The sequence below is a fragment of the Vombatus ursinus genome, unplaced genomic scaffold (genome assembly GCF_900497805.2).
Source record: "Vombatus ursinus unplaced genomic scaffold, bare-nosed wombat genome assembly UNPS02014833.1, whole genome shotgun sequence".
In the NCBI taxonomy this organism is placed as follows: domain Eukaryota; kingdom Metazoa; phylum Chordata; class Mammalia; order Diprotodontia; family Vombatidae; genus Vombatus; species Vombatus ursinus.
The window spans coordinates 9972313-10024229 of record NW_020954611.1 but is presented as its reverse complement, the minus strand read 5'-3'; the positions used below and the strand labels follow the sequence as shown (position 1 = coordinate 10024229).

Sequence of the window (51917 nt, the reverse complement as noted above, 5' to 3'; positions counted from 1 at the left end):
CTGCCACTGGGCCTGTATCTTAAGTTTGATAGGACTTGCCAGGGCGTGAATTCCTGACAGCCTTCAAGAAACCAGGGTCATTTGGATACCACAGTGAGGTAACTGGGGCATGACACCAAATGGTGAAGAAACCAATAGTATGCTAAATAATGCCATTCTTAATGATCCAGGATTTTGCAAATCAGTAATTGGAAATTATCTCTGAATTGTATGACTGGATGAATGAACAAATAAATGATAAAGCATTTATCAAGTGCTCACTATGTGTCACGTACAGTGTCAATTACAGGGGATACAATCACAAAAGACAATCCCTGCCCTCAAGGTGCGTACATCCTAATTGAGAGAGATTTCCCTTTGGCCAATCAAACTGTGAGTACCGTTTCATCTAGCAATACCACTACTAGGTCTGTGGTAGGGGAAAGGACTTGTATGTACAAAAATATTTATAGCAGCTCTTTTTGCAGCGGCAAAGAATTGGAAATTGAGGGGATGTTCATCATGTGGGGAATGGTTGAACAAGTTATGGTATATGAATGTAATGGAATACTACTGTTCCATAAGAAATTATGAGCAGGCGTATTTCAGAAAAATCTGGAGAGACTTACATGAACTAATGCTGAGTGAAGTGAGAAGAACCAGGGGAACATTGTACACAGTAATAGCAACACTGTGTGATGATCAGCTACAATAGGCTTGGTTCTTCTCAGCAATACAATGATCCAAGATAATAGCAAAAGACTCATAATGGAAAATGCTACCCACATCCAGAGAAAGAACTATGGAGTCTGAATGCTGATCGAAACATACTATTTTGACTTTTTTTTTTCTTTCTCATGGTTTTTCCCTTCTCCTCTGATTCTTCTTTCACAACATGACTAATGTGGAAATATGTTTAACATGATTGTACATGTATAGCCTATAGCAGATTGCTTCCTGTCTTGGAGAGGGAGAGGGGAGGAAAGGAGGGAGAAAAATTTGGAACTCAAAATCCTACAAGAAATGAATGTTGAAAACTATCTTTACGTGTAATTGGAAAAAATGAAACACTATTTACAAAAAAAAAAAAAAATAGAGAGAGATAACAGAAGGGCCAAAAAAAAAAAAGTGGTCAACAAGAAGAGATATTTTGGTTTGAGAAGTCACATGGATGGGGCTGGGGAGTGTAAGAATAAGGCAGTTGACTGACATGCCCTTTCCAGAAGCAATGGTATTGTTGATTTGATTACTGTTCCCAGAGTAAAAGTTGTAAAGTGGAGGTGAAAGGGCAGAGGAAGAAGCCCATGTATTACAGCTGGGTGGAGAAGCTGCCTCAATATAGTGGGTTCTCAACAATCAGGACAGCATTATCCATTAGATGTAGGAAACTGAGATGAATGTGTAACTGACTATAACACTTGGGGATTAGCTTTAAAAGAAATAGCTCTCCAAATGTTAGGAGGTTTTTTCCCTTGCCATTTATGCTACCTCATAAAAGTTGAGTAAATAGGCGCACTTGTATGAGGTCCTGTGCAACCTAAGGTGACTAGTTTTCACAACAATTAATGATTATCAGAGAATGAAGCTTCACCTTATTAAAATCATCTTTTATGGCCTTTATTGTTATCCTTTGACTTTCCAACATTCAAAATTGTCTATTCCATGATGCTACGAGCAGTTTCAGGCTCCTGGTCAGCTTCAATCTGCTTTTCAACTTGACTTTATTCAGCTTCTTGATTGAGAAGGAACATCTTTCATCGTTCTGAGATTTTATGTTCATACAACATGTCTGCGAATTCTTTATCAAAATAAATGTTTGGCAAACATAACACAGGCCATAATTTTCTTCAAGTTCTCCTTAACATTTTACTTTTAACCTAGTTCTAGACACAGGTAACATTAAAAATTGCATTTCTTCTATTACAGTAAGAGTTAACATTCTGTTTTCTGTAATCCTATTCATATGGGACAGCATGATATATTGAGTTTGAAATCAAAAGGCATGGGTTAGGTGGCTCTGTCATGTAATTGAAGGCAAATAATGATAATATGAGAAACTTCTCTGGACCCCAGCCAGGTTTCTTACTCTATAAAATAAGGATGATAATGCTACCTACATCACAAGATTACTATGAGGAAAGCACTTTGTAAACTGTAAAGTCTTATGTAATTTTGATATTCTGTTTATTTTATATCCTTAATAATACCTTGATCCATAGTTTGAAACACTCATAGTAATTGGCAGGCAGGGGAATGGGGAGAATATCACCAGATACTAACTCCAAAGCCCCACCAACCTACTGGACACTTCACCATTCACCCTCCTTGAACAGCTCTTTTCCCTTGGTTTGGGTGACCCCACAGGATCCTGGGTCTCCTCCTACCTCTCTGAACATTCCTGTTTTCTTCCTTGATTCCTCATCCTCCTATGGGCAATCCCTAAGGCTGTCTTCAGTTTTTCTCTTCTTTTCTCTTTAAGTTTCTCTCTTAGAGAACTCATCTATTCCCAAGGATTTAAAACTATCACATCATCATCATCATTATCATAATAATGATAATGATGATGATGATGATAAACTAGTATTTTCATAGAACTTTAAGGTTTGCAAAGAGTTTTACAAATATGATCTCATTTAATCCTTGCAACCCTAGCAGGGAGATACTATCCCCATTTAGAAGCAACTGGTGGTCCATTGGAGAGAATACTACACCAGGAGTCAGGAAGACCTGAGTTTAAATCCAGCCTGAGATACTTACTAGCTGTATGACCCTGGGCCAATCACTTAACCTCTGTGTGCTTCAGTTTCCTCAACTATAGAATGGGGGTGATAATAATAGCACCTACCTCTCAGGGTTGTTGTGAGGATCAAATGAGATAAAATCTGTAAAGACCACTTAGCACAGTGCTTGGCATACAATAGGTGCTATATAAAGGCTTATTCCCTCCCTTCTTTACAGACAAGGAAACTGAGGCAGACAGATGTTAAGCGACTTGCCTAGCATCACACAGCCAGTGTGATCAGAGGCCAGATAGTTTTCCTTGACTCCAGGTCCAGGAATCTATCTACTGCACTACCCAACTGCCTCAATGTGGGTAACTACCCAAATCTGTACTTTTCACCCATACTCCAGTCCAGCATTGTTGAATTGGAATGGACATTATATTGACGGGAATGCCCTGCTATTCCCTTTAAAGCCAATATGTTCAAAACCAAGGCATCATGATGGCCAAAGGATGAGATAGGTTAGGGCAGGGTGTTTGAGAAGGATGAGAAATGAAAGTAATTTTTAAAAAAGATTCTCCAGTACTTGACTAGGACGTGGTTTTACTAGAATGAAGGAAGAAAACATAGATTGCAGGGGGTTACAGAGGGAGAGATTGATGAAAAAATGGAGGCAGTGGGTCTGGTACATTTGTCTGAGATGTTGTGGCTGTGAATTTTGGTAGTTGGGATCAAACAAGTGAAGGGTTTTTTTTTTCAATATAAAGGAATTAATTGGGTGGAGAAGGAAGAGATGAGACTAGGGAAAGGTTCCTTAGGAGACAAAAAGGAATAGTTGGAGGAGTCAACTTTGGAGAGAAGGGATCACTCACAGCGGTGGAAGGCTGAGACCTGGAGTGATTCAGGCCCACAAGGGATGGAGAAATTGAGGTGTTCTACATATTTGAGGAAATCAGGAAACCACAAGCTGTTGATTATACAGAGTATACTTGCAAGCGAGGGAGCTGTACTGGTTAACAGTGGCCATATGGAAAGGAATCATGGCAGGACAATAGTTGGGTAGGAGGTAGAGGACTTATGTGGCTTAACTGCTCCTATAAAGCAAGGTCAAAATATCTAAAACCTAAGTACCAGAGTTATAAAAAGTTTGTTAGTCACGTGAACTAACTGGATGACCCAGTTTGCTGTCTCTAGGGAAGATGAGCCAGGTAGTCACAGCTATCTCCAGCACAAGGTGGTGAGGGTGGAATGTAGACTTAGGTGACGACTGTCTAGATGTTCTGGCCCTTGAAGGTTATCGGGGCTGAAACACTCCCTTTTTGCTATCTTTGCTGTGGTGGAATGACCTGGAATACAATGTCTTGGGGATCTAATTATCCACTAATCAATCAGTATTGTAGGGAAGTTGTCACATAATGGATGGGCTTCCCAGAAGTAACTGATTTTCTCTTCAAAGTCACGTTAGTTTTCCAATTTATTACTTTTTGTTTACGATACGAGAGGTTGTAGGCTGGCGACACCAGACAAGGTGAGTCATTCCTAGTTGCTGATCATCTAATAATAGACACAGAATAGAATAGAGATGCCAGGACCCCGGCAGAGTTTAGTCCTGAAAGCAGCACCTTTACCTCTGGGATCAAACTCCCAAGGGCACTCTAGCCTGACTCTCTCTTTCAGGGTCAGCCATTCATAGAGGCAGCATGAGTCAGTGGAAAGACCGGAGCACAGAAAAAAGAGGGAAATAAAATGGGTGTTCTTCAGCTGAGAATGACGGAACTGTGATTTATGATCGTAATGGAATATTATTACACCATTTGCTGTTCTTCAGTCATTCAGTCGTATCCGACTCTTCATGACCCCATAGACCATACTGTCCATGGGGTTTTCTTGGCAAAGATACTGAAGTGGTTTGCCATTTCTTCCTCTAATGGATTAAGGCGAACAGAGGTTAAGTGACTCGCCCAGGGTCATACAGCTAGTAAGTGTCTGAGGCTGGATTTGAACTCAGATCTTCCTGGCTCCAGGCCTAGTGCTCTATCCACTGAGCCATCTAGCTGCCTCTATTATTGCACCATAAGGAATGACAAATATGAGGAATTTCAAGAAACTATGGAAAGTCTGCTATTAACTGATTTAAAATAAACTGAATCAGGAGAACAAGATACACCATGAAAACAACATTAAGAGGCAGCCAAACTCACATTAACTGTGATGATCTCTGTCCTGGAGATCAGATAATGGAATATATTTCCTTTCAGTAGAGAGGCAGTGAACTACAGGTGCACAATTCACAGGCTGTTTTGTCAGTCAGTTCTATTTAACTGTTTTATTTGTTGTAAGAGAGGGTTCATTGAGGTAGGGGTATATGAGGAAATGATTGTTTAGAAATCCAGTTCTTCTGCTAATCACTGTTCTTTCCTTGCCTCAAGGAAATCTGTTATCCTTCAGGATGTGTATCTTTACTCCATCAAGCTATCCTTCATGGATATCTGGCTTGCTATCCAATATCTGGCTCACTATCTTTTAACCTTGTGGGTGGATTCAAACAATGAAAATTTCTTAGTCGCTGAAAGGAAGGAGGGGCTTGTTGTTAGCCCCTCATTTCCAACTTCCAACCAATCATATTGTTTCCCCACACCTCAGCTATGCAACCAATCACGTTTCCCTCACCCTCATATTATCAGCCCTATAACCAACTGCATTATTTCCCCACCTGCCCTGTTTTGTTCTTTGTTCTAATCTTATAAAAAGGAACTTAGTTCCCATCTCTGGGTCTTGGGCTAAACTGAGGCAGCCACTAACCCAAACTATTGGCAGGTAATACCCCTGTTAATAAAATGTTATCTTGCTTCAGTCTACCTTTCTTGAATTTCACTCATGACATTTTGATATAAAAACTGATGGGATTGAGTTCTTGGACCACAGTTAAGAGAATATAGAGTTCTAGTCCAGTCATTGACTCGTTTATAGTGGAAAATTATTTACAATCTGTCCATTTTGATTTTCTTACCTCTTCAAGTTGAGACAATAGTGCTTGTGCTACTTGCTTCATAAGATTTCAGCAATAACACGACAGCTCTGAAATTTCTTTTCAAAAAGTTAAAAACATTATTCTTTTGGTGATAGGCAGCAATAGCTCACAAAAAAAGTTCTATGCACACCACCTCATTTATCTTCATAACAACCACACGATGTAGGCAGAACAAGCATTCCTATTCCCGTATTAAAAAGGAAGAGGCTTGTACAACTAGTAAACAGTAGGTCCAGATTCAGCATGAAGTACTCTGACTGCAAAGACACTGTTGAGGGACATGCTTACTGAACACCACTGTGCTTGAGTGTTGTGCCTCTGCAGGAACAGTGAGTGAGCAGAACAGAAAGCTTGTGAAGGCAACCAGCAGGAGAAAAGGCTGGCAAGTTAGGTTAGGGGCGGATAATGAAGGTTTTGAATACCAGGCTAAGCAATTTTGGCTTATCTCACAGATGACAGGGAACCTCTTGTCTCAAATATTAATATTTTCAAAGTTGCATTTAGGGTTAGCAAGGGCTTAATTAGTTGCATAACCTTAGGTAAGTTATTTACTATCTGTCAAACAAAGGGATTAGTTTAGATCAGAGGGGCAGCCACAACACTCTCGACTGTGGCCTGAACCAGGTTAAAGTATAATCGGGAAATATTTAACAAAGTAAATAAAAATACAACAGAACGCAGATAATGTTAATATGAGGCCCGCAGGGATCCTCATGCACGTTTTAGTAGGCCCTCTTTCTCTCCGAGTTTAACACCAGTGGTTTAGATGCTTTCTCGTGCCCAGGTCTACCATTCTATGATTCTATAACTGTGCCACTCTTTGTCCTTTAGATACAGGATAAATATCTGCTTGAGTTTTAATTTCAGGAAAAATTTTGCCTCTGCCAATGAATCTAAATCTTTTATCAGCAGGAAACAAAACTATAGAACAAAGTTTCCTTTTGTCCAGTGTGCTGAAAAACTTAGAGCCAAAGTGTTATAATCTACTCACTCCAGGTACCCAAAAAGCATCTATTTTACTTCTCTGTATGATCTCTACTGTCTGAGTATTAAAATGTTTTACTTTTTGCTGTGTTTTGATCTGTAAGCCATCTCCATTTATTTCAGTAGTAAGAAGGGTACAAATATTTTTTAGTAATCTACTTCTATATGTATACTGTGCACATTGAAACTCATTAAAATTATTTTATTTTCTCTTTTATATTATTACAAATAACAACCCAGTGTCAAGAATTTTAGAAAACAAAAAAAAACTTAAAAGCACATAAAAAAATTTATTCTGAAAAGTTACCCTATATTTACATTTTCCAGATTTAAGTTGTAGAATATAGAAATGCCAAGAAAAATTTTAAAATGTTTCTGGTTCCAATGAGAGGCCTAGATGCTTTTGGCAGAATGAGCTTTAATTTTTCAGTGGACCAGCATATGCTATGGAAAGTCTGATGAAATACCTTTCCAGTAAATATGAAAGTAAACACCACGTGCAGCTGCTTCTCAGTTACTGTGGTCTGCACAGGCAGTCTCTGTTTTACACTCTGAACATGGCTGATACAGGAGACACATCAACAAGCAGCAAAAACACGTCACTTCATACTTTTCCTATACTATGCTGATAATATAATAAAAATAATGACAAACACAACTGCAGTTTTTTTAAAGGACATGCAAACCAGTGTTTGCAAACCAGTATTCTAGTTTTATAAGTGCTTAGACCAAAAGATAAAACATTCCTCTATAACTGTTACTGACTTTCTACAAAAGTTCTTGCCAGTGTTTACTTTATTGCACCATTGAACATAAAATATTTGGTGTGTGAGCACTAAAAATAATCTGAACTCCCTATGCATTTCCATTTCCCAAGTGAATATTTTATAGTAGAAAATGTCAGTAGTCTCAATATATATATTCAGAAAATTCTATTATCTTTAACATGCCTAGATGACACATGAATCTGGGAAATATCACTGCAATGGAAATTAGAAAGTAGCCAGATAAGTACAATGATCGACTCCATCAGCTGGAATCTGAAAGGCAGGCAGACAGCGTCTTCTACAGTTTTAAATGAAATGTGAATTCAAAATGTCCACAAGCTAACGTAAGATACAGTATCGGCTCTCTGACGCATAAATACAAGTATTACCTGGCTAGTTTTCGCAGATATCAATATGAGCTAATAATTCTCTGTGCTGACTCGTTGGGTACTGCGTTTTACATTTGGGACACTCTAAGAAGCTCTCATCCAACAGATTAGAGCGCTTTGGTGAATCCGTTTTTAACTTCTCCTCATGATCTCCTGGGAAACGGTCAGACCGCTCTATGTGGACGTACTCCTGGACTTGTTTCTGAAAAAGAGATTTCATCTGAAACTACAGTGCATAAAGATATAATGACAGGTGGGCTTACAGCCATCAGTAATCACCTTTACTCTTGAAGATGGATTTTCTTGTGAACCTCTACCCCCTCCCCTTCACAGCACCATAGTAAGGATTCCCTGGTAGCAGGGGAACACCAATCACCCAATAAGGACTGGGGTTGGATATCATTTTCATTTTAATTAAAATTCTTAGCCATAAAAAATCCCTCCCCCCTCCCACCCCCTCAAGCCAGGGTCTGTAGACGAATGCTAATTTGCAAAGCTAATTAGTTTGTGAGAAGAGGAAATACAGATCCAGCAAGAGAGTACACAATGAAAATCAATGGGTAAATTTATAAGAGGTTATACTGAGTGTGCACAGAGCACTTGTAAAACTAAAACCCTGTCCTTTTATCATTTCCCCTGAAGAGTTTACAGGACTCTGTAAGCCTTAAACTCTGAACCAATGCTTAAGACACTCTGTGAAGATGATGGATGGGACAGATACAAAAAGAAGTACAGAGAATGACTGGCAGACGACCTAAGACATTACTGAATTTTAAAAAGCACCTGGTTGTGCACAGAAAAGCAATCCATTTCCTTTTTAAAATAAAATGTTAAAATCAGTGCTGTACCAGAAATTGGGGTAAAGAGGAAGAGCACTGAGAGAGTGGGAAAGGCATAGAGACTAGGTACTCTTGCAAGGCCTTATGATTCTGCAAAACTAGATTTTGGCTGTGGAAAATTTACAAAGTTACAGCTAGGGAGAAACTAAAGTGCTTTTAGTGATCTAGATTATGACTCCCAATTTCCTACCTACTATCAAAATGCATAAACGGGAGCACCAAGACAATCTGTCATGGCTGTGGGCTGTAGTCTTCATATTATGAGAATATCATACAATATTTCATTCAAAAAAAGTTAAGACTATCTAGATTCTTTTTTTTTTTTCATTCTCACCATCTAGGATAATGTTCTGTACATGCTAGGTGCTTAATAAAATGTGTGCTGAACAAATGAAATCAATACCCTGGCTCCACTACCTACTAACTGACTTTGGGCAAATAATTTTCCCTCTCTGAGGAGGATCCAGACATAGAATGGGACCTTTGGTCATTTCATCCAATCTCCTCATTTTAGAACTGAGCAAACTAAGCTCTCAAGAGGCAAGTGACTTGCCCAAGGTCAAACAGCTGGTCAATGGAAAAGCAGGGATGTAAGCCCAGGTTTCTCTGACTTCAAGTCCAACACTTAATACTTCTTCTGGCTCTAAAATTCTGTGAACCTAGAATCACAAAACATCTACAGTAAAAACAGTCAACTCGGCAATAGCACTTGTTTTGAAAACGTGAATTTGTTCGCATGTGATTGGTATATTAGGAACAATCTGAGGGTAAAGTGAATTTCGAATTTACTTATGCTCAGTTTCATTCTGGAGAAACAGCACGAACGCAGAGAACTGAACTACTTCACAATAACTCAGAAGCTGCAGCCCCTTTGACTCCCACTTCTACCAGCAAACTTCAGGTCTTTTTCAAGGTAAATTGCCATACATATAATCTCCAACTTATAAACAGATTGAGTTCTAAAAGTCTGTAAGTTGGTTGTTTGGAACTCGTAACACATTTTCCCATAAAAACAAATAATAAAATGGTGTCTAGTTCCCAGTCCAGTGCATGAAAACCTGCTGAACTCACAATGTAGCTGAGACAGCATAATAACAGCACTATTTCAACACAGCTAATCATCATGTTAATGTTCCAACAGGCAAATGCATTCTGAGTTTCTAACAGGAGGTCTGAAATCTCTCTCCTAACTAAGTGGTTCTCCCAGTACAAGCATGTGGGAAGGGATTCTGTCATGTGCAAAGCACGTAGTTTTGGATATTGGCAATCTGTTCACTTTCTATGTAGGAAGAGAAGCTATTTCTCTATATTAATATGTCTTAAATTGTAGCAGAAAAGGCAGCTGTGTGCATTGAAGTGTGGGCTCTGGGCTCATGCTCTTACCTGATTAGATTCGTCCTTCCCTGCCCCTCACCCGGCACATACACAAATATACCCCAACAGAGTGAGATTACAGTTCAAAATGAAATACTAGTTTAAGTATTCAAGACTCACCATGGGCTCCAGCCGTTTTATTTGTTCCCTTGCTCTTCTTAGCTCCTTAAGAACTCTATGTAATTGATGTTGCATGTTCTGGCGATCAAATTTTTCATTTTCAAAATCTATAGTACAAGCCTGGATCTGGTAAACCCCAAAAACAAATAATTATAGAGATGCAAATATTATTTAAGTAATAATTACAGTATAGTTTTCCTTGCTGTATAGCCACATAATTGATAAATAATAAGCAAATTTATTTTTACAAATAGTAAAAAAAAAATCAGTTTAATTCAGAAGAATCTGAAAACTTACATTCCAATTAGTGAAGGCTATGGAAAATCCAAGGAGGACGATGACTGACTGCTTGGGGCAGGGATGAGGAGAGAAAAATACTTCCATTCTTTCCTAGTGGGCTTAATTCTGTTCCTCTACTTCAAAACTGGGTACAAACAGTCCCAAAGCGATTCTCTCCCTAGCTGCTTTTTAAAAAAATTTTTTTTATGTAGGCCTACAAACTCCAAGTGACCAGAGAGGCATGTGGGTTGTCAGGGCCAGTCATTTGAGAAAGGCTGGATGGTCAAGCCAAATCAATAAGTCTGTATTAAGTGTCTACTGTGTGCCAGGAATGTTTTTGGTTGGTCTTCGTGGAATTTGGGATGAAGAGAATTACTTCAGTTCCTTTTTTTCTTCTATCTCAAACTTCAAGAGAAGGAAAAACCATGCTTTTGACAGTCATGTATTTTTTCCTATTAAGTTATCCCTGATTTGGAATTAGTAAGGAACTGAACACTGGGAATATTTACCCTACTAGATGCTTTTAACATTTGTAGAAACCTTTGCTTCTCTGTGCCATTCCAAGGCAGCTCTATTTGGGAAATTTCCCAAGATGGGAATTGATGAAGTAGATGGAGCAGAAATCCCCATCTACTCCTATGGGTCACTGCTTAACAGAATTTACCAAAAGACATCTCTTTTCAACAGGTACCTGGGCTCTCTCTCAAGCTAGCCCCAGGGGTGTACAATTGGTATGGTCTACCTAAAAATTCAAAAAATTTCTCATGTATTTTGTAATAATTGTCCACATGACATTGCAAAGGTAAGGAAATCTTTAATCTTCAGTGATGGATTCATGCTAAAAAGAATCTATAAGGAATACCTGTTGTTCCAATAAAGCCACCCTTGTGTGTTCCTTCTGTTGCTTTAGCAGAGATGTGGAGAGAAACTGGACCTACCACAGGGAGAGAAGAGCTGCATCATGACAACAGAATCTGCCATCATCTCCAGGAGTTGGTGTCTGAATTCATGCTTGAGCCAAAGGGCATTCATTGGTTTGTCTCTGGAGAGTCATGTGTATGTAGCCAAAGGAAGCAGCTATTCTAATCTGCTATTCTGACTATAATTTGGCGATGACGATGAGGTAGAGTGACATGAGGAGGATGGAGAAGGGAATGAGCCACAGAATAGGAAGGAAGTTGATGAATAGCTTCTTGAATTCTGTAGCAGCAACCACCACTACTTACCACCAACAGGAGGCTGCATTACAAGGGGAAAGAAGGCTGAATCCAAAGAGGCCCTGAGTTCAAATCCTATCCCTGATGCTCTTGCCCTGAGTGACCTTCGGCAAGTCCCTTAACTTTTCTGGCTTTCACTTTCCTCATCTATAAAATGTGTACTAGATGGCCCCTGAGGTCCCTTTCAGCTTCTCTCCCTCTCCCCCCTCCTTTTATTGGAGGGTCTAACCTTTGCCAATGCTTCTCGAAGCGTGCTGACTGGAAAAAGTGAACTGAGGGGAAGCTAGCTTCCCTCAGCTACAATCATGGAGATCTTTCACACACCACCACTCCTGACACCCCCAAACAGGAAGGACTGGTTGTGGTTCAGGGGTAAGACCCTGAACAGCTACTCACCTTCCCATCTACTTCTTCTGAAGATTTTTTGACAGTCTGTTTTATATTTTTAGTGAACCTCACTGCAAGAAAGATAATGCTGAGAAGTGCGTCCCACTCACGAACACCCTCACTCTACTAAATGATCTAGCACAGTTTGGGAATAACGGAGTCAGACAAATGCTGATGAGACACGAACAATGTGACGGTCACGGAATCTAACTGGAAGCGTGCTAGAAAAACCACAGAGGGCTCACCTGAGATAACAGATCTTCAGACCTTTTTTTTTCTTCTTCAAGTTTCTCTCTGGCAATTTCATTCTCTTTCTTTAGTTTCTGTATTTTCCCTGTTTTGTACCTGTTATCTTCCATATGTTGTACCTCAGCCTCTCTTAGAGAAGACAACAGGTTATTTAAATCTACATTTTCTTTCTTGGCTTCTTCATATTTCCTTCGGAATTCATCAAGTTCAAAACTCAGATGGGTTACAGTTTGTCGTTCAGCCTCCAGGTCCTTTTGGACATTCATCATCCAGAGATGGTCAGAGTGGTTTTGCCTCTCTTCTTGAAGACAGCCTAATGCAAGGGACAGTAAGTAACACCTCATTTTAGCCAAGAAATTTGGTCCCCAAATGTTGGCTGGAAAGCAAATCTCTACAATTCACATTTTCCCACTGACTTCTATTACAACTATGGAGCTTATTTCCACAAGTTCTCAGACCCTATATGGAATTAAAATCACATTTGAAAAGACAGCAAACTTTTATTTAAAATATTATGTTCCCTTAGGATTAGATCCAAGTATGACAGGGTCACATCATTTAAAGAGAGGATTTCTCTTTAGACATTCTTCTATACTGCTATCTCCATCTTAAGTAATTCCATTTGAAATCTGAAAATTGAAAAATAAGCTTGTGTTGATCAGTTTTCTGTGCCAATTTGATTAAGATTAGTGCTTTATTTAAGTAAGGGTTTGCTGCCTTTTGGGGGCTACTAACATTTTGAAGAGTGTTTTGTTCTATTGAGTTATCTTTTCTAAGTTATTTATTTACAGTTAATTTCACCAGGAATTTCTGTACTCTAAATCTCTTGTGAGTATATAAGAATAAATAATGACCATAGAAAAACCTGAAAGACTCATTTATATACTTTACTACTTCTGTAAAAGCAAATTTCCTTGAATTCACAGAATTTCAGAGCTGGAAGGGAGCTCAGAGGTCTTCTATTTCCAACCTGTACCTGGTTATGAGTCTCCTTTATAATGTATCCAATAAATAGTTATCTCAGAGGGCAGCTAGGTAACGCCATAGTGCATAGAGTGCCAGGCGTGGAGTCAAGAAGATTCATCTTCCTGAGTTCAAATCTGGCCTCAGACTAGCTGTGACTCTGAGCAAGTCATTTAACTCTGTTTGCCTCAATTTCCTCAAATGAGCTGGAGAAGGAAATGGCAAACCACTATAGTATCTTTGCCAAGAAAACCCCAAATGGATTCATAGAGTCGGACACAACCGAGAAAAGATTGAACAACCACCACACGGTCATCTAGCCTTTGCTAGAACTCTATTAAAAAGTAACCAATTTGGTACATTTTTACAAAAAATGTTCTAAGCCTTAATTGCAGAAAAATAATATAACTCACATTTTATATAGTGAATTAAGGTTTACAAAGTGCTTTCCTCACAAAAGCCCTGTAAAATAGGTAGTATAGGCTTTGTTCTTCCTATTTTACAGATAATGACAGTGAAGTTCAGAGAAATGAATGACTTTTCCATGGCTCCACAGCAAGGTCAGGGATAGAACTTTACACTAGGTGGTTGAGGTCCTTTTTGGTTTTCAAATCCTATGACTCTATGGGGAGGCCTATGGAAAGATTACTTTTATGATAGTTTTTTTAAAATTTATATGCATAAAATGGAAATATGGGGGGGGGGGTTAAAATCTGAGAAGGCCAGGAGGAATTAAAATTTAACATGGGAGTTTCCCTCTAGCCAGAATCAAACTGCTCCAACTCTAATTGGTGAGGAAAAATAATGTTTTGTTTTGTTTTTTAAAGATAAGTCAAGGTTAATAAACTTACTGGAAGCAAAAGGCAGAGAGAGATAAACTAGATCATCTCTCAAGGCCCCTGTGACTCTGCAGGAGTGAAGAGCTAGGTTTTGGTTAGAGGAAATGTACATGTTTATAATGAGCAAAAACAAAGTACTTTTAGTGATCTAAATTAGTTGATTTCCCATTCTCTATCTGGAGGGCTACCAAAATGCATAAATAAGCATACTAAAACAAACTGTATTTTCATGTCTCTGCCATGGCTGCCGTCTGGAGACTTCATATTTCAAAAGCACAAACAATGCATCATTGAAAAATGGTGCTGACATGTATAACCAATATCAAATTGTCTACCATTTTAGGAAGAGGGGGCGGGGAGGGAGAAAGAAAAATTTGGAACTCAAAATCTTATAAAAATGAATGCTAAAAATTGTTTTGACATGTAATTGGGAAAAATACTATTAAAAATGGTGCTGAGGGGTTGTGAACTTACTAGATGCAACGTTAACTTCCAATTCACAGTGCCATTAGAGCAAAAAATATTTAGTGCATGGAACTTTTTAAGGTTTATAATGAACTGATTCTTAATGGCAGGGCAACACATTTCATTAAAATGGAATCAACATGTGCAGTTAAGCCGATTAATCTCTCTTATTTGTAAAGGCCCATCTTGGGCAAAATCATAACTTTAAGGAACCCAGAATCTGCTACTTCCTGTTGTATAGTACCAATCTGTCAGATGAATTAGCTTATCTTTATATCGACTCATCAAGAAGTGCCTCTAGGTTGAAAGCATACCTCTGTCTCTTACTGTCTGTGTAACCTGGAGCAAGTCACTTTAACCTCTTTTGGCCTCAGTTTCTTCATCTGTAAAATGAGGGGGATGGACTTGATGGCTTCTAAAGTCCTCTCTTCCAACTCTAAACCTAAGGTCCTATAATAGTAAATGGATTGTTTTTGCGATGGTAAAGTAGATTTCCATTCCAAAGGCATGGTTCATCTGGCATTACTGTCTATCAATTTTTATGGCTCCCATTTTTACTGGAATGAAGAAATAGCTTCTAGAATCCTTTGACCTCTTTCAATCCTATCAACTTTGTTTCAAATGTGAATTTGGAACAGAAACTATACAAAGTACAAATGCCAAAGCTCTCCTCAACTAATAACCAAACGCTCCTGTCTGGTTTGAATGCTGGGTGGGGGCTGCTGAACAACAACTTAATAATTAGATCTACTTTCTGCATCTAACTGGAAATAGCCTTGTTAGTAGAAGGTTAGTGCATAATTCTTGCCAAGGTCCAACAGGCCATCCCTCCACACACAGTGTGAAACACCCTTGCACATCTTCTATTTAGTATGCTTAGGATAGCTCTTGCTCCATCTTTCTGCAGCCTTCTGAAGTTACTGTACAAACCATACAGGTAGCTGACAGTGTGGGTATTCATGCTGCTCCCCTCTGGCAGCTCCAAAGGTGGAAGTGTGGTGTGGTGGATAAAGTACTGGCCTTAGAGTCAGGAACGCCCAAGTTTGAATCTCATCTGACGTTTACTCAGTACTCTTGGGCAAGTCACCTGACTTCTTTGGGCCTCAGTTTCCTCCTCTGTAAAATGAGGGAATTGGCCTTGTTGACCTTCAAGGTCCCTGCCATTCTCACATTCTTAGAATCAGATCCTCGGGGGCAGACTTTCATTTTCCTTTGTATGCCCATTGCTCAGCACAACGCCCAGCACACTGGGAGAGCTTAATCCACGTGTACTGAATCTGGGGCACTAAGGGGACCAGAGCTGTTTCTCTTCACTGCATCCTCCCTCACTACCACAACACTCAGCCTTCTCCCTTACCTGAATACTCACATGACATCAGACTTGGGGATGGGGAAAGGAAAGTCATTTTTAACTCTCCTCTTCCAGTGCAGCCCAGCTCTCCCTCAGCCTGAGCTGCTTTCTGAGCTGGAAGCAGGAATTAGTCATTGCTCCATTCACTTTTATCTTGCCAGTTTCCTGTCAGGAGCTTGACACAGCAGGATTACGTCATCTCATCTTAAATGCTATATCAAGTAGGGTAACTCTTTGCCCAAGGAGAAAGGACTATATCCCCCCGAGCCAAGTACAGCCATGGCATCACCCCAGTTCTCAGCCCCTGGAAGCATCTGTCAGCCAGAGACTCTCAGAACATCTGAGCTCCTGAGTATTTTTGGCGGAGGAGGAAAGGCCTCTCCCCAGGCTTTTCCCGGGTTATGGGTCCAGGGATCTTCACATGGGCTTATAATGGCACCTTGCTTTTCCCAGTCCTTCACTTCCAATTGTAGTAAGGTAGTCTAAAATTCATGAGCAGTTAGTTTCTTTAATACTAAGTCAAATCAATAATGACTATTGGACACAAAAAACCCCCTGAGAGCAAACAGGCCTCAAGAAATGAGAGAAACAACAATAACCCTTAATACTTATAAGTAAAAGCAAATGATATCTGGTCAAAGTATGGCTGTGCCTGTTTGTTTCCTCCCCCAATTATCACACCACTAAGCTTACTCTCCTACAAAAAACACTCGGTACATATAAGTGGGGAATCAGAGAAAGCTTCCAAAAGAGAATTCTGAAGGAATAAAGAATCATGGATTGGTAGAAAGGCTGGAGGAATGCTGAGAAGCAATGTGGTATTAGGAAAAGAGTGATAGACTTGGCCTCAGAAAATCCTAGGTTCAAATCCTGCCTCTGACACTTGCCATGTGACCATGGGAAAGCTAATTAACCTTTCTCTGTGTTTCAGTTTCCATACCTCTATAATGGAAGCACTCTGTATTGCATACTTTACAGGACTGTTCTGAGGCTCAAATGAAATAATCTGTAAATATAGCAAGCACTTTGCAAACCCATCAGCTATTGTTAATCCAAAGTTGTAGGTAACTAAATCTTTGCTCCATGACTTTCTTTTTAAGTTAATATTTAGGAAATCCAAAGGATTAGGGTGAGCTGGAATTACTAATGTGGGGGTTGGTAAATTGCTCCTAGTTGCTTAGTTCTAACATACATTTTATACAATTCTATACATTCTCTATATAAGATACATTCTATTTGACAAATGATTTTGGAGAGCTTATTCTAACAGAAATCTTTTGTAACAGCCTGACCTTCTGAGTCACTCCTTTTTGACTGCTGTTGCGGTGAATGAGCAGCTGCTTCTAACTGCCGTTCCAATTCAGAGATTTTTGCCCTAAGGCCCATCACATAGGCCTCTCGCTGCTGATCATATACAAGCCACTGCTGATTCTTCTCCAGAGCCTTTGAGTGAAGATGGAAAACAAAATAAATAATTGAAATAGAAAAAGTCAAAAACAAAGGGGCCCAGACATTATTTGCAAAAACCAGAAGAAAGCCCTTGGCATAGAAGAGAACTTAATTTGATCAAATAAGAAAACCTATTTACAATGCTTTGCAAACCTTAAAGGATTATTTATGTAAGTGCTTGCTCCCCCAACTACTTTGCCTCCTGTTCGGCCCATGTGGCAGGGAGGTGGTTTGTAAAAATATTCAGGTTTAGAACAGAAAACCACATTTACTTAGGTACATTTCCACATACCTGTGGTTGCTATAGTTAAATGAGAGTGTCCCTGAATTGAAAATGTCGACAACTCTGACAAATTTTGGTTTATACCTTAGACCTTGAGTTTGCATAAGTAACTGAAATGTATTAGTCACTGTACAAACTAATAAGTGTAAGGGTTATATAGTCAAATGTGAAGGGAGACAAAGACTATTAGTTTCATAAAAGAGATGAATTATAATACATTCACGTCTACATTGTTCAAACCAAGGAGAAAAGCACCATAATTCAACATACCAGAAAATTCACTATATGTGAGGGCATTTTTTGAAAGTTTTAACAAATAATTATATTTTGCTTTGCTAATATTAAAATATGATTGCATTTACTGAGGAAACACCAAGTGACTGCTAGGTAAGGTGGCTTAATGTGTCAGGTAATTCGAAGAAGACAGACCAGAAATGAAAATTTACCAGGGAGAATTGCAGAAATTACTACAAGTGAATAAACCACACAGATAAAAAAAAGGGCTGACTGTATTACGATAATCTAAGGCATGCATTAGCATTATAATTTCCTTAGTAACAGTTTACTGATTAAAAACCAACCATTCTACTGTACTAAAGCAGAGAAAGTGCTGGTAAGATCTGGCACCTGGCCCTCCAGAAAGCTCTATGCAGTTGGGAGTGCATCACGGTCAGGTTCAGAATGTGTCACGGAGCCCACACAGCACCTTTTGGGGTTCACCTTGTGAGGGGATAGGGGAAGTGATTTCCCACTGAATCTTTAAGGCTCGGGGTCCAGGTGCTCTCCCAGGCAGCGTTATCAGTATTAAACGAACAATAAGCCGAGTCCGGCAGATGTTATATCTGAACTGCACTGTTTTTAGTTCCTTTCATGTGGGGAGGTGGGGTGAAAGGTCAGGGTAAGGAAATTCTGGGGGTGGGGAGAGAAGACACCCCAGTGGACTTGGAGCTTGGCGATGTCTGAAATTAGTGTGAATCCAAATGTGTACATAACACCCTGTGATTCACAGTCACTGTTGAAAAACCCCTCTATTCACTGTCCCTGCCCACATTCTCATCTCTGTGGGGTCTGGCCTGAGCCAGGCCCCTGATGCTAGCCTCTTCTTTCCCTCCCTTCCCTTTCCTAGTAACCTTTGTAAATCTGGATGGATTGTTTAAAAATTCTCCTTCATCCCATACATCCTCTCGTAGTCTTTCCAACTTGTGGTCCTCATGAAACATAGTTTTTTTGTTTGTTTTGTTTTTCCTGAAGACATTGCATTCTTTTCTCCTGCCTACTCATACACACTCAAGATCTTCTGACAATTTGTAACCATGTTTTAACTGGAACATGGCTTTGCAAACACAGCCTGCTCCACCTATGCTTCACATTTAACCCTGGTCATCTTCTTGCCATTTGCCTTCCTGTCTCCCTTCCATTTTCCACCCCTAGTTGTTGTTGCTTAGTCATTTCAGGAATGTCCAACTCTTGATGGCTCCATTTGGGGTTTTCTTGGCAAGGACACTGGAGTGCTTTGCCATTTCCTTCTCCAAATCATTTTACAGATGAGGAACTGAGGCAAGCAGGATTAAGTGACTTGCCCAAGATCACACAGCTGCTAAGTGTCTGAGGCCAGATTTGAATTCAGATCTTCCTGACTCCAGGCCAAGTATTCTAATCACTGTGTCACCTAGCTGTCCTCCACCCCTAGAACCATAATTAAATCACTACTGCCATTACTCAAGAGAAGCAATATGGTATAGGGGAGAAGATCACTAGAAATTAAATCAGAAATTGGGTTCAAATCCTGCCTCTATCACTCACTACCTGTGTGACCTCAGACAAGTCCCTTGACCTCTCCGGGCCTCAGGTTCCTGACTTGCAAAATCAGGGTGCTGAGATAGATAGCTTCCAAGGTCCCTCCAGCTTTATATCAATAATTCTGTAATCTATTAGAAAGTATTTCAACCAACTCCTCCATGGCTCCACTTATCATCTCTGTGATTTTTTAAATCAAAAATGTTCGTCCTTGGCCACCGTTTCCCATGTGTAATATCTTCCCTTTTCAGACCGTAATGTCTCACTTTTGTATCTGTATCCCCAGTGCTTAGCACAATGTGTGGGACAAGGTAAGTGCCCTTTCACTCAGTCAGCTCACTCCAACCTTCCACTACTAAATGGCCAGAACCTCATTGCCTCTTTTTCACGCTGTAATCTGGCTTCACATCTACTACTCTGTTGGAACTACTCTCTCAAAGGCTGCCAGTGAGGTAGATCCTATGGTCTTTTCTTGGTCTTCATTCTCCTTGACCTCAATGCAGCTCTTGACACTTCCTGGTCCCTCTCTCCTGTATGGGCTTCCAGGTCACTGATCTCTCCTGGTTCACCTCCTACCAATGTGACTGAACCTTTATGGGTCCTTACCCTAGTTCCTCAGCCACCTCCCACCATCCCACCAAGAGTGTTTTCCAAGGCTTTGTCCTCGATCCTCTTCTCTTTCTACTCACTTTCCTTTGGTGATCTCATCCACTCCTATGGGTTCAGATGACTCCCAAATCCATTTATCCATCCCTAACCCACCCTGACCTCGAGTCTTGCATCTCAACTACCTACTAGACCTTTTCCTCTTGTTGTTCCACTGGCATTTCACTCTCAACATGTCTCAAACCAGACTCATCTTATTTCCCCCAAAGCAACTCTCAAAACTTGTTAGTACTATCTTCTCCATAGGAACTCAAGTTAGAAACTCTGAGGTAATCTTTGCCTCTTCACTCTCTATTCCCCACTTATCCAATCAGTTTCTAAAAATCTGTCAATTCTGTTTCCACAGTATCTCTTGCAACCATTCCCTTCTCTTTACTCATGGCACCCTCATTCTTCACCTAAACCTTCACCTGCCCTCTTCCTTCGCTCCTGACTAAAAAGTGTCTCTCATCATTGCCAAGACTATGATCTTTATATCAACTGTGATCTTTGTATTTACATTTTCAATCTTCTCCTCTCTACTTCCATTCTCCCCTCCCTCTACCTGTAAACATGCTAAAATCCTCCAAACCTAAAATACCTCTTCTCCCCCTGCTCTCTCCTCAAATTATCATTCCATTCTCTCCTCATCACCACCAAACTTCTTGAAAAGTAGCCTATACTCACTGGATCCACATCCTTGCTATCTATTGACAATCTGGCTTCTACCCCGACCTGTGTTATTGAGACTGCTCTCTTGAGTTACCAATAATCTTTTTATTGCTAAACCCAATGGCCTTTTCTCTGCCTTCATAGTTAACACCTCTGTAACACCTGACACTGTGACTACCTCTCTCTTTCAGATGGGTTTCCTTCCTTCACTTCTGTGATAGTACACTCTCCTGGTTCTTCTGCTACTTTGCCTGCTTCCTCTGATGGCTATTCTTCCTTCTCCCGTGCTCCAAATGTAGTCATTTAGTGATCATATGGCACAGTGGCTAGACTGACTTAGAGTCAGGTCCACCTAAGTTCAAATTCCACCTTGATATTTATTAGCTTTGTGATCAAAGGCAAATCTCTTAATTTCTCTGAAATTCAATTTCCTCATCTGTAAAATGGGGAAAGTCACCTTTGTTCTATCCACCTAATGGCTGTTGTGAGGACAGGGCTTTGCACAACTTAAAGTTCTTTGGAAATGTGAAATGTTATTATTCCCAAAGTTCTGACCTCAGTCCTCTCCCCTCTACATGCCGTATCTCTTGAAAATATTGTCTACTCATGGCATCTAGAGTGGCTCTATGTACTACCAAATCTCTTTTTCTGACCTCTTAACCAAAGTTCCAGTTCTCCACTTCTCCTTCCTGATGCCTCATATTCAATATGTCCAAAACTAACCTTTCCTTCCAAACCCATTCCTCCTGACGTCTCCATTTCTGTTACTGGCATCACTATTCATCCAGTTTAGCCTGGAGGTTAGTGACTCCTCATTCCCTACATCCAATCAACTGCCAAGACCTACAGACTAGGGGATAACAATGAGAGTGGGAAAGGAGGCAGATTTAAGAGACACTGCTGAAGTTGAATCATTAGACCTTAGATGGGGGAAGGGAAAAACAGGAATTGAAAATGACTCTGAGGCTTTCAGAATCTTATAAAATATAAAGACATTTATTGTATTACACCATGTGATTTATAGTCAAGCTTTAACAAATACTGTTATAGGAAACAGAGTGTGATGAATTCAACAAGGGCATTAGTGGACTAAACAAAGAGGGATGTACAAATATGGGTGTGTGGATTTGAGATCTTTTTTAAGGCTCCTGTTTAACAATAGTAATAGCTAAGAGAATCTTGTAAAATGGAACAAATATATCAACCATCTGAGGATGAATGAGTAGTGGATCTTGACGTCACCAATAAAAGTTTATACAAAGATAAATTGCTTTTCTTATTGTTTAGAACAGTATCATATTAAAATGTAGATCTATATTTGCTATTACTCTTAGAAACCCTAGACAAGGGAGAATACACATTGTAAATTTCCAAAGGCTTTTCTGTCAGTGGTTGGGAAAAGAATGTGACGCTTCTAATCACCCTAGTGCCCTGGGCACCACACTTTGGGAAAAGGGTGGACAGACTCGGGGATGAAGGAGGGAATGGCTGTACTACTGATAGATGAATAATGTCTCTGAGAGAGAGAGAAAACTCTTTGGAAAGGTGGAGGTGGCTCTGTCAGTTGGTACTAAAACATGTGAGTTTCTTATGCACACATAAATTAATTCATAATCCCCACCACACACATCATCAAGCCAGAGCAATGTGCTCTCTCATTCCCCTTCCATACACATCTCTCAGACTGTCACTGTATTAAAATATCTTTTATCCTTCCAGGTTATCCTTGAAGTTTGATCTAAATCTATTTTATGCTAAACTGTTTTGTAGTTTTCCTAGCACTTCATGTTAAGGGGGAAGTCACTGGATCGCTGTTCGACAGCTTCTTTTTGCTTACTTTGTTTCACTGATCTACTCTTCTTTTTAACTAATATTACATAGTTTTGATAATTATCACTTTACAATAGTCTGAGATCTGGTAATGCTTTGTCCCTTCCAGATCCGATTTCAATGAGATGAGAAAATGAAAAGGATCTGTGATTTTGTCAGTATAACGAGTTCCCAGTGTGGGAGTTTCCTCTTTGAATACAGACCATAGATTGCAACCCACCCAATAATAAATAAATCCCTAGAGACTTTTCTGTGGCACAAAGAGCTTAAGTGATCTGCCCAGGGTCACAGGGTTAATAATTGTTAGAGAACATTTGAACCCAGGTCTTCCTGACTCCAAGCCACTACATCATGCTGCCTGACTTCACTTCTATAAAAACATGGTGGAGGGGCAGCTGGGTGGCGCAGTGGATAGAGCACCGGCCCTGGAGTCAGGAGGACCTGAGTTCAAATCCCGCCTCAGACATTTGATACTTACTAGCTGTGTGACCCCGGGCAAGTCACTTAACCCTGATTTCCTCACCAAAACAACAACAACAAAAAAAAAACACACGGTGGGACATGGGCAGGGGGGCAGGGAGTGGAGAGAAGAGGAGAAGGAGAATTAAAGGTGGTTTTCCCCCCCAGATATAAGCTGGTATACTTGACTTTGGTTCTGGAAAAATTCTAGAACACATTATTAAAGGGATAGTTTGTGAGCACTGAGAAAAGTAAATGGTGATTACTAGTCAGTGTAGGTTCATTAAGAACAAGTCACAACAGACTAACTCCTCATTTCCTTTTTAACAGGATTATCAGGGGAATAAAATCAGGCTTAAATTTCAGCAAAGTGTCTGATGATGCCTCTCATGAGATGGAGGAGAGATAGAGAGGTAGGGACCGGATGATAGTAATTAGATGCATTTGAAACTGGTTGAATGAGCAGACCCAAAGAGTGGTGATGATCAGATCTATATCAAGTTGGAGGGAATAGTGCAGTGCCACTGGCATCTAGCTCTGTTCTGTTCAACTTTTTTTTTTAGTGACTTGAAGAAAGATATAATTACTTGTCAAGTTTGCAGATGACACAAAGCTAGGAAGTCTGGCTAATTAGCATTGGATTTTTTTTTTAATTTGTTGAATTTGTTGAATGACAGGGAATCTAAAGGATCCAAGATGTTAGAATAATGGGCCCAATCTAATAAATTTAAATTTAGTAGAAACAAGTATAAAGACTTACATTGTAGGGGGCACCTAGGTGGTGCAGTGGTTAGAGCACCAGCTCTGGATTGAGGAGGACCTGAGTTCAAATCCAGCCTCAGATACATAACACTTACTAGCTGTGTGACCCTGGGCAAGTCACTTAACTCCCATTGCCCAACCAAGAAAAAAAAAAACCCAAAACAAGACTTACATTGTAGTTAAGAAATCCACTAGATAGAAGCAGTATGATAAAAAAAAAGTTTGTGTGAAGAAGGTATGAAAGTTTTATTGGACTGCAAGCTCCATGTGAGTCAATAGGGTGACATGGCAGCCATAAAAGCGAATGCTATCTAAAGCTGCCTTAGTAAAAGCAGAGTATCCAGAATGAGGGAGGTTAGAGTTCTGCTGTACTGTCTTGGCCACACTATATCTGGTATAGTTTTGGTTCAGACATATTTTGGGAATTATGAAGGAACTTGGAGAAAAGAAGATTTAGGTGGACACAAATAGCAATGCTTTTTTTATTATCTGAAAAGCTGTCACATAAAAGACAGGTTGAACTTGTTTGGTTTGAACACAGAAAGCAGAAGTAAGAGCAATGGGGGAAGTTATAGAGTCAGATTTAGGCTCCAAATAAAGAAAAACTTCCTAACAATTAGAGCTGAACAAAAGTAAAATAAAAATCCTCAAGTAGTGTTGAACTTCCATCACAGGATGTCTGCAGGGGGAGCTACACAGACATTTTTAGGGATGTTACAGAGGGGTTTCCTTCTCAGATGTAGATTGGACTAAATAATAATAGGGGTCCCTTACAATGCTGAGAGTTTATGCTTACAGAGTGAGAATTGACCTGACTCCCATACTTCCTAGGAACTGATCTGCCAGTTAATACCAGAGTCCTGTCCTCCCTAGCCATAACTGTAAAAGGTATTGTCTTTTGTTCTTAATTTTTAAATTATGTCATACACATGTATACACATATGTACACAAATATATATTACATAACATGCGTACACATATATACATATACACTATAGGTACATACATATAAATGTGTGCATGACATTCATTTGGAGCTTTTTGTGATATACAAGATGTTGGTTTAAACTATTTTCTGCTAAACTCCTCTGCTGTTTTCCCAGCACTTCAGGTTAAATAGGGAGTCACTGGAGTTTGGTATCTTCTTTTGCATCCCCTATTTCATTGACCTACTATTTTTAACCAATATTATATAGTTTGATAATTATCATTCTAAAATAGTTTGAAATCTGGTAATGCTATGCTCCTTCCTTATTGGCCTTTTTTCACTGTCCCTTGAGATTCTAAATTAGGTCTGTACAACCTGCAGCCCGCTGGCCACTTAAGGCCCTTGGCAGCTTGCCTCATGCCAAAGGATTTCCTCCATATATGAAGGATGCTTTCCTCTACATTTTTCGAGGGCTACATGAAATCCTTTGGCATGAGGCAAGCTGCCAAGGGCCTTAAGCGACCCAGGGCTGCAGGTTGTACAGGCCTGCTTTAGATCTTTATTCTTAAAAATGAGTTTTAATATTTTGTTTAATTCTATAAAATTGTTATTGTTTGGATTAGTGTATTACTAAATCTACAAATTAGTTTAAGTATCATTTTTATTATATAGGCATAGCAAGGAAGAAAAACAAAATACACAAAAGTCCATACTGGGCCCATATCAGTATGGACCTTCCCAGCTTTTCCAGCTTGGTGGGACTCACTGGCATTTATGTTCCATTGGACCTAAGGCTCCGGGGTCATCCTCACATCATAAGACATCAGAATAGGACATTACTTTATCTGATGTTTAGCACAGTGCTTGCGCTTTATATAGTAGGTGCTTAATAGATGCTTATTGGCTGACTTTAACATAAGCAAATCTTAATGCATAAAATAAATGAATAGCTGTTTTATGTTGGAATGGAACTAGAACCACATTTCCTAATACATACAAATGAAGTTTTCAGTGGTAAGTACAACAAATATAATAGATTTGTGCTAATTAGCTGAGGATCAGAAAATTTCAGAAAAACTTTATTTCAAGATGTTTCAAAAGGAAATAAACGTGGATCCCTGTCTACTGGGCCATTGCAAACCGATGAAGGTTGGAGAAGACCACGATACAAGTTAAGTAAGATAAGGAAAAGTTGAAGGACCATCTAATAAGGGATATTTATGTGCATGTAGGCACATGAACAAATGCATAAGGAGGAAAAGGCTACATAACTGAAGAATGACTAAATTGTGGCCGGAAGAATACATAAAGTAACACCTTTGGGTGGTATTTAATGTTATGTTATATCTCCGTGAAAATCAACAGAGCTAAATTGGGTCTGGAGCATAGGTGGGCCACTCCCTCAGTGAGCTAAATCACATGGGAAATAAAGTTGTACCAGTACTTATATCATAAAGCATATCTCTGGGAAGGTGAGGAGGGTAGGTAAGATGGAGATAACTACTGGAGGGGAAGCCAGAGCTAATAATCTAGTGCAATCCTCCCTTTTACAGAAGAGGAAACTGAGTGGAAAGTTAAGTGACTGACCAAGGACTCATGGCTAAGTCGATGTCATAGTAAGGATCAGAATCAGGAACTCCTGATTCTCAGTGAAGGTCTCTTCTTAGAATATCACACTGCCTCTCAAATGTGCTCACTTAAAAGCTTCACATAAAAGATACAAAATGATGACTGAACTCATCTTTAATCACTTGTATATACTGCTAACAGATCAGCTGATAAATAAAACAATGAATCAATATTTTTGGCAATCACCTAGAGGGATGGTGCCTAATTATCAAAATATTTAGTTCCAACCATCATTCCACTGTAGAAGTCATGTATAAGATCGTAAGTGCTTTTGACCTAGACAGATGTAAACTCTTACAGTGTTCCCAATGAAGAATGACCACGGATTTATACGTGCTACCCAGGGCAATTAATACTATGGATTCTTTGCATGTTGCCATGTTCTCTGACAACTCATTGAGGCAGATTCTTTGGCTTTGTGTTCTTTTTAATCCAAGAAATTCTGAGCCCAGCTTTAGGCATGCATCAGCCATTCAAAGACATGTACGACTCTAGCACTACATGGAATGCTCAATGTTTTGCCACAGTTGTTACTGCATAGTTTCAGAACTGCTGTCATAAGATCATAGGATTCAGAGTTAAAAGATCTTAAACACTTAGCCTATTTCCTTTATTTCAGAGATACTAAAACTGATGTCCATAGAGATTAAGTGATTTGAACAAGGCTACACTAGCAGTAATTTGGACATAAGTCCTCAGACTCCAAATCCAATGCTTTTTTCTACCATACCATTCTGCCTCTTCTGATAATCAAAAATGCTAAGTTCAGATAACTTTGGTATTAAGGGCTCCCGACTACGATGTCTCGACAGGTTCACATATGCTAGGCCTAAATAGCCACCAAAGTAGTAGTCAGTAATAGTACTGAGTCAGATCCAGTGTTACCAAAGGAGACTGTCTTTTTTTTTGTTTTGTTTTGTTTTTGGTGAGGCAACTGGGGTTAAGTGACTTGCCCAGAGTCAAACAGCTAATGAGTACTGTGTGTCTGAGGTCACATTTGAACTCAGGTCCTCCTGACTCCAGGGCCAGTGCTCTATCCACTGCGCCATCTAGCTGCCCCAGGAGACTGTCTTGATTTAGCATTTGATACACTGACATAGCAGTACAATATGTAACTATAGCCAGTCAGTTCAGTCTGAAGATTAAACCTGGGTTAGCACTATGGCATCAATAACCTTACTAGGACTGAAGCAGTTACAATTCAGATGTCATAGCATTAAGGCCATCTTTAGATAATAGTCCACCACCAATAGCATGTTGTGCTCATTTCCATGAACTGAAACATCAGAGTTATACCTTTATATGGTAGGGGAGGGGGAGAATCAATGACTTCCAGACTTAAATGAACCTTTGTCTGAACTTTAACAAGCATGTGGGTGATGCACTGAGGTAGTAACACACAGACTACCAAAATGCATAATGATTTAAAATCTTGAGAAGCAATATCCTAAGAGGCCACGAGATGGTAGTATTATTCTAGAAAGTAGAAAACCTCTTTCTCCTCACTTTGGTTTATTTCTGTATAGTTTTAGATTCACAGATTAAAAGAATTATTAGGACTGAAAGGGACCTTAGAGTGATCGAGCTCTATCTTCTCACTTCACAGATGATAAAACTAAGATTCATATGTCTTATGTCTTTCTTTTCTTCTTAAGTGGCTATAATATAGAATTAATTTATTTTTTTTAATGTATTGATGAATTTTGTTTAAAAGTGCAGCTAAATAAAATGTTTTATATTTCTTGTGCTAAAAAACAAAACAAACAAAAACCCCTACCCCAGGCTGCTAGAGAATTATGGGACCCTATATAGGTTAGGGGTCCTAGAGAGAAAAAAAAGTCACCAACCCTTCACAGTAAGTAATGATTACAGAATTAGCTCCATGTAGGTGATGTTAGTTATGTGAGTCAGGTTTTACCAACATTCGAAGAATATTACAGCTGAATCTTTAGAGAACCAATCATTAACACCAAAGGCTTTCCCTGGATTAACCTAGTCTTACAAAATAAAAAAAGTATTGGGAATCATCTAAGGGAATCACGTAGGAACTTTGAGAGGCAAGAATTGCAGCCTAAATAGCTAAGTAATGATGTTAGTGAATAGCCAACAATGGGAAGTGTATTCCTCTTCTACTTTCTTTGTGGGGTTTTCATTATAGATAATTATGTATGTGTTTTTATTATAGATAAATATTTATGTGTTGATATCCTTCTGTTGATATTCAAATAAAGAGAGATCAGTGCTATAATCCTTCAAATAGCTATTTGGTGGGAGTAGACAATTTTTACTATTCAAGGTCACTGCAAGATTAGAGAGCAAAGGAGGGACAATATGATCTCACAAATAAGTAATAGCTATCAAAACAGACCAAAAGATGACTCTGGATAAACAATAAATTTCTCAATATAATAAAAAAACCCTAGTTTTTTGGGGGAAGAAAAAGGTAATTAAAAAGCTATACCAAGAAACTTCTGGAATGTAATGAGATGCTGGGCAGAATAAAAGATAATACAAAATATATATGATGGAGTTATCTGGATAAACCAAATTTTTATGTACAAATTTCTATAGCAGACCCCATCTTCTCAGGTAAGTACCTGACAACAATGTAGATAACACCCTGCTGTGTGTGTTTGCTAATTATCAAAAAAAAATTTTTTTTTGATTCATTAGAGTAAGAAAAAAAATGGGATTTTTTACTCCTACAAGTTGTCTCAGAAATTCATGAGTCATACAAAAGAGAATTTCTAATATACAAAATTAAAAAGCTTTTCCAGGAACAAAAATCAATGACATTAAAATAAGAGGAGAAAATTATTGAGTGCATTTAGGAAAACTTTGCATCAAATCTCTCTAATATAAATCCAGTATCTAAGATCTATAGGAAATTGATGAAAACACATTAGACTAATAGCAACTCTGCACTAGATAAGTGTCAAAGGATGTGAACAAAATTCTCAGAAGAACAGCAAACCACCATGAGGGAAAAAAAAACCACTCCAAGTTATGTATAAGAGAAATGCAAATTGAAACAACTGTGAAGTTTCTCCTCACATCCATCAACTTGGCAAGGATGATTAAAAAACAAAAAAGAAACTCATATTGAGAGGGAATATGGGAGGATAGTTACACTAATGTACTGTTGATAGAGCTGTGAATTGGTCCAACAATTGTGGAAAATATTTAGAATTATGAAGAAAAATCACTAAACTCTTGATCTGCTCCACCATCTCTGTAACTTTCCAAACCAAAATACCCATCCCTGACCACCAATCCTTTATAATAAAATTTTTTAAAACAATTAATACTAGCTAACATTTATATGACATTTACTATGTGGCAAGCACTGTGCTAAGCACTTTATAATGATTATCTCATTTGATCTTTACAACAACCTTGGGAGGTAGATGCTATAATCAATCAAACAATAAAAAATTATTAAGCATCTACCCCATTTAACAGATGAGGAAACTGAAACAGAGGTTAAGTGACTTGTCCAGGATCACACAGCTAGTTAAGTGTCTGAGGCTGGACTAGGCATAGTGCTGTACTACCTAGCTGCCCTATTATGTATTGTCTCTCCTTATTAGGATGTAAGTTCTTTGAGGGTACAGACTCTCTTTGTTTTTGTATTTGTATTCCAAGTGCTTAACAGATAGTCCCCTATATATCTAAATATTAAAAGCAGTGGGTTTTCTTTAATGGTAGCAAAAAACTGGAAAGAAAGTAGGTACTATCAATTGCTGAATGATTCAACAAATTGTGGCATATAAATGGAATAGAATGACACATGTGCTTAAACAAGGAAGAATTCAGAGGAATACTGAAAGACTTGTATGAGCTGATGCAGAATGAACTAGAACCAGGAGTATGTACCTAATTACAATAATATAATTTTTTTAAAAAACCCACTAAAAAGCAACTTGGATTGAACTTGAAGAAAATTATTTATACCAAACTAAAGATGATGAAAAATACCCCTCTCCTTTCAGTTAAGAATTTAGTGAGGAAAGGTAAGGGGTGGGGTGGTGAGATGGTGGTGGATTTACTTGCCATTTGGTAGTACCAAATATTTGTTGCATATACTGTCATATATGGTCATTATATCAGTCAGATGTGCATAACCATTTATCTTTCTGACAAGGGAAGGCTAGGAGTGGTGGAGAGGATATTGGGAAATGGGCTGGTGACATCAAAAGCCCTCAATAAAATCTTAAAGATCATAGGATGACAGGATACATGTAGTTTCAAAGAACTCCTGAGTATCAACATTAAATGTGGCATAAGTGAAGAGACACGCTCACCAAAAGGCTTTTGGCTGTGTCCTGGGAGATGTTCCACACAAAACACAAATGGAAGAGGAGTACCCTATAGCTAGAAAGGTTTGTCAGTTGTAGCAATTTGCAGATAATACTATGGTGACTGTATAAAACCTAATAACATTAAAGAACCTCCTTAATAAGATCCATGGTCATTTGAGAAACTAGCAATTCACAGAAGTAGATAAAAAATGTGCACAGCTGAATGGGCAATCCACTAGTACATATCTTGAGTACTGAAGATAGCCAGTGAGTTGAATCCAGAAATGAACAGGAAGAGGATAGCCTAGATTACATTTGGAAAATCACACTGTTTTCCAAGATCACAACCTGTTCTCTGTTGCAAAAGTTCATTTTTAACACCATTATTTTCTGGCAATGCTACATGGCTATTAATCATGAAATACCATCACCTCAGAAGAATAAATGTTTTGGGTGACCCAAAGGGCAGCAGAAAGATTCGTGGTAGGTGTAAGTAGGCTGCAGCATATTGCCAGTAATAGTCTTCATACAAGAAGTAGAGTCAAAGATGTTACTGAGAACATGTATGACTGGAAAAGGAGGTAGGCCGATTACATACAATTGTCTTTTTCAATTACCTCTAGGAGAGGCACTTTGACAAAGGTTGTGATGCTCCACTGTGACCCTTTCTGCAGTGAAATAAATTGGTTCCATTTCTTCTTTCAGAATGCAAAACCACTTTATAGAAGGTTTGTGTACTTACTGGTCAGAATAAAGCAAAAACCTTAAAAGTCTACCTGTGCATCTTTCAGGCCAGTTACTTTTTCAGGTTCAATTACAACAGCTGGCCTGATAATCAACTCATGATTATCATTAACCCTCATGTGTCAAATATCAAAGCAAGAAAAGATGGCCTACGAACATAAATTCTGTGGTATCTTTGGTTTATTCATTTTTAATTATGTTAATAATCCATGTATAATTTATTAAGAAGTTATGTAAAAATACAATTTTATCATACAAACATCCATATCAAGTACATGTGTGATTCTAGAGTAAAATGACACTCGACTAAGAGCAAAACATACTTTCTTCATAATTTTTTCATTTTATGACTAAGGATTACAAGATTAAGTCATTTTTCAAACTAGGAAATATAAATCTTATAAATGAGACACGTAAAAAAAGATTATAATTTACATCAGTGAAAGACAAAAAGGAAGACAGTTTATAAAAGTAGATTCCACCAATGAATTCTATTATAGGTGATGTATTATAGGTGATTGAAGGCATGGAACTCTTTAGGGAGAGGGAAATTTTGAGTATCCACTAATGGCAATGGACAAACTTTCTAAACTTCTCTAGGCTACATGGGGCAATACCAACATGGGGGTCTCTTAAAAAAATTCAACTCTGCTAGCTCATCAGTAGTTTATTAAAAATTATAGTATACATATGGTAGCAATTGTCATAGAAAGTAAGCTCCCATTTAAATAAAGAATTCATCAAAAGGAAAATGCCCATTGAACTTACGTCTTTCAGCTGCATTTCCACTGCATGAATATTAACCACAGGTGATTCAGTGAAACGTGTAGCCATGTTCTACAAACAAATCAAAGTTATTAGCTGCTTACACTAAGCATAAGTTCATGATCTCATGATTTCCACCACAAAACTTAAGGCACCTATACATCCCAGGTTGGTGTACTCTGAGGAACCATCATGACATAAAAGTACTGTATGGCTTTGGGCAAGTGCAATAAGGATCTCTTCGAAATTTAAGTAGATTGGAAAAAGCAGAGTTCTTCAGGTATGATGTGCTCCTTTTAAGCCCACCAGAACAGCACAAACTTCCTTTAAAACAGGTCACAAATAGCCTAAAGATTTTCATCCAAATGAAAATCATTACACTATTCAAATATCTTTTGAGAGACACTAAATTGTCATGTCAAAAACACAGTTAAGTACCTACTTATTTTTTCAAGTTTCATTCTCAAAGTCTGTTTGTAACCCTGTCAGCTATATAGAAGATTATAAAATAATAGTTAAGTTTTCAGGCTAGATCATAAAATGCCCATAATGGAACTATATTTCAGCTCTTCAAGATTTGGTAAGAAAGAATTTAGTTGTCATTTTTGACTAGAAAGCTCAAAAACTTTTTTAAAGGCTCTGCTCTATATTTTATTTTGTATCTAGCCATGATTCCTTGGTACACAATACAATAACAACAGGTGAGGAGGCCAAGGATAATGCATAAGAATACTTATAGATACAATGCTGGTTGAGATATGACTTTTTAAAATTTGTTTGGAACTGTGATTTCATTAGTGTAGGGAACTCCCTTCCAAAGGTGCAGACAGCAACTAGTGTGCAAGCTATTATTTTAAAGAGAGTTGCCTAGAGAATTGAGAGGTTAGATGAGTTATCACTGTCACATGGCTATTATATGCTAGAGGCAAGACTTGAACTCAGGTCTTTCTGATTCCAAGACTGACTCTATAGCCTCTATATTACCTCTCAAATGTCAATACTATAAAATCCATTCAGGGACTAAATTAGAATTTCTATTTAAAAGCTAACATTTACATTCCACATTCAAATATTTTAGTTGGCTTTTTATAGGCTGGATTGTTTGGAAGATCTAGCCATTTCTGATCTTATCTAACCCCCTTATACAGTACTTTTAATTATAGAGAAATATAACATGTATAACATTAATAGTAAATAAATTGGTAGGTAAAATAGAGACAATATGCAATGATATCTAATACTAGTTGCCTCCATGTTACCGAAGCATACTGAAAAACACTCTTAAAATCAAGTATTCGAGAAAGGCAATATTTAATTTCTTCCAGACACTTCCACAAAAATATTAAAATTCTCAGCAGCAATATAGGTCTTATCCATACAGCATCTATTACATAGCTAGCTTAGACAAGCTAATTCGGATATAATTATTTTTATGTGAAAATGAACAAATGAGCAGTTCAGCAAGAATAATATTTTGGGTAAAAGAAAATAGTTGCTGAAATTAGTTACCCTATAACTAAGTCATGAGATAATCTCTATTATATACTTAGCTATGGTCACACTAGAGTTACAAAATACATTTTCTAAGTCTATTTGATTATGGACCAAAATAATTTAGATGCTAGGATTTCTTGTTTAAATTTAAGTACCTGTGATAAATGAAGTGTATTGGCTTTGCTTTCAAGTTCTGACAGTCTTGTGGTTGCTACAGACAACTGCTTTTTCAGAATGTCGGTCTCTTCTGATAAAGACTTTAAGAGTTGATCTCTTCTCTCTGCCTCTTTAGTTTTTTCTTCTAATTGACTCAGTAATGAACTGATGCTACTTCTAGATTTCAGCTGGACTTTTAATTGCTGTATTTCTTTTTCTTTCTCTGTCAGATGGTAACTATTCTTCTCCTTTTCAGTTTCAAGGGCAAATACTTTCTAGACAAAAAAAAAGTTAAGAATCTCACTACAAAGTTAACTCAAACACGAAGATAAACAATGACAAACAAATGTCAAAATGAAGACAAGATAATGAAGGTCACCACAAAATAAAGTTTTCAATGAGTACTAAAATAATTTTTTTAATTTGAAAAATATGTAAAGACATAAAAACGCTATGTGAATATTTTTCTACTACAGTCTCATACACAAAGTGAAGAACTCACTTCTCTCTCATTGTTGACCTCAATTCCCAGGAATCTTCATTTAATTAAAAGAGAACTAGAGAAAAGTAAGTAGGTAGAAGTTCCTCTTTAAAGGAAGTTATAAGGAGTGAACTATTGAGAACTCAAGCACTACTAAAATAAAAAGTCATAGTTTAACAGCAGTAGCATCTTCTTTGGATGTAGAAATATTTTCCCCATTTCACCTTTTGAACTAATTCAAAATTAAGATGCTAGTTGAGAAGAGAAAAAATGAGAAGCCTCATCTTTCTTTTTCAGTATATGAATAAATAACAAAAGGAGGGTAAAAACTAAATTGGATAAATGATCTTATATTTAAAGGTTTTTGTATGAAACTGGAGAAAAAACAAAAACAAAAAACTATTGCTGCTGCTGACAAGCTACTAATACCATACTCATGTTTAACCTGTTGAGTACTGACTAATTGCTGGGGGCTGTGAAAGGACTCTGTCCATGGCACTACTCTTCAACATTTTTATCAACTGAAGCCATAGAAGAAATTTGTAATGACATAAACAAGCAGGGATAGTTACATCTAGCAATTACCCATTTATCATACAAAACAGAAGAACACAAGCACACACTCCAACATTCTGATCATTTGAAATATCTTTTTAGAGTTGGCATAATCATGACTCATGATAACAGAAAGATATAACTTAACAGGATAAATATAAAGTCTTTCACTGGGTTAAAAAAAAATCAGTTGTATATGTTATGATATGGGAGAGCTATCTTGGGATTAGTTCACATGAAGAAAGACAACCTGTCTTCAAATACTTGAAAGAATTTAAAGATATTTAGAATATCTCAACTAACTGTCTTTTCCTAAAGTCCAATAACTGATTAAATATGTCTTATAGATAAATAATGGTGAAGTACTGACATTATGGAATCAAGACTTTTTTTAAGTTTTAGAAGGAAATTTATTAGGTTGTTTGGTAGAGGTAAAGACTCTGTAAGACACTTCTAAATTATCATCTTGATAAAATATCCCTTTGGTAGTCTGAGTGGTATGATAAAAATCTATAAATTACCTTCAGTAACAGTGTCATTTTTATTTTATCATGGCCTAGTCATGAGCACTGAATATTTCTTCAGCTATTTAAGTTGTTCTTTATTTCTTTAAGGAGCATCTTGTAATTGAATCTATATAGGTACTGAGTATGCTTTGGTAGATTGACTCAAGTATTTTATGCATGGGTACTACAATTTAAGAGAAGTATTGATAAACTAAAGTGTATTCAAAGGAATGGGAAGATGGGGCTGGAAACAATGTCATACAAAGGATAGAAAATTTGGGAGTTTCTTAGTCTATACAATAGAAAAGTAAGAAAGATAACCTTATTGTCTTCAAATACTTGAAAGGGTTTAAAGATACTTAGAATATCTCAACTAACTGCCCCTTCCTAAAGTCCAAAAGCTAATTTTTATAAATTAGAGTTTTATAAGAACTTTACTTAAAATAGCCTGGGGAAAACTATCAGAAGGAAGTCAAGATGTGAGAGGCGACATGGTGAATACAGCACTGGACTTACGAAGACCTGGGTTCAAATCCTGCCTTGAACACTTACTAGGTGCATAACCCTGGGCAAATCAATCTCCGGGCCTCAGTTTCCTCATCTATAAAATATGTGGGTTGGGTGGGGCTCAACATTCTCTCAGCTTCCTTTCAGCCCTAAATTTATGATCTAAATTCATGATGATAATCTACGATACAATTAAATGTGTTGTTAAATATTCACATAAATTTTTCACATTGTTAATTCAGTAATCTCAAATGAGCAGCCTTGATTCTAAGAAGTTAGAGAAGAGACAAACTAGACTGTTGGTCATGACAAAGACTTGATATAAGTATGTATGTGCATGCATATGTTTCAGGAAAAATTAAGTACTTTAAAATATGAAAATGGCTAGTATTTGATAAAATAATAAAATGCAATGACCACCAAATAGCCAGTCTATAACTTAAATTATAAAATTGTAAAAATCTTAAATACAAAAGAATTTATATAGACTCAAACTTTTAGAAAAGAAAAATCCAGTTAAAAATACTCTTGCAATTAAATTTCGTTAAACGTGTTTTATAGATAAATAATAGTGAAGTACTGACATTATGGAATCAAATGAAGACTTTTTAAGTTTTAGAAAGATATTTATTAGATTGTTTGGTAGAGGTAAAGACTCTTCTAAAACATGTTAATATAAGATGGCCTGCTGGACTTAGAGTTAGGACCTGGGTTTAAAACCTGAGTTCTTCCCCTAATATGTATGACTGCGGGTAAGTCACTTAACCTCTTATAGTCTCACTTCTTTTCTCACTTCTAAAACGAGAAGGATCTATATTAGATGATCTCTAACATACATTTTAACTCTATATCTAATAAACACCTGATAATTCCAATGAATTATATGTGAATTTAAAATCTCTTTGGGTATGTTTAAGATAAAGGAATATTCTAAAGCAGTCTCGATGTTATCCAACCTTTTCATCAGATTGATCTTTGAAGAGCTGCACAGGTCAACGACTTGAAGTTAATAAGATAAGGGGAGGAAATGATGAACAGAACATGCAATTTAATTACAATATTCAAAAGTCAAAACCATCTACCTCTTGAAGTCTGTGAATTTCTTTTTCTGCCACCCTTCCTTTTGCATCTGCATTTTCTTCCATAGACTTTTTAAGAGCTGCACTTTCTTTTTTAAAGTTCTCTAATTCAGTTTCAGATTTGGAGGTGCTAGTCTTTAATCCCAATTTACTTTTAACAAAATCTTTGGGGCTTCTGGAGGACATATCTGGAATATTCTGTAAAAACAAGAATGAAAACATATAAGAAGATAGGTTAAAGACTCAATGCTATACATACTCAGTTGCTCTCAGCAAAATAAGTACCCAAAATGGAAGAGTGTTGAAATCATACATTAAGCCTACCATATATAGGCCACAACTAAGAACATTTCCAACTTAGAAAAAATGCTAAGTGATCCTTTTACATCTCTATTGCACTTTACAATTTAACAAAGCACTTTCTCAGACATTACCTTATTTAATCTTCATAACAACTCTTGTGAGGCAAAAATATTCATTATTATCTCTAGTTTTACAGATGAATAGAGGATTAAAGAGGTGAAATGATTTTCACAAGGTGACGTAGCTTTTAAGTAGCACCTGAGCCAATTCAATCTACTTTCAAGCACAATGTTCTTCTGTGACCTCTTCCAGCAGGTACTCAGGAGATGATGGGTACAGGTTCAAGTAAGAAAGAAATAAGACTGGGCACTATATGAAAAAATGACAATATGCATGGAATCAAAAAATGAAAAGAATCAAGTAGGCAAAAACCCAAGAGTAATAACTGAGAGTGAAAAGCCAGTGTGATATAAGGAAAAGACTACTGAATTTGAAGTCAGAGGACCTGGGTTCCAGTTCTGTCTCTGCCACTCAATATGTGACCTTGGGCAAGTCAATTACCCTTTATTAAGTGATCCTCAGTTTCTGCATCTAATACTACTAACACTACCTTCCCTACATGGGTGTGGCAAAGCTCAAATGAGATAATATCATTAATTAACAGCTTGGTAAAAGAAGCACAAAAAAAATGTTAAAGAAAATTATACCTTAAAAAACAGAATTGGTCAAATGGAAAAAGAAGTACAAAGGCTCACTGAAGAAAATAATTCCTTAAAAATTAGAATTGGCAAGTGGAAGCTAATGACTCTAGGAGATTTCAAGAAACAATAAAACAAAAGCAAAAGAATTTTAAAAATAGGAAAAATGTGAATATCTCATCAGAAAAACAAGTGACCTGGAAAACAGATCAAGGAGAGATAATTTGAGAATTATCTGAAAGTTGTGATCAAAGAAAAAGCCTAGATATCTTATTTCAAGAACTTATCAAGGAAAACTCCCCCAATATCTTAGATTCAGAGGGTAAAACTGAGATTGAAAAAAATCCACCTAACACCTCCTGAAAACTCCCAGGAATATTATAACCAAATTCCTGAGCTCCCAGGTCAAAGAAAAAAATACTTCAAGTGGCCAGAAAGAAACAATTCAAATATTGCGGAGCCACAGTCAGGATAACACAAGATTTAGTAGCGTCCACATTAAAGGAGTAGAGGGCTTGGAATATGATATTCTGGAAGGCAAAGGAGCTAGGATTGCAACCAAGAATAATCTATTCAGCAAAACTGAGTATAATCCTTCAGGGGAAAAAAATTGACATTTAATGAAATAAAGGATTTTCAAGCATACCTGATGAGAAGATGAGACCTGAATAGAAAATTTGACATTGAAACACAAAGAGAAGCATAAAAAAGGTAAACATGAAGTAATCATAAGGGTCTCAATGAAGTTAAACTGTTCCACATTCCTATATAGGAAGATGATATATGTAACTCCTAAGAACTTTATTATTATTGTGGCAGTTAAAAGTTTACAGACAGACAACATGGATATGAGTTGATTACGTTGGAATTATCTCAAAAAACAATGAAGAGGTGAGAAAAAGGGATGAACTAAGAGAAAGGGGAAGGGAAAAGTAGAATGGGGAAATTTTTCTCACATAAAAAAGGTATGCAAAGAAGAGTTTTTACAGTGGAGAGGAAAATAATGGTGAGGGATGTTGGGAAATGACTGAATCTCACTCTCACAGGAGTTAGTTCAAAGAGGGAAGAATATATGTGTCTGTGTATGTGTATACATATACATACACACATATATACACTCTGTTGTATACAGAAATGTAAATTACCCAATAGGAAAATAGGCGGGGAAGGGAATAAAAGGGGGGAATGATAAAAGGGAGGACTGATTAAAGGAGGCAGTACTTAGAAGCAAAATAGGCTTTTGAGGAGGAACAGGATAAAAAGAGAGAAAAGAAGAGAAGAAAATGGGATAGAAGGAAAAACACAGTTGGTAATCATAACTGTGAATATGAATGGAATGAGCTCACCCATGAAATGGAAGCAGATAGCAGAATGAATTAGAAACTAGAATCCAAATATGTGGTTTACAAGAGGCACACCTGAAGCAGAAAAACACACACAGAGTTAAAATAAAGGGCTGGAGCAGAATCTAATATGCTTCAGGTAAACTAAAAAAAGGCAGGAGTGGCAATCATGATCCCAGACAAATCAAAAACAAAAATAGATCTAATTAAAAGGATAATCAGGGAAAACTCCATTTTGCTAAAAGGTACCACAGACAATAAAGTAATATCAACAATTTTTACAGCAAGTTTCTCTGGTAAAGGCCTCATTTCTCAAATATATAACTAAGTCAAATTTATAAAAATAAGAACCATTCCCCAATTGATATATGGTCAAAGAATACAAACAGGCAGTTTTCAGAAGAAGATATCAAAGCAATCTATAGTCATAAGAAAAAAAATGCTCTAAATCACTATTGATTAGAGAAAGGCAAATTAAAACAATTCTGAGGTACAAATGCTGGAGGGAATGAGGGAAAAAGAGGTACACTAATGGATTGTCGGTGGAGTAGTGAACTGTTCTAACTATTCTGGAGAACAACTTGAAACCAGGCCAAAGAGCTATAAAACTGCATACCCTTCAACCAAGCAATCCCACTACTAGGTCTGTATTCCAAGGAGATAAAAAACAAAAAGGAAAAGGACCTATACGTACAAAAATATTTATAATAGCTCTTTTTGTGGTGGCAAAGCATTTGCAATCAAGGGAATATTCATCCTTTGGAGAATGGCTGAACAAGTTGTGACATATTATTGGTACGTGGTAAGGGGGGTAGTTTCAGAAAAACATGGCAAGACCTATGTGAACTAATGCAAAGTGAAATGAGAAGAACCAGGAGTTCGTTGTGCATAGTAAGAGCAACGTTGTAATGAGGATCAACTTCGAAAGAAGTGACTACTCTGATCAATACAATGATCCAAGACAATTTCATGATGAAAAAAAAAAAGCCATCTACCTCTGAAGAGAGAACTGACTGAGTGCAAACTGAAGAACAATTTTCCCATTTTCTTTATTTTTCTTGTTTCTCAATATGGCTAATATGGAAATGTTCTGCATGATTACACAGGTATAATTGTCCCATTGTTTGGGGGATGGTCTGGAGGGAAGGGGGTGGAAAGGAGGGAGAGAATTTGGAACTCAAAATTTTTAAAGAATGTTAAAAATAAATAAATAATAAACTGAAGTATTTTTTAAAATATCATTAAAGCATTGTTTATAATAACAAAGCACTGCATATAGCTTGGCAGTGTGTTATCAGGTGGCCTGTTAATTTCAAACTATCAATAAAATATGGAATTTGGCTTGTATATTAAAGAGAAAAAAAAAGTCAGGGCACTGCTTAGGTAATGAGTGCTGTAACTTCTTGCCTTAACTAACTTCCGTAACTTTCTGGGCTCTTTCACACTTAGCTTCCATTTGCTTGGATTCATACAGCATACCAAGATGATATAATAAGAGGAATAAAGATAGGAATTGGATCTATGATTTCACTGGTATAGGGAACTCTGTGGTGAGGAACTTCTCTCCACCAATGCAGCTTAACACCTCTTATGCAACCTATAGTCTCAGAAAGATACCTACATTCACTAAGAAGTTAAATGACTCGCCCAAATCCACATACTTAGCATGAGAGAGAGCTTGGTATAGTAATGAGCAAGATTCAAAGCCTGGCGGACTTGGGTTCAAAATCTGCCTCTGATGAATATTGGCTGTGGAAAAGTAAGAGGTGCTTAAATTAAAAAAACAAACAAACAACAACACACACACACACAAAAACAAAAAAACACAACTATCACTGTGTCCCAAGGGTTGGTGACAAGAAATATTCAAAATATAAGCCAATAGGCCTGAAAAGTAACTTGAGAAGCTTACATCCTCCCCTCACCTTTATATCTCCAATTAAATAGATTAATCAATTAGCAAGCATTTAAATACCTACTATGTAACAAGCACTAAGCTTCTGGAGATACAATGACAAACATTCAATAGTCCCTGCCCTCTGAAAGCTTACGTTAAGGTAAAAAACATGTACATGAATCAATATAAGATAATGGAAGTGCAGAGAGTGGCACTAACAACAAGGGGTGCTGTGGGAGGATCAGGAAAGGCCTCATAGAAGAGGTGGTGTTTTTCAGTCAATAAACATTTATTAAGCACATACTATGTGCCAGGCACTGTGTACTGGAAATACAAAGAAAGGTTAAAAACACAGTTCTACTCCTGAAGGAGCTAACTTTCTAATAAGGTAGACAAGATGCAAATGATTATGTACATACAAGATATGTACATAGCGTAAATGGAAAGTAACCTTGGAGGAAGCCACTATGTGGCGATGGGGGAAAGGACATGACCAGGAAAGACCTATAGAAGATAGAATTTAAGTTGAATCTTGAAGGAAGTCAGAGAGGCTAGAAATCAGATGTGAGGAGAGAGAGCATTCCCAATATAGGAGAAAGTCAGTGAAAGACAAGGAGTTGGAAGATGGATCGAAATGTGTGAGAACAGAAAAAAGGCTAGTGTCACTGGATACTGGAGTATATGGAGGGAAATAAAAGGTAAGATGACTGGAAAAGTAGTTGGTCAGGTTGTGAAGTACTTTAACAGCCAGAGAGTACATAAGGGTAGTAATGAATAATAAGGCTGGAAAGGTAGATTGCAGCCAGGTTGTAAAGGGCTTTAAATGCCAAAGAGGAGATTGTATTGAATCCCAGAAGTACTACACGGCCACTAGAATAAATTGAGTAGGACAACCAGATGGTCAGATCTATACTTCAGAAATATTACTTTGGCAGTTGCTTGCAAAGAGGGATTGGAGAAGAACAGATATGTACAGTGGGTTCTCCAACTGCCTGGCTTTCAAGGTAGGCCCTCCATGACTGGGATCCATACTACCCATTACCTTTCCAAATTCATTTCACAATACAACCCAAATCCAGTCCTCCACTTTAGTCCTTCTAATTTTCTTATTGCCCCCCCCCAACATACAGTATTCATTTCTTCTCTTCCTCATACTGTTCTAGTTTCTCTTCTGTTATTAAAACCTACCATCCTTTAAGGTCAAATTTAAGTTCCAGGTCCCTGAAACCTTCCATAATTCCCTTGTCCTCAAGGAGCTCCCCCCTGTTCTGACCTCCTATAGAAAGTCTAGTTGTTAATGCACAATTTAGGAATTACTATGTTCTATCTTGGATTGTTCAGTAATCGTTTCAGGGATTTTGTCTTTACTGAACTAGAAGTCTGGGGACCTGATTACTAGTTCTGATTCTGCCACTAATTAGTTGTGTGACCTGAAGCAAGTCCTCTCTGAGCCTCAGTCTCCTTATTTGTACAATGAAGGCACTGGACTAGATCGTTTCTAAGGTGCCCTCTGGCTCTGAGGTTTTATAATTCTATATGAATGAGCTATTACAGTGATTCTGCTTCTTAAATTCCCCAGAGTGCCTTGCACATAACAGGTATTCAATTGACAGGACATTATAGGGAGAGTAAAGCTCTTTCCTATTTTTAAGTGCCTCCAGGGAAGTCAACAAATCAACAAGCATTTACTAAATGCTTCCTATGGACTGGGTTCTGTGCTATGTGCTGGGAACACAAATACAAGCAGGAAATTCATTCAACAAATACTTAAGTATTTTAGTGCTGGGGGGAGCAAAAAATTTTTGATAAGACACAGTTTCTGCCTTCATGGAGCTAATAAATAGTCTGGTAGGGAGACAAGATAAACATAGAAAAACTTTAATAAACAGTATTACAAGGTAGCTACATTAGAGAAATGTAGAACAAAGTGTTAGGAGGAAAATTGTTACCAGAGATTAGCAAAGGCTTCATCATCATAATGAATACATAAAATTTGCCAGGCAGTTTTACCTCACCTTATAAAAGAAATATAGGTATAACTATCCCTATTTTATAAAGGAGGAAACTGAGGCTCAGAGAGGTCAAGTGACTAGCCCATGATTACACAACTAATAAATATCAACAGTAAAATGTGAACACAGATCTTTCTCGACTGTAAGTCCAATACTCTTTCCACTATACCATGCTGCCTTTGAGCATTTGAGTGGGGCTCTAAAGAATGAGCAAAAATTCAACAGCCAAAAAATGGGACAGAAAACACTCAAGGCACAGAGAACAGCGTGAGCAAAGCCAGAAACTTGGGCAGCACATAGCATACTCAGGGAGAGAGAAAACTTTCCTTGGGCTTGAGTGTAGAACGTGTGGAACAGAGTAACAGAACAGAAATCTAGAAAGTAGGGCAGTGCCAAATTGTAGATTGTTTGAACTAAGACTTTAACTAAGAACTTAGTTTGAACTAAGACTTTCTGAGCAAAGGAATGGCATGATCAGCTAGGTTTATAAGGAAGCCCAAAGGGTGGAACTCAACAAACTGGCAAATTTAGGTTTGCTGTAAATGAAACAGACTATTTTGTGAGGATTGGTCATCAAGCAAGGACTAGATGACCACTTGTCCCTTATGTTCTAGAGAGGGTTCCTTCTCTTGTGTGGGTTGGACTGGGGTCCCTTCTAACTCTGAGATTCTGTGAAGATCATTCTCAAGATGGCATGAAGTATAGGGAGAGAGTAGGGGACCGGAACCTGCAGCGGCCCCTTGAATGAATCCAAACTTCACAGAACAAATCCCCTTAATAAAAGGATTTCTTGCACCCAAGAACCTAAAAGGCCCCATGCCACTGGCTCCCCACCCCCGGCTATAGGCAGAAAAATCTTTTAGGAGGATACTGCAAAGAGAACTGAGAACGCTGAAGCAATGTGGGCTGAGCTAGGGAGTACAGTGGCAAGAACACCACCCTGTAATCTCAAGACTACAATCTTCACAGTGCTGCTTTTTAATGTATGTCCCCCATCCGAATGCTCAAGCTCCCCGAGTAGAGACTGTTTCATTCTTTATACATGTATTACACATGTAATAATTAACATTTATACACTGTATTAATATTTATCTGTAAAATGGAGAAAATAATAGCACCCACCTCCCAAAGTTGTTGTGAGGATCAAATAGGATAATAATTGTAAAGCGCTAAGCACATAGTAAGCGCCACATAATGTTAGTTATTATTATTATTGTTATCTTACACGACAGACACCTAATAAACGTTTGCTGATTGATTTGACTTTGTTCAAGTCCCTCCTCTTCTCTGGTCCTCAGTTTCCTCCGATGTAAAATGAGAACCTTGGTAAGTCGACCGACTAACTAACTGTGTGGCGCAGAAGGGACTCCCGGGGAACACTCTGGCTCTGAATCCCTCGAAGGTGAAGGCCTCCGCGGGCCGGCCACATCACCTCCTGGGCTCCTCAATCTACGACGACTCTGGGATATCACAGAACCGGGAGGCAGGAAAAGACAAGAGAAATCCCCGATCTGGGACCGCTGCCCGAAGCGCCAGGGTGGGGTCTCACAGACAATCTCGGCCGCGGGGAGGGGCAGGGCGGCGCCCTCAGGGGAGGCGCTCCCGCATCCCCGCCGCCCCGGCCGGCTGGGACAATACCAGCCCAAGATCTGCGGGCTCCTCGCTCAGGCCCTCCCCTGCTCCCCGTCTCCTGGCGGCTGACGGAGCTCGGCCCACCTCGGCCAGCGCCACCACCCACCTGAGACAACGACGTCGTCCGCCCTTCTCCACAGCAGAAGCCTCCACAGCTTCCGGAAATTTGAATCCCGCGGCTGACGGAGGGGAGGGGCGTGACGTCACTGCCGGCGAGGGCGCGGTTCCGGCGGAGAAAGGGGCTCTCTTCCCGGATTGGTTGTGAGCGCTGGTGGGCGGGACTTCAACGCGTGAACGGGGATGCCTGCCCCTCTCCGCCCCTGCCGAGGCTCGGAGCTCCTCCTCTTACACCTGTCGGAGCCGCCACCCTGGGGACTGGCCCTTAGAAGGGGCCCGGGGGAATGAAGCTGGAGCCTCCCTCCCCCAGCCATGAGGCTGCTGCATCCTGGCTGCAGCCTCCCGGAGCGCGGCCTTGGTCTGCAATCTGAACCTTGGGATTCTCGTAGTAAGCAGCCAGGGGCTGTACTTTTTAACCGCAATTTTTAACCGTTGTTGTCATTTTCCCTGGCTTCACCCAAAGCGGTGCCAAACGGAAGGATCAAAAAGGAGCAAATTGCTTATTGACCTCGCATGACTCCCCAAATCTTTGTTCCGACCACAAATAATTGATTGCAATTCAATTAATCTGACGTTAATTTAGTGCATACTCCATGCTAAGCCCTGCCCTGGGTGCTCGGGATACTTCCGAAAATGAAAGATAAGAACCAGTTCCTGTCCTGAGGGTGAAAGGGTGGGGGGGGGGTGCACTTGCTTAGATACAAATCACACCTAAATAAGTAAGGTTGGTGTGGAAAAAGATGAAGTGGATAAAAAGTTATAGAGGCAAAGGAAAGGAAGTCGGGTGTGACTGTCAAGTGATAAAAGGCTTTAGACAACTTTTTTGCAAAGAGCTTTACCAATCAATCCATAAACATTTGTTAAGTGCCTACTGTATGTCAGGCACTGTGCTGAGAACTGGGAATACAAAAAGAGGCAAAAGACAGTGCTTGCTCTCTAGGAACTTACAATCTGATGGAGGATGTAACATTCAAACAAACATACACAAAGCAAGCTCGCTGTAGGAGAAAAGGAAATCATTAACAGAGGGAAGGCAGTGGAATTAAGAGGGCTTGGGGAAGGCTTCCTGTAGAATGTGGGGTTTTAATTGGGACTCAAAGGAAGCCAGGAAGTTAGAAGAAGAAGGCATTTCAGAAGGACTGGGGGACAGCCAGAGAAGATGCCCAGAGCAGAGAGATGGGGCATTTTGTTCATGGAACTGGCAGGAGGCCAGGCTGTCACTGGATGGGAAGAGTTATATTGGGGAGTAAAGTATAAGAAGACTGGAAAGGTAGGAGGGGGCTAGGTTATGAAGAACTTTGAATGCCAAACAGCATTTTTTAATTTGATCTTGTAGGCAATAGAGAGCCACTGTAGTTTACTGAATAAGGGATTGACTCATTAGACTTAAACTTTAGGAAAATCACTTAGGTGACTGAATGGAGGATGAATCTGAGTAGAGAGGGACTGAGGCAGGCAGACCCCACAGCCGGCTAGTGCAGTAGTCCAGGCATGAGGTGACAAGGTCTGCACTAGAGTGGTAGCAGTATCAGAGGAGAGAAGGGGACACCTTGAAGAGGTGTTGAAAAGGTGAAATTGACAGGCCTTGGCAAGATTAGATATGAGGGATAAAAGACAGTGAGAGATAGGATGACATCCCAGTTTGGAGCCTGAGTGACTGGAAGGATGGTGTTGCCCTCTACAATAACAAGAAAGGTAGCAGGGCTAAGAGTTTAGGGGGAAAGATAATGAGTTCTTTTTTGGATATACTGAATTTAAGATGTCTACTGGACATCTAGTTTGAGATGTCTGAAAGTCAGTTGGAGATTGTAGATTGGAAGGCAATAGAGTTTGGAACTGGATAGGTAGATTTGAGAATTTTCAGCATAGGGGTGGTAATTAAATTGATGGGAGTCCATTTTAGAGATGTGGAAACTGACACAGAGGTTAAGTGGCTTGTCCAGAGTCACACAGCTAGTTGATCATTTCGTCAATCAGAGCTCCTAAGTTGTAGTATTGATGAAATCCTAATAAAGCTACCCCCACCCCCAGTATTTTTAACTTCCTTATGGGCCCCTCTGAACAGCAGGCATGTCTTGATTTAACCACAGAATCTGACTTTAACCACACCACAGGCCCCCATACTCGATACAACCACTGTCCCTAGGTAGCCACTGCCCCCAGATCCAATTCACATATTTGAATAGGTGTGTTCTTGTACTTAACTACAATCACATTTAGCCCAAGACAGGGCCAAATTTTGATAGCACAGGATCACAATAGCTAGCCAATTGGAGGGCAGCATAACCAGGATGTTTGACCACTGAACCATAGAAGGGACCCCTCCCCTATTACATAATCCCTTAACAAACCCCTCCTGCTTTTTTTGAATATTCATGATTTCTGTTATGTAATTGCATCTTTATCCTATAAAAATCCATCTTGCTTTCTCTGAAATTGCTGGTTCCTCTTGGAACTTAGCCAACTTCATGAGAGGCATCAATCTCAATAAATGCCTATACCTGGATTCGAGGTGGTCTGACTCTGAGTTCTTTGAGACAAGTCCACAACACATCATAAAACCACAACAGCTTCATTTTTTAACCCAGAGCAATGCACAATTGGAATTTGTTTATTCCCCCTCCACAGTCCCTCCACTCTGATGGGACAAGATTGTTTGGCTAATAGAACACAATTTGAAACTCAGTATGCTATTCATGAATCCAATAAGACCACTTATTACAACATGAAGATGCAGATGTTTGGCACTTGGGATTTCAGCTGAGCCCAGGATGTGTTCCTCAGGATCGATTGCAAACTGAACTTAAGAAAGTCAGTGCCTTTCCCAGTTTCAGCTGTCCTGTCTCTGGCCAGGACCTCTGATCCATTCTGATCTCCACCAGCTCAGAATGGAATAGGGTGAGAAGACTCTACAACCAGCCTAGCAAGGAATTCTGCTGCCGTTCTCCACCCCACATCTCCCCAACAATCCTCTGACTTTCCTCATGACTCCCCTGTGCTGTAGCTATGCAGTCTCAATTCCTGTGACCTCTTCCTCTCATTCCTCAGCCCCAAAGACCTATGGCTTGGGAGGATGGTAAGGAAAGGGTCAACTCTCCTTTTATTCTTCCCTGATTGACTATCTGAGGCCGCCGAAGCTATTTTGCTTTCCTCCTCCTCAACCCCTACCTTCTATTTTCCTTAAGTATCCTGTGTATCTTCTTTCTTTGAACAAGAGACCGACTTCACCACTCCTTTCCAATTTCCTCAAGTGCCCTGCAATCCCTTTCTTCTTCAACAGGGGGCCTCATCTCCTAATTACAGGGAAAATTGAGGCCATCCATTGTAAACTTGCTCTTCTCTCCTACACTGTACCTCAAAACTCCTATATATCACTTCCCTTCTCCTTTTCTTGTTTCCTTTGTTCCAGCTTCTAAGGAAGAGGTGACTTTCCTCCCTTCAAATATCAACCCCTCTGTTTTGTACTTTGTCCATCATCCCTTCCTATCTCCTCTGGAATCTTGTCTCAGTCTCTAATCTTTATTGTCCATCTACTGGCTCCTATCCAGCTGCCTATTGATTTACCTACTTCTTAAAATATTTAACCACTTCACTTGACTCTGCCATCCCCTCAAGCTATAATGTTTCTTTCACAGTCAAATGCTACAGATTTATTTTTAATTATATGTTTTTATTTATATTTTTAACATCTATACTTGTTGCCTCTGTTTCTTCACCTCCCACTCACTTTTCAACTCCTGGCAATCTGGTTTCTGAATGTACCAGTAGTGAAATTGCTCTCCAAAAGGCTGGCAGCTAATTTGATTAGTCTTTTCTTAGTTTTCGTTCTGTTTGACCTCTATGCAGCATTTGACATATCGATCCCCTCATCTTTCTAGATATTCTCTCCTTTCCTGTCCTTCAGACACTGCTATTTCCTTTTCCTCGTCTCCTTTGCTGGATCAACATCTTGTTTCCTATTCCACACTTGAATTTCAGCCTCTTAGATTTGGTGCACAGAAGAGTCTCTGGTTGCTGACCTGGGCTGGCCTTTGGTTTATGCCCATTATTTTGGCCCAGATCCTCTTTAAATCCACACTCCTTCCCTCCCCCTACACTCCAGGCTGGAAGAAGAACAATATGGTCTCTTGCTGGAACTGTGAATTGCCCTGTCCATCCTGGAAACAATTTGGAATTATGCCTTCTCTCTTAAAGTTATTTGTACCCTTTGGCCATAGATCCCACTCCTGGAAGATACCTCCAAGGAAGTCAGACGTAAATAAAGGTCTAGGCATATAGCCAGTCAGTCAATAAATGTGTATTAAGAGTCTACTATATTCTCGGCACTGTGCTAAGTGCTAGGCATGAAAATATGAAAAAAGACAGTCTTTGCCTGCACGTAATCAATCAATCACATTTACTAAGGGTCTACAGTGCCAAGAGCTATTTTAAGTGCCACTCTCAAGGAGCTTGCAGTCTAAGGGGAGAGACAACAGGCAAAAACCGTGTATACTGGCTACATACAGGATTAATTGGAAATAATCAGCAGAACAAAGGGACTAGACTTAAGAGGGGTTGGGAAAGATGTCTTGTATAAGGTGGGATTTTAGCTAGGGTTTGAAGGAAACCAGAGAAGCCAAGTGAAGGAGATGAGGAAGAGAATTCCAGGCATGGAAAACAGCTGATGAAAGTTGGGAGATGAAGAGTCCTGTCCGAGGAACAGCAAGGAGGCCAGTGTTGCTGGGTCACAGAGTACATGCCTTACTTTTCATCCCCAACACTCAGCACAGTGTTGATACATAATAATTGCATAATAAATGCTTGTTGAAAGTCACCAAATAGCATCACTTACAGACATACAGTCTGTTCTGTATACAGAGAGGTCGCTTTTCAGATCTGTTATGACCCACGTGAAATCCAATTATTCTGATTCATGCCCTGCTGGACTAGGAGACATTGGGCTATCTTCATCAGGGGCATAACTAGGGCAAGGCCCTAGTTCTGTCTGAGAATACTAAAATTGAGAGGGCTGTCAAACATTTACACTCCAGCAGATGAAAACAGCTGAGTTTAGAACTTACTAAGTGATAAATACAGTTGATATGAACTGATTGAAGCTGACCTTGTCTCTCTTCCCAGACCAATGAATTGCCTGGGGTTGACCAGACACTTCACTCCCAGACTCTGACTATTTTGTAAATCTCCTACCAGCAGCTTGGCAGTTGCCTCTCCCTTAGTGTCCTTTATAAACCCTGTTCCCAGCCCCGTCCTTAGGTACCCCAGCACTTGCTATGTGGTACCCCGCTCTGCAACTCACTTGCCCTGATTAAAGACCTCTATTTTGCTTTATTGGCTGTTTTCTCTTGCATTCGGGTTGACACTAAGCAAGAATACAGATAGGGACCAGCCTGTGATTTCACTGTTGTAAGAAACTCTTACCTGAGGCAGTTCCTTCTACCAATACAAACTGGCTCTGTCACTGAACCTTGTAGTCTTAGAGTTGCCTAGAGTTCTGAGAGGTTTTGTGATTGGCTGAGGGTCACAGAGCCAGTCTGTGTCAGACATAGGACTTCAAGGTAGGTTTTCTTAGCTCCAACACCAGGTCTCCATCTGCTATCCCACACAATTTCTCAAACAGGAAAACTAAGTTAAAATGGGATGCTCTGATTACGTATTTCCTTTTCCTAATAAGCACACCCTGGTTGTACTGGAGTCAGAGCTAACTGACTTGGAGCTGATCGTTAAATTTTTCAGTGTGAGTCTTTTCACCTTAGAAATCACTACAGATTAGAGTTTGGTTTATTGTTTTGTTGATTGTCTAGACTTAAAAAAGTGATGGACAAGATGTTACTGACATAGATTAAACTTAAAAGTATGTCATGGGGTATTTTTTCTTCCAGGGAGCTGGTTGTTAAATATTTACTAGCACATCACTGAGTCTACCCTAGAAAAGCCCTAGTCAGCCCAGCCCTTGACTGGTTCATCTTCCCAAATAGGCTTCTCCATCAGTGACCTAGGGGTATCAAGGCGTTTCTGTCCATGGGGGCCAGGGTCCTATTGTATCTCTCTCCCCTGCTAGAGGTTGGTCTCAAGAGGCCTTTCTCATGATTGATCTTTGTGATTTAAGGTTTCTCTTTTTTATCTTCAAAACCGAATTTGTCTTTAAATGTTGATTAACGGGCATTTTTATGCTGCTTGCCCAGAGTGAATTTTGTTAACACTCATCTGCCTATTCCCTACTGCCCTCACTCCCTATTTCCCACCTCTCTTCTCAACAGTTTTGCCACCTGGACCAGATACATCCTCTGGAGGTTTAACCCTTTTATCTCTGGAAATCCCATCCTGGCACCACTGCTGCCTCTACTGGTGATTGCCTTGCCCAACTCACTATTTCAGGCTGACCCCAACCATACTTCACTTTACTCTCCTTCCCCCAGCTATATTCTCCACAGCCTCTCCAACCACCTTGCCATTGTTCAAGTAGTGGATCATGGTACAATTCCTTCATCCATCGTACATTCTCCCATATTTCCTGAGCTCATCCTGATGTGAATTACTAATATACCACAGTTGGCCTTCTTTTAGATCTCCTATGGGGGTGTGAGTGGCAGACCCAGCAATCCCGAATGCCCCGCATCCCACAGCCTAACCTATCCGGACCAGGGAGTTCCTTGCCCATGGTTCATTTTCTTCAAAGGAATCAATGTTAGACCAAGCCTGGGCAGAAGGCCAGCAGGCCAGGCAGAAAAGAACAAACATGGGAGAGTGGAGTAAAAGGATTAATATTTTTATGGACAGAGTAAATGATTCAAGGAACAAAATAACAATGAGTGCAAAGAGGAGAGACAGGATCACCCAGAGGGTGGTACCCTTTTCCTTTTGCAGTCCTCTCGGGCAGCTCCTCCTGGAAAGCAATTTCAGGTCTTCAAGCTACATCT

The 51917-nt window shown here is 39.0% G+C and overlaps 1 protein-coding gene across 3 annotated transcripts; it reads right to left on the bottom strand.

The window, feature by feature from the left end:
• Positions 1-6998: 6998 nt before the first annotated feature.
• Positions 6999-45056, bottom strand: CEP55 (centrosomal protein 55). 3 transcript variants are annotated; one of them, XM_027839839.1, is made up of 9 exons: positions 44990-45056; positions 37002-37196; positions 33870-34145; positions 32224-32292; positions 17249-17399; positions 12335-12651; positions 11348-11419; positions 10207-10332; positions 6999-8075 (listed from the first exon to the last, which is right to left on the bottom strand). In XM_027839839.1, exons 2-9 carry the CDS (start codon positions 37182-37184, stop codon positions 7878-7880), a joined length of 1392 nt encoding a protein of 463 aa, XP_027695640.1. In that variant the 5' UTR covers positions 37185-37196; positions 44990-45056; the 3' UTR covers positions 6999-7877. The 3 variants fall into 3 exon arrangements, with proteins under 3 accessions (XP_027695640.1, XP_027695642.1, XP_027695643.1); XM_027839841.1 differs by lacking the exon at positions 44990-45056 and adding an exon at positions 44374-44394; XM_027839842.1 differs by lacking the exon at positions 11348-11419.
• Positions 45057-51917: the final 6861 nt, after the last annotated feature.

What these genes read in the sequence shown, in the direction of transcription:
- CEP55 (XM_027839839.1), bottom strand. Translation starts at nt 37,184, where the DNA reads ATGTCCTCCAGAAGCCCCAAAGATTTTGTTAAAAGTAAATTGGGATTA. An exon ending in TGGCTTTATTGGAACAACAG is followed by an intron (nt 10,333 to 11,347) that starts GTATTCCTTATA and finishes GGGGTTTACCAG; the next exon opens with ATCCAGGCTTGTACTATAGA. An exon ending in TAAAACGGCTGGAGCCCATG is followed by an intron (nt 8,076 to 10,206) that starts GTGAGTCTTGAA and finishes TCTCTTTTTCAG; the next exon opens with AAACAAGTCCAGGAGTACGT.